Raw genomic sequence first — 72,089 nt, 5'->3', positions numbered from 1 at the left:
CCCAAAGATAAACATAGGTTGAAAGTGAAAGGTTGGGAAAAGATATTTCATGCAAATAACAACCAGAAAAGAGCAGGAGTGGCTATACTAATATCCAACAAATTAGACTTCAAATGTAAAACAGTTAAAAGAGACAAAGAAGGACACTATATACTAATAAAAGGAACAATTAAACAAGAAGACATAACAATCATAAATATTTACGCACCGAATCAGAATGCCCCAAAATACGTGAGGAATATACTGCAAACACTGAAAAGGGAAATAGACTCATATACCATAATAGTTGGAGACTTCAACTCACCACTCTCATCAAGGGACAGAACATCTAGACAGAGGATCAACAAAGAAATAGAGAATCTGAATATTACTATAAATGAACTAGACTTAATAGACATTTATAGGACATTACATCCCACAACAGCAGGATACACCTTTTTCTCAAGTGCTCATGGATCATTCTCAAAGATAGACCATATGCTGGGTCACAAAGCAAGTCTCAACAAATTTAAAAAGATTGAAATCTTACACAACACTTTCTCGGACCATAAAGGAATGATGTTGGAAATCAATAATAGGCAGAGTGCCAGAAAATTCACAAATACGTGGAGGCTCAACAACACAGTCCTAAACAATGACTGGGTCAAAGAAGAAATTGCAAGAGAAATTAGCAAATACCTTGAGGCGAATGAAAATGAAAACACAACATATCAAAACTTATGGGACGCAGCAAAGGCAGTGCTAAGAGGGAAATTTATTGCTCTAAATGCCTATATCAGAAAAGAAGAAAAGGCAAAAATTCAGGAATTAACTATCCATTTGGAAGAACTGGAGAAAGAACAGCAAGCTAACCCCAAAGCAAGCAAAAGGAAAGAAATAACAAAGATTAGAGCAGAAATAAATGAAATTGAAAACATGAAAACAATAGAGAAAATCAATAAGGCCAGAAGTTGGTTCTATGAGAAAATCAATAAGATTGATGGGCCCTTAGCAAGATTGACAAAAAGAAGAAGAGAGAGGATGCAAATAAATAAGATCAGAAATGGAAGAGGAGACATAACTACTGACCTCACAGAAATAAAGGAGGTAATAACAGGATACTATGAACAACTTTACGCTAATAAATACAACAATTTAGAGGAAATGGACGGGTTCCTGGAAAGACATGAACAACCAACTTTGACTCAAGAAGACATAGATGACCTCAACAAACCAATCACAAGTAAAGAAATTGAATTAGTCATTCAAAAGCTTCCTAAAAAGAAAAGTCCAGGACCAGATGGCTTCACATGTGAATTCTACCAAACGTTCCAGAAAGAATTAGTACCAATTCTCTTCAAACTCTTCAAAAAAATCGAAGTGGAGGGAAAACTACCTAATTCATTCTATGAAGCCAACATCACCCTCATACCAAAACCAGGCAAAGATATTAAAAAAAGAAAACTACAGACCAATCTCTCTAATGAATACAGATGCAAAAATCCTCAATAAAATTCTAGCAAATCGTATCCAACAACACATTAAAAGAATTATACATCATGACCAAGTAGGATTCATCCCAGGTATGCAAGGATGGTTCAACATAAGAAAATCAATTAATGTAATACACCATATCAACAAATCAAAGAAGAAAAATCACATGATCATCTCAATTGATGCAGAGAAGGCATTCGACAAGATTCAACATCCTTTCCTGTTGAAAACACTTCAAAAGATAGGAATACAAGGGAACTTCCTTAAAATGATAGAGGGAATATATGAAAAACCCACAGCTAATATCATCCTCAATGGGAAAAAATTGAAAACTTTCCCCCTAAGATCAGGAACAAGACAAGGATGTCCACTATCACCACTATTATTCAACATTGTGTTGGAGGTTCTAGCCATAGCAATTAGACAAGAAAAAGAAATACAAGGCATCAAAATTGGAAAGGAAGAAGTAAAACTATCACTGTTTGCAGACGATATGATACTATACGTTGAAAACCCTGAAAAATCCACAACAAAACTACTAGAGCTAATAAATGAGTACAGCAAAGTAGCAGGTTACAAGATCAACATTCAAAAATCTGTAGCATTTCTATACACTAGTAATGAACAAGCTGAGGGGGAAATCAAGAAACGAATCCCATTTACAATTGCAACTAAAAGAATAAAATACCTAGGAATAAATTTAACTAAAGAGACAAAAAACCTATATAAAGAAAACTACAAAAAACTGCTAAAAGAAATCACAGAAGACCTAAATAGATGGAAGGGCATACCGTGTTCATGGATTGGAAGACTAAATGTAGTTAAGATGTCAATCCTACCTAAATTGATTTACAGATTCAATGCAATACCAATCAAAATCCCAACAACTTATTTTTCAGAAATAGAAAAACCAATAAGCAAATTTATCTGGAAGGGAAGGGTGCCCCGAATTGCTAAAAACATCTTGAGGAAAAAAAACGAAGCTGGAGGTCTCGCGTTGCCTGACTTTAAGGCATATTATGAAGCCACAGTGGTCAAAACAGCATGGTATTGGCATAAAGATAGATATATCAACCAATGGAATCGAATAGAGTGCTCAGATATAGACCCTCTCATCTATGGACATTTGATCTTTGATAAGGCAGTCAAGCCAACTCACCTGGGACAGAGCAGTCTCTTCAATAAATGGTGCCTAGAGAACTGGATATCCATATGCAAAAGAATGAAAGAAGACCCATCTCTCACACCCTATACAAAAGTTAACTCAAAATGGATCAAAGATCTAAACATTAGGTCTAAGACCATAAAACAGTTAGAGGAAAATGTTGGGAGATATCTTATGGATCTTACAACTGGAGGCGGTTTTATGGACCTTAAACCTAAAGCAAGAGCACTGAAGAAGGAAATAAATAAATGGGAGCTCCTCAAAATTAAACACTTTTGTGCATCAAAGAACTTCATCAAGAAAGTAGAAAGACAGCCTTCACAATGGGAGACAATATTTGGAAATGATATATCAGATAAAGGTCTAGTATCCAGAATTTATAAAGAGATTGTTCATCTCAACAACAAAAAGACAGCCAACCCAATTACAAAATGGGAAAAAGACTTGAACAGACACCTCTCAGAAGAGGAAATACGGATGGCCAAGAGGCACATGAAGAGATGCTCAATGTCCCTGGCCATTAGAGAAATGCAAATCAAAACCACAATGAGATATCATCTCACACCCACCAGAATGGCCATTATCAACAAAACAGAAAATGACAAGTGCTGGAGAGGATGCGGAGAAAGAGGCACACTTATCCACTGTTGGTGGGAATGTCAAAGGGTGCAACCACTGTGGAAGGCAGTTTGGCAGTTCCTCAAAAAGCTGAATATAGAATTGCCATACGACCCAGCAATACCATTGCTAGGTATCTACTCAAAGGACTTAAGGGCAAAGACACAAACGGACATTTGCACACCAATGTTTATAGCAGCATTATTTACAATTGCAAAGAGATGGAAACAGCCAAAATCACCATCAACAGAAGAGTGGCTAAACAAACTGTGGTATATACATACGATGGAATATTATGCAGCTTTAAGACAAGATAAACTTATGAACCATGTAATAACATGGATGGACCTAGAGAATATTATGCTGAGTGAATCCAGCCAAAAACTAAAGGACAAATACTGTATGGTCCCACTGATGTGAACGGACATTTGAGAATAAACTTGAAATATGTCATTGGTAACAGAGTTCAGCAGGAGTTAGAAACAGGGTAAGACAATGGGTAATTGAAGCTGAAGGGATACAGACTGTGCAACAGGACTAGATACAAAAACTCAAAAATGGACAGCACAATAATAACTAATTGTAAAGTAATCATGTTAAAACACTGAATGAAGCTGCATCTGAGCTATAGGTTTTTGTTTTGTTTTGTTTTGTTTTGTTTTGATTTTACTATTATTACTTTTATTTTTTTCTCTATATTAACATTCTATATCTTTTTCGGTTATGTTGCTAGTTCTTCTAAACCAATGCAAATGTACTAAGAAATGATGATCATGCATCTATGTGATGATGTTAAGAATTAATGATTGCATGTGTACAATGGTATGATCTCTAAATGTTGGGTTAATTTCTTTTTTTCCGTTAATTAAAAAAAAAAAAGAGAAGGGATAATTGGAGATGAAGGGATACAGACTGTACAACGGGACTGGATATAAAAACTCAGAAATGGACAGCACAATACTACCCAATTGTAATGCAATTATGTTAAAACACTGAATGAAGCTGCATGTGAGGTATAGGTTTTTTGTTTTTGTTTTTTTTTTGTTTTTTTTCTTTCTATTATTGTTTTAATTCTTATTCTGTTGTCTTTTTATTTCTTTTTCTAAATTGATGCAAATGTACTAAGAAATGATGAATATGCAACTATGTGATGTTATTAAGAATTACTGATTGTACATGTAGATTGGAATGATTTCTAATTGTTTTGTTAATTCTTTTTTTAATTAATAAAAAAAAATAAAAAAAAAATCATAGGACATTCCTGAATGATGCACCCATGCCCACCCCCCAAAATCAAAGGACAGATGAAAAGCATCATTATCTTTTCCAAAATTCATGACAATAAATGTAGTTAGTACATAAAAAACTAAAAATGTATCATAAACAAAACAAAATCATGCTTTTTGCTTTAATGTGCCTTTGAGTTAAGAACATTAGTGTGTTTGCATGCAATGACTATGGCTCACTAAATTCAATGTGTAATGAAGTATTTTATATATGTATTTCTAATTCAATATATAAAGATTGGGGAAGGACACTGTCTTGATCACAAGCCAAAACACAGCCTTAAGAATAACTTTGAAAAATGCCATTTTCTAAAATAGTCAGGTTTTTGGGGGGTGGGGGGGGCCAATAACAGCTTTCCCATCAGCTTAAAATACTCAATTTGAAGCCACTGAACTTACAGTTACAAAGGAGCCATTTCCAAAGCAGTCTTATAAGGCAGGAATTGCAATACAGGAGGAAAATTCTTTTTACACCACATCAACATCTGCAGGGTCCTTATTATGAGCCACAGTGCTTACCTGAAGAGCATTTACACACTTAAAAGAGTTGTTTAGTCAGTTCTACTTCAGGAGGAAGATCTGGGAGTATAGACAGCTTTTTAACTTTGTCATCTTATTAAACTGGAATGAATAGTAACTTGCAACATTTTTTTCTTCTTCTTTCCATTTTTAAACATTAAGAGTCTCCAATATCCCAACCCATGAAGAATCAGGCACTGTTGGGGTCTGAAGGAGTAAAACCTGAGACACACTAGTTTGTGTGTCCTGTAAGCAGGGAACATGGAGGGCTCAGTGAGGTCCAGGGCTTGTGGTCAGTGACACCATAAGTCAATTGTGGCCCTTTTCCACTATGAATTGCAATCACAGAAGTACCATTTTCTTGGTATTGCAATCTCACTGGAGGCTTTTCATTAAGACTTTGTTCCTTTGAACACATCTGGGGCAAAACATATTGTCTTCCAGGTGTGGAGGTGGAAATTTGCAGACAGGTAACAGGAAGAGTGCACTCACTCTCCCTTGTTTTTCAGGGACCCAAGCTTGTCCAGCATGAAATTGCAAGTGAACCCAACCATCTGTGTTTGCAGGGAGACTTCTTCCATGTACTACACACCACCTGACACCATAGGCCTCCTGTGGCGATTCCATGGCTTCCATCCTCCCAGCCCTGGCTGCAATTCTCATCCAGGAGGCCAAGATAGCCTCCTGGGCTGAAGTTGTCACCACAACTGTGTTCATTCCCTCAAGAAAACCAGATACTCCCTCCTGGGGTGGAGGAGCCATTTCCGAAAGATCAGTGCCCTCAGAAGACATGTTTCTTTTCTCCGATTTTTCCAGAGGCATTTCCCCCAGTGATTTTCTTTGAGACTGTGTCAGGATCTTGGCCTCCTTTGCTGTGACAAGAATATCCTTTTGATTTGGGTAAGCATATTCACAGATTCGCCTATATGCTTCTAATTTCTGTCCTTTGGTGCTTAGCTTTAACTGCTGGCACCAAGCCCGCAGGATGTCTCAGTGAAGCAGGTTGACAGGTGGCAATTTAGATAGTAATGGAGGAATTGCTATCTTTTTCCGAGGTTTTCAGCTGTTGTTGCATGGTGCATTCTCTTGCAAACAGGAAGCTTTGTAATCTTTCTTGGATTTTTTTCATTTGGTGCCCTTAGCTGAGGTTTTTGGCAAACCTGATGTGCTTGGTTCGCTGGAAGACTGCTGTTCCTCTTTTGTTTCTACTGACACAGGTTCAAATTTGAGAGTCACGCATTCTTCCCCTGACTTCTCTGTAGAGTTCTACTGGGAAGCGAGGAGCTTGGTCAGTTTCCCTTCATGGTGTCCAACATGCACTACCTGCCTCCTTGCCTTTTGCATTCTCCATAATGAAAAGAAGTTGAGGTTTCTAGATGTTCCAGTTTTAAGTCTTATTCACTGGAATGAGTTTCTGTACTGCTAAATCCTGGTGCACATCCATAATTACTCAACGTGATTGCTTAAAAATGAAATATTTGTGCACCTTCTTCAACTATGTAAACTATACAAAGATTAAGCAGATTTGCTTTTCTAGAGATGCTCGAAATGATTAGAGTGAAATTATTAGCGTTAGTATTTATGTATTTTCAGAGATTTCTCCTTTTGGGCAATAACCAACATTTGTAAAATAGCCAACAAAATGGCATAACGATATTAAGGCATAAATGTTTCACTCTTTTCCTTTTTCCTCTCTAGTGCCTTATTATAAGTTTGCAGAAACATTGCTTGCTCTGGTCAAAACAAACATCTCTAAAGGCAAAACCTCTTGACCCATGAGCTCCTTGTAAACTCATATCTTTGCAGTTTATATTTGTTCACTGTCCTCTAGAGCTGTTAATTATTTTCATTTCCTCCAATGACATTATTTTAAATGGCATTTTGATTTAGAGAATACAGGCAATTCAAGACTCCGTGAATATGTTCTTCTCTTTCACAGGTGAAATGGAATTATGGAAGTAAATGTAACAGTAGGAAGAGTAGATTTAACGTCAGATAAGATTCTTTTGTTGGAATTGCTTGGACATAAATCACATCCTAATGGGCATGGGTGTTTTCTTTCTGCATTGAAGATAATGTCTGGAGTTAGGAATTGAGTAGTACAGGAGAAAAATGGTGAGAGAACTGACATTTGGAAGAGGTTAATTGACCTTGACTTTTAACTAGAAGTACACTGTTTCCAGAATTATGTTAAAGATAACTTGAAAAAGAAGTGGGCCACGGTGGCTCAATGGCAGAGTTCTCACCTGCCATGCTGGAGACCCAGGTTAGGTTCCCTGTGCCTGCCATGTAAGAAAAAAGATACTTGAAAAAGGCAAATGGCTTCGCAATGTAATGGATTCAGCAGAAAGTGTGATTAAATCTTTTAGCAGGGCAGGGTGTGACAATCATTTATATAATCATCACTGGTAACAGTTATATGTTGCTGTATCGTGAGATGCAGAAAGGGAGTAGGAGAAATGAGTTTGGAAAGAATTACATTTGAAAGGGCTTTGAATGTTCTGTTAGGAGTTTGCTGTTCATCTGGAGGGAAAAAGAACTCATTAAACCATTGACACTGTGATCAGGTGAGTCTTGAGCACTGATGAATAACTGCAGAAATAAAAAAAAATGTATGAAGGTGAGCATCCTGGTGAGGCTTTGCTTGAGAAAGGTGATGAATTCAGGGGCAGTGAGAAGTGAAAGAAGCAGATGCATTGTAGATGCATTAAATGACACAAATTATCTCTATATTACATATAGAAGAAAGGGAAAGCTCAAAAATGAAATGTATGTTTCACAATGCCACTGAGTTATTTGGTGGCTGGTGGTTATTCGGATACTGACGCCTAAACTGTTTTCATTATACCATGTGGCTTATTTCAAAATAATAGAAATAGTTTCTATTAGATATTGTTTGCTATTTTCAAACTCCTTGAGAGATGAAATTAATGAATATACAGTCACACGTGAGAATCTATCTTTCATATGAAACCCTAGATTAAATCTGGAGTCCTTGCATCCACATTGAGATTGATCATCATTGTCAATATACTGTAGCTCAAATAATTACTCAAGCTGTTGACCTTGGTCTTTGTGATGCATCTAGCACTTTTTAAGGCAGTAGGGGAATATAAAGAAACACATGGAATTAAATAGAATAGCCCTATGAACAATTTAGGGATTTGAAATGAAATGCTAGAAAAGGAAAATTGCCTGAGTTGAAATAGTCAAGAAAGATTTCAGAAAGAAGGTAGAACTTGAAAACAGGTAATATTGTGGAAACTTCTATGTTGCAACCCTTGCTGGATTTTCTTCAGGGGTCTCAGTTACCCCTGGGGAAAGAGTTGAGTGAAAAGATAAATTGGGCAATTTTTGGATCTGGAAATCAATCATTCAGAAAACCACCTATTCAAGTTGGAGTATTTCCTTGAAAAATTAGTATATGAATAAGTGTTTTAACAAATGCCTAGTTTTGCAGGCCTCACAATTAAGTGAATTTCCTGACAGTGTCAGAGGTGGTTAATCATCTTCGAGGGTGAGGCACCAGTGGCTGGTATATCAATATGTGGTAGTTGTCAACTAGTAGAAGACATCGTCTTGCATGAACAATTTCTGTCACCACTTTAACATATTTTATTATTATTTAAAAAAATTTTATGCTATATGGTGGGGTCACATTTCATCTTTTTTCATGTGAGTATCCCATTATTGCAGCACCATTTGTTGGATTTTTGTTTGTTTATTTGTTTTGTTGCTTTCTTTGTTGGAGAAGTGCATGGGTCAGGAATCAAACCCTGGTCTCCCACATGGCAGGCGAGAATTCTACCACTGAACTACACTTGCACCCCATAACATATGCTTTTGTTCAGACTGAATTTTCAGGGAGTCATAGTTAACTGAGCGAAGGTAGGGATTTTGTAGGAGTGTTGATCTTGTCATCAGCTAACCTGCATCCTAGTCTATGCTTTCAAGCTTATGGTTTTGGTCAATTTTCTTAATCTATTCAGATATGTATTTCCCATTGCATGATAAGTAGAGTTTTTTCCAAAATTATGTATTTTGAGTTTATCAGTAAGGCTCAAAGTTGATCTCATTGATTTCATTCTTCTTGAGTAGGTTTAGGATACTTTGTTTTAGTCATTTTCCTGCTTTTGATCTTCTTTTCAGACAATTTTTTTCCCTTTTTCTGAATTCCATTAAGTTGACCTTTTCTCACTGGGTCAGTCTCTAACATAAAATAGGTGAAAATTGCATTCATCCTTTCACCAACCACTTATTTGTCCCTATTATGCAATTGGAGTGATTCAAGCTTTCTGGATGCATTAGTGAACAAGTCAGATATAGTCCCAAACTTTATGGAGCTTTTGATCTAGTTGTGGGAAGCTTAAAAACAAATAATCAGTGAATTACATTTGTGGTAGATACAATTAGGAAATATAGTATTTTTTTAGGAGAAAATTATTTTAATTTATATGATAGTTTCTCTCACTGAAAAAGTATGTGTTTTATAGGAGCAGATAATCATTATTCATTATTGGAATATCTTTTCTGAAATGGAATCTTGATGCTTTGTGTTGGCCAGTACTTCTTTTTTTTTATTTTAACCATTCATTAATTTAATCTCATATATTCAGTGCTATTTTGGGCAGCTGAAAGAAAGTGAAGCAGAATGAACATCCACTGGATAGTTAATATAGTCTTATAATTAAAATCCATAATTTATTTTACTAATCACATAAATAAACTGAAACTCAAAGAGTTTAGGTAACTTACCCAAGATCAACCTGTCAGTGGATAAACTATGCTATGCATCTCCTCTAAATAAAAGTAACTAAAAACAAGATAATGTGATAAGTTCTTACATAGAGTTTTGAATGAAATAATTATCAACTCACCGTGATGATTTTCATAGTTTTAATTTTTGAGATCATGTGCAGATTACTTTAAGGCAGTACTTCCCAATTAATCCATGGTAAAGATGCAGGATTTTTGTTTTTTTCACTTAATATCTACTCCAGGTATTGGTTCCTCTGTAAAATATAAAATGAGGGACATTGGGGTGCTGCTATAATATCAAATAACTACACTTTGGATTTCTCTGCAAGTAATGCATATGGTAACTGATAATTCATGGACCTGGACCTGTCCATGAACCACTTTAAAGTAGTTTCAGGTAAAACAAATATGAACAAGCCATAAATTCTGCCTTCAAGAAGTTTACAGTCTACATTGAGATAGACTTTTACAAGTTCATGACAATACAAGATACTAAAAAAAACAATAGTAATGTAAAGCAAGTCTTTGCAGCCCTCAGGCAAGCATATTCCTAAAGTGAGGAATGGAGAGGAAGGAAAGAATGGTGTGTCTGCCACACTAAGCCTTTAAAATTGGAAATGGATGCAATAGCATTTAATTTTATGTGACTGGGGTCAGACTATGTTAGTCTGTGCCAAAAATCAAGGAGTTGCTGTTATCTATGTTATCTATTTGTATCTCATGAGAAACATTACTGCATCTTCCCTGGGAGGAAGAGAAAGGATATTAAATGCAGAGATGACTTGGTGATTTAAGCAGCTGCACATGATAGCCACTGACTTGATGTGAACACAATTTCAGAGGCTGTAAGCATATAAGCTCAGATATAATGCTTAAATGAAAATAGGCCATCAAAATTTAGCTTCTCCTTCCTAGTTATTTATAGAAATGATAGTTACAAATATCATTGTCATAATTTATATATTTTCCCATTCTCTTCCTTCAGGTAGCCCTGGTAAAAAAGCCAGTGGATGGAGGGAATCACTCTGTGGTAACAGAGTTTGTGTTCCTGGGACTCACCAATTCATGGGAAATGCAGCTTCTCCTCTTTGTGTTCTCCATGTTTTAAGTGGCAAGTATGGTGGGAAACTTCCTCATTCTTCTCACTGTGACTTTTGACCCTCACTTACACTCCCTCATGTACTTTCTGTTGGCCAACCTCTCCCTAATTGACTTGGGTGTTTCTTCTGTTGCATCACCCAAGATGATTTTTGACCTTTTTAGAAAGCATAAAGTCATTTCCTTTGGAGGCTGCATCACTCAGATCTTCTTCATCCACGTCATTGGTGGTGTGGAGATGGTGCTGCTCATAGCCATGGCCTTTGACAGATATGTGGCCATTTGTAAGCCCCTCCACTATCTGACCATCATGAGCCCACGGATGTGCATTTTCTTTTTGGTGGTTGCCTGGGTGGTTGGCCTTATTCATTCTTTGGTTCAATTGGCTTTTGTAATAAACTTACCCTTCTGTGGTCCTAATGTGTTGGACAGCTTTTACTGTGACCTCCCTCGGTTCATCAAACTGGCCTGTACTGACACCTACTAACTGGAGTTTATGATCACAGCCAATAGTGGATTCATCTCTGTGGGTTCCTTCTTCATATTGCTCATTTCTTATATTGTCATCATTTTCAGTGTTCAGAAACTCTCTTCAGCTGGTTCATCCAAGGCTCTGTCCACATTCTCAGCTCATATCACTGTGGTAGTTTTGTTTTTTGGTCCTTTGATATTCTTCTATACATGGCCATCTCCTTCCATACCTCTGGATAAACTTCTGGGCCTTTTTGATGCAGTTGTCACTCCTTTCCTGAATCCTATGATTTATACATTCAGGAATCAAGAAATGAAGGTGGCAATTAGGAGAGTATGCAGACAGCTAGTAAGTTCTAGAAAGATCTCTTAAGTGACTGTCTTGAATTCTCCTCCTTAACTCTTGGAATTTCATTGTGGCTGGTCAAGTTCAGAGAGTAGCTTCACTTTACTTTCTCTTGTTTTGATTATTCGTGTTTATAAGGAGTCTTATTTTGCCATTTACTTATGAATGTGTGACATTCACTTCTGAAAAGGAAGTAGGAGTTCATATAAAGTAGTTACAAATTAAAGATTATAATAAATCTGAGTCTTAATTCCTCAGGAATTACTTTTATATGATGTAATTATTATTAGAGATGCAAAATAAGGCAGGTTTATTTAAGGTCTTCTCAGAGGGAGAAGTCTCTTTTAGCAGGAGTCTGTCTCACAAATAGGAATTCCTGTCAATAATCAATGGGATTATTGGTTTGATAAGAAAGCTTTTGACTGAGTTCCTTCACTGAAAAGAACTGCTGGTTCCCCTCCTCCACACTTTTGAGCTGAGTGTGTAAGGAGGGAAGAATCTTTTGAGAGCTTACACACTGGAGTCAATAGTTGTATTCTCTGAGTAGAAACTGGTGTGCTGTTCTTGGAATATAAAGAAAGAAGTGGAAAACATGGTGTTTCTCCCTGATCTGTATCATACTACTCAAACTTATTAAATTTTCATTTTCCCTTTCTTCCAATTTCCATCGTCGTCAATAGTCTGATGGTCTCTGAATGAGGAAGGTTTTCTTTCTTTTTCCTGTTCCTCTTCCAGGATTTCTTCTCCTCCTTGCTCTGCTCTATTCCCTTCTCCCACTCCTTCCTTTCACTCTCTGCTCTATCTCTTTCTAACATTGCCTTACGGCTGCCCCTTTTAAATTGTTCTGTTTTACTTGGCATAAGATGCCTACTGCACAAGCTCATGTCCTGATTAACTTCTGTGGGTTTGTCACAAGGATTCAGCTATGGAGTGTGAGGGGAGAGTGGCTAAATGGCAAGGGGGAATCACTAAGAGCAGTGGCTTTCACACTTTTTGACAGTGACCTACCTTAAGGAATGTGATATATTCCCCCCCCAGCACCTGCAAACATATGCATCTGAAATAAGATTTCTCATGGTACCTATCTTAAGGAAATTCTACTCAATTTTTTGCTTCTCCTTTCTCTTCTTTTCCATTTAAAACTTCTGAATGCAATTCACTAAATTAACTTTATAATCCATGAATTAAATGTGCCTGTCTTGGAGGACCTGGTTGTAAGCAATATTGTGGATGTGCAGTGGAATGTTTCTTGTTTTCCTTTGCATTATGTGGGTAAATAGGTAACCAGAATAAAATGCAAGCTGGGACTAATTTAGAAAAAAATTATATTTGTTATAATAAATGATTGGAGACAGTTGTAAGGGCAAGTGTTGAACTCTCTGTTAAATACCCTGTGTTCACATTTATTGTGGAATGTCCCATTATATCCTCTAAATTGTCTTGAGCTTTCCCTGTGGTCTACTACATCTTTCTGGTCTACTTACCTCTTTTATAACTTTTATTTTTTCCCTGAATTTAAGGTCTGGTCTTGGAAAGGCAAAGTAAAAAAGGCTATCAGAAATTACTTATCAAAAGGGAATGGCTGACCGGGCAGCTGTGGCTCATTGGCAGAGTTCTCGCCTTCATGCTGGAGACCTGGGCTCATTTCCTGGTGCCTGCCCATAAAATTAAAAAAAAACATGATAATAATAATAAAAAAGAGAATGGTCACTTAGATGAAGTAGTTGTATAGGTAGTATATATATATCTGAAAACAAGAACAGTTGTAGCACTTTATCAGAGGGACAATATAATGTTTAAAAATAAACAGCACAAGGAACCTTAGCTCTTTCATAGGAAACTGACTTTAAAAAAAATAATGAGGAAACATAAGGTCAGTGTCAGGAACAGAATATCATTCTCATGAGCTGAAGGATCTCTGCTAAGTTAGGAAGATTACCCAGAACATAAAGAATATCATTTACTGCCTCTAATTAAGAACAGACTTTGAGAACACCAAGATAAAATTTCCACATTATTGTAACAGAGGGAAAACCTGATTTCTATTCTTGCTTTAATGTATTTGGCAATAAAGCACATTAGTTTTTAAAAAAATAAACCCATGAGAGCTTAGTTGTGAAAACTTTGCCAAAATTTAAACATATATCAGTGTTTCTTTTTTATCATCATTATTTATAAACCAAGGAAAAAGAATTTGCTTTCTGAAAACCTTTACAGCTTCCTATAGCCACTCATTTTTCCTATTATAAACTGAAATTTTATTGAGATATATTCTTATACCTTATAGTCATCTAAAGTATACCATCAATGGTTCACAGTATCATCACATAGTTGTGCATTTATCATCACAATAGACATATGAAGATTTTCATTACTCTGAAAACAAAAAAAATAATAAAAATAAAAGTTAAAAAGAACACTCAAAGCATCCCATATCCCCTACCCCCTGCATTATTTAGGGTCCTCTAGAAAAACAGAATCAACAGGAAATATTAGTAAATATAAAATTTATAAAAGTGTCTCATATAGCCACGGGAATGCAGAGTTCAAAATCTGTAGGGCAGGCTGTGAAGCTGACAATTCCAATGGAGGGTCTGGATGAACTCCACAGGAGAGTCTCACCAGCTGAAGCAGGAAGAGAAACTGTCTCTTCTGAACCCTCCTTAAAAGGCTTCCGGTGATTAGATTTAGGCTCACTCATTAAAAGAGACACTCCCCTTGGCTGATTACAAATGGAATCAGCTGTGGATGTAGTCAACGTGATCATGATTTAATTCTATGAAATGTCCTCATAGCAAAAGACAGGCCAGCACTTGCACAGACAAACAAGTACCAACACCTGGCCAAGTTGACACGTGAACCTGACCATGACAGTCCATACCTTGTCAACTTGGCAGCTATACTCATCACCTTAAAGCACACCTAATTTCTAAATAGAAAACAATAAAAGGCACTTTTTTTTCTCACTTAACAATGCTCAACTGGAAACACATTAGATCTCTGAATATAACTGGAAACACATTAAATCTCTCCAGAATAGGGTGCAAGTCCTTGGGTAATATTCATTCTTAAACTTGGTGTCTTACAACTTAAATAGTATAACTTGGACAAAACAGCATTACAGTCCTCGTTTCTGCAACTGATCATTTAGTCGTAGTTCATATGTATCACTACCTTCTTTCACTACCCATTCCATTGTTCCCTTTACCCTCAGCAAGCACTTCAGCTGGCTGTGGTTCTTTGCCTGGTGGGGTGACCCAAACCTTCATTCTTGAAATTTCAGAGCCATTGGTAGCCCTGCCTGGATTGGGTTATTGTAGTTTTCCATTGATTTTAATCACAGGGCATGGTAGTACTAAAAGACACCCTAGGAGATTGCCTATGTTTCAAGAAAACTCTTCTTTACCTTAATTGTGTAGTTGCAGACCTATTTCCCCTGATAGTCAGGGTCAATCACCCCAGCCAGTTTGGCTTTTTGATCCGAGGTTTGAGTAGCCCAAAGTGACCAGGTGGCAGTCTTAGATTCCAGCTCAATGGAATCATTGTTCCTCCTGGTGGAAGCACTCCCCCTTTTGGAACTAACACCGGTAGACTAGAAGTGCTCAGGGCCGCAGGGATAGGAAGCAAACATTTTCCTAGTGGATCACTAAGGGTAACAGTGAGCGGTACCACTCCCATTTCCACCCCTTGGTTCCTGGGCACATGGATCCTGACTATGGGAGAAACAGCACCATATAATAGATGCTGATTCACAGCTTCCTGGAGAACATTACCCCAGCCCTTCAAGGTATTGCCACCCAGTTGGCACCATAATTGAGTTTTCAAAAGGCCGTTTCACCAGTCTATCAATCCGGCTGCTTCTGGATAATGGGGTACAGGTAAGACCAGGGAATTCCATGAGCATGTGCCCATTCCCTCACCTCATTTGCTATGAAGTGTGTTCCCTGATCAAAAGCAATGCTGTATGGAATACCATGACAATGGATAAGGCATTCTATAATCCCATGGATGGTAGTTTTGGCAGAAGCCTCCCTTGAAGGGAAAGTAAACCCATATCTACAGTATGTCTATTCCAGTTATACAAATAACTGCCCCTTCCATGAAGGTAGTGGTCCAATGTAATCAATCTGCCACCATGTAGCTGGCTGGTCACCTCAGGGAATGGTCCCATATCAGGGCTGAGTGTGGGTCTTTGCTGCTGGCAGATTGGGCACTCAGCAGTGGCTGTAGCCAGGTCAGCCTTGGTGAGAGGAAGTCCACATTGTTGAGCCCATACGTAACCTCCATCCCTACCACCATGACCACTTTGTTCATGAGCCTATTGGGCAAAGACAGAAGTTGCTGGGGAAAGAGGCTGACTGGTATGCACAGAGCAGGTCATCTTATCCAATTGATTATTAAAACCTTCCTCTGCTGAAGTCGCCTTCTGGTGTACATTCACATGGAACACATTTATCTTCATGTTTTTAACCCACTCAGAAAGGCCTCTCCACATACCTCTTCCTCAGACCTTTGTCACCAATCTTCCAATCATGCTCTTTCCAAGTTTCTGACCATACAGCCAAACCATTAGTGTGGTAGTTAGATTCAGTTGTTCATGTGGCCAGGTGAGCATACCTAGTTTTGTTGCTGTGGACATAAGCCAATGGAACGTGAACCTTATTTTTTGCTAATTACATCTGCATTCAGCTAGGATGCGAGTCTGCTGCAATGAGTGATGTTTGACATAATCGGCTGGTGCTTAAATGAGAGAACACAACGTAATGCAGCCTAAGCAGCTCAGCATTCCTCATCTAAGCACTCGCAGCTCAGCCCAGGCCTTTGGAGATGCAGAAGGAGGTCACCCTGGGGAGGGCTTTTGGAACCCAGGGGCCTGGGGAGAGGGCCATCAGGGACCATCCTGTGCCTTCCACGTAAGAAGAAACCTCAGTGGAAAGTTGGCTGCCTTTCCTCTGAAGAACTAACAAAATAAATCCCCTTTTATTAAAAGCCAATCCGTCTCTGGTGTGTTGCATTCTAGCAGCTAGCAAACTAGAACAATTAGCAACAGTCCATGAGTCAGTATACGAACACACCTCTGGCCAGTTCTCCTTCCAAGAAATGAACAACCAGGTGCAATGCTCAAAGTTCTGCCCACTGGGAAGATTTTACCCTCACCATTGTCCTTCAAGGACACCCCAGAAAGGGGTTGTAATGCTTAAGCTGTCCACTTTTGCATGGTACCTGCATATCATGCTGAACCATCTGTAAACCAGGCCCAAGTTTTCTTTTCCTCAGTCAATTCACTGTAAGGAATTCCCCAAGAGGCCATAGCTATGGTCTGGGAAAGAGAAGGTAATGTGGCAGGAGTGGAGACCATGGGCATTTGGGCCACTTCCCCATGTAATTTACTTGTGCCATCAGGACCTGTTCTGGCCCTTTCTTGTATATACCATTTCCACTTTAGGATAAAGTGCTGTTGCGCACACCCAACTTTATGGCTTGGTGGGTCAGACAACACCCAGCTCATGATAGGCAACTCAGGTCTCATGGTAACTTGGTGGCCCAAGGTTATGCATTCAGTCTCTTCTAAGGTCCAGTAGCAGGCCAAAAGCTGTTTCTCAAAAGAACAGTAGTTATCTGCAGCAGATGATAAGGCTTTGCTTCAAAATCCTAAGGCTCTGTGTTGTGATTCTTCTATAGGGGCCTACCAAAGGCTCCAAACAGCATTTATATTTTCCACTGGCACTTCCAGCACCATTGGATCTCCTGGATCATATAGTCCAAGTGGCAGAGAAGCTTGTACAGAAGTCTGGACCTGTCATAGAGCCTCCTTTTGTTCAGATCTCCACTCAAAATTAGCAGCTTTTCTGGTTGTCACCAAAATCCAAAGAGACCAGCTAGGTGTTGTGCCTCTTTTTTGTTTGTAGAATTGGCCAGATGCAGCAACTTATCTTTCACCATAGAAGGGATATCTCAACATGCCCCACACCACTGGACACTTAGAAATTTCACTGAAGTAGAAGGCCCCTGTATTTTTTTTGGATTTATCTCCTATCCTCTGGCATGCAAATGCCTTACCAGTAAGTCTAGAGTAGTTGCTACTTCTTGTTCCAATCAACATGATATCATCCATATAATCAACCAGTGTGATGTCTTGTGGGAGGGAGAAACGATCAAGATCCATGCAGACAAGATTATGACACAAGACCAGAGAGTTATATACTCCTATGATAAGACAGTGAAAGTATATTGCTGATCTTGCCAGCTGAAAGCAAACTGCTTCTGGTGGTCCTTACACCTATTGAGAAAACAGCATTTGCCAGATCAATAGCTGCATACCAGGTACCAGGGGATGCATTGATTTGCTCAAGCAATGATACCACATTTTGAACAGCAGCTGCAATTGCAGTTACCACCTGGTTGAGATTATGATAATCCAACATCATCCTCTAAGACCCATCTGTTTTCTGCACAGGCCAAATAAGAGAGTTGAATGGGGATGTGGTGGGAATCAACCCCTCTGTATCCTTCAAGACCTTAAGAGTGGCAGTAACCTCTGCAATCCCTCCAGGAATCTGATATTGCTTCTGATTTACTATTTTGCTAGATCGGGTCAGTTCTAGTGGCTTCTGCTTGGCCTTTCCCAACATAATAGGCTTCACTGCACAAGTTAGAGCAGCTGGGGATTCTGCCAGCTGCTCAGTATGTTTTTTCCAATTATGCATTCTGGAACTGGGAAAATAACTACAGAAAGGGTCCGGGGCCCCACTGGACCCACTGTTAGATGGACCTGAGCTAAAACTTCATTGATCACCTGACTTCCATAAGCCCCCTCTCTGACTGGTGGACCAGAGTGATGTTTTGGGTCCCCTGGAATTAACATCATTTCTGAACCAGTGTCTAAAATTTCCTGAAATGTTTGATCATTTCCTTTTCCCCAAAAAAAATTTACCCTGTTAAAAGACCATTGGTCCCTTTGGGGAAGCCTTGGAGGAAGATTACAGTATAGATTTGTGGCAGTGTAACAGGGTTCTCCCCCAAAGGGACCTGACCTCCCCTTAATTCAAGGGACTCTGGGCCTGTAAACTGTCTGAGGTCTGGAAATTGATTAAGGAGCTGTGATTCTGTGTTTTTGTAATTCAAGTTAGACTTCTGTTCACTTGACCTAGAAAATTGATTAGATTATCTCCATGGAGATGCATCATGCCCATGCATGATGGGTATTAACCTTGAATAGAGGGTATTAACCTTGAATAGAGGGAGATTTGACTCCACCCACTCCAGGTAAGTCTTGGTTAGTTTACTGGAATGTTTGAGGATCGAGGGGTCTTACCAGGTGTTAAGAATACTAACAACCATAGTAAGAAAACAATGTGATGATGTCATAAGAATAATCAAATGGACAAATGGTATAATTAAGGAGCCCATATCAGACTCATGTATTAAGTAGGCTCAATATAGATTAAAGGTAACATCACAAATCAGTGACAAAAGGAATAATTGTGTAGTAAATAGTATGAGTGGTTCACTATTGACACACACAACTGCATGTCTTGGATTTGGATATTTTAATGCAATAGTGAAAGAAAACAATAAATAGTAGAAAATAGGAGAATGTATTTGTAACCTAGGGGCATGGAAGAGTCTCTTAAGCATATACGGTTTTCCATTAAGAATAAATATTAGATTTGGTAAAGATATGTGCAATGGGAAAATTGACGAGGGAAGTTAATCCAGAATATAGAAATCAACATGAAACATGGAAATGAAAATGTGAGCAAAGCATATGAACAGGCAATTTATAGAATAGAAAGTTCACAAGTCTAATAAAAATAGAAAGAGATGCACAAATGTGTTAGGTACTACAGAAATACAAATTAAAACAACAATGAGGTATCACTTCGTATCTATTATATTGGGAGACAATAAAAAGTTGGACAATACCAGGTATTGGAAAAAGTACAAGCAAATAGAAATTGAGTGCTGCTGAAAGGATTGTTGGCAAACATTTTTAGAGCAGCATGGCAGGACTCAGTCAAATTCAGTGCATGCTCATCTGAAGGGAGGCATATGATGATCTTCATTGCAGTGCTGCTTTTGGTACAGAGCAGGTGTGATAATCAAATATGAAACAGCTACTTGGTATAGGTATCCAATCATCAGAATAGATGCTGATAACAGAGTCGGATTATGGTCCAGTAGTCCCCTGTTTTTTTCAGGCATTAACATTTTAGTAACTGATTCATAATGAGTTCTGAGACAAGACATTTGGTGGTAGATCGAACCTCAAGAGACTTGTGACCATGGCTATGTATTAACGAGTATATGAGAATTTCAGTATTTTAACAACTAGTATGTTCACAGTGGTATATATTAGTATTATTTGGATGGGGTTTGGAGGAAGCTGGGGGCAGGTTCATCCCACCTTTTGCGCAATCCTACGTTGAGGCCCTGAAAAACTTGTAGGTAACCTGTGGGTGTCCTTCATAAGGTTATTGGATAGGTTAAAAAGTAGTGCATACATTTTACATACGTCTGTGTGCTTGAGATAATTCTCTGAATACTTAAAGAGAAAAAGATGTTGGTAAAGGAAGAAGATATTAAACAAGTTAAAATTCAGTTACAAGAAGACATGGGTAATTGTCTGCTTTTTGCACATATCAGCTAAGCATTGATGTAAGGGCAGGAAGAAGTGAATTGGGGCTACAGGGGAAGATGCTGAGCTCAACAGAAGAATAAATATGAATGATTCTGGATATTGACAATGAGAATCGACTTTGGTTTTTCCAGAGGACATGGAAATGTCTTGGGATCCAAAGGTACAACTGAGGGCATGTTGCAGATTCTGGAGGCTGCATGTTGCCATGGTTCAGGTCAGGACTAGGATGCAGATTAAGTTAAGTGTACCCAGGGGTTATTAGCAAAATTTATTAACACTGAAAGTAAGGACAATATGCTTGGATTTATAACAAACTTCTTGTGTGCTTTATTTCTGTCTTTAGAGAAAATGTAAGCTATAAAGATATGTAGTAGTGCTAAAGGCAGTTTTATAAAACAAAATCTCAATTTCATAGAAACAAGGAGCAAACATAGTGATTGAAACCTTGCTTAGAAAGCAAACATCCAGGAATCAAATTCACCCCAAACTAAAATAATGTAATAGCAATAAAAGTTGATGATGGAGGAACCAAGAAAAAGGTAGGAAACTGAATTTAAAGAGCCAACAATGAATGTTCCTGTTTTTGTATCTATTTTTAAAACAGTTATTAATTTTTAAAAATTTTTTTCTAGGTGACTACATTGAGATGTTTGGTGGTAGGAGGGGAGTGTTTAGATAAGAGGTACAGAGATAAAAGGGTAAAAGATGAATCCTATGAGAAATTACTAAAGGAATTAAGGTGATAAAAACTAGAGTGTAGAAATGCATGATCTTGATTTGCTTTTATCCAGTTTGCCCATGCATTTGTGAGAGAGTTTCTGACAAATGTTTTATATCCACAGGAACCGAATTAAGTGGACCTGAGCTTATATGAAAGGGTTAGAGATTTTCTCTCCATAAGGAAGAACCTTTGACTGTTATATTAACAAAAAACAGAAACCAAGCAAGGAAATGAAGAGTCAACCCTTGCAAATGAGGAAGAACTGACATGTCTTGTATAGAAAAACAGAAGAAAGAAACAGGGTCAAAAATATTTTAGATCCTTCCCAACTCAGTGATTTATTATTAATTGAAAATAATGAGTATTTCTCTCTTTTCAAACCTCATAAAATGTGCAATTACTGTGAATGTATTCTAAGAGGTTGCCCACATCCAATTCCACATGGGTCAAGACATTGAAATAATGATTCCCTGAAATTCCTGAAATTTGCCACATATCATAATCATTTAAGTAATCTAAACAGTGTGGCTAAAATTCATGTCATTGTAATTCTTGAGAGCAACAGCTAGCAAAAAGCCAGAGAACTCAAAACAGAATATCACCTGTTGGCCACGGTTTAGTAGAACACATAAGATCTCCATGGATAATCTGTGATGTATTAGATTAATCAAGCACCCATTACACAGGGTCTTCCTCTAGAAACCATTCAAGGACTATTGCTTAGAGCCATTAGATGGATACTCAAGAAATGTGAAGTCTTGAAAACAGGAGTTGGGTAAGTCTCCTGACCTACTGATATTTGCTATTTATTTTGCTTTCCCTTCATCTGTTCTTTAAAGGCTTATTAAGAACGTGCATTTTGTCTTTGGCCCCATTTCACCTCTTTTTCTCAGCTCCAGTTTTCAGCCTTGGGTTTTCACTTTTCCCATAAAGTTTAGCTTCTCAAAACCTGTCTCTTGCATTAGCCTATCAAAATGCATCCTCCTTGGGTAATTGTGGGTGACACCACCTATGGCAGTTATTCTTTGTTCCACAAAGAATTGGCACAAAAATTAAAAACCTTTGACACAAAGTCAGAAAGCAAGGAGGTCTCTGTCCCAAGAGAGAGCCAGAGCCTTGAGTTTATTTTATGCTAGTTATTTATTGGGTAAAAGGGCATTGATAGTTAAGCTATCCTTTGAACACCACGGCATGTTCCTGTTTGCCTTGAGGAGGTATCTTTAATTTGAAGGACAAAGCAGGAATTTTCCCACGAACGGGAAGTTATGTTCCAGATAACAAATGCCACAGATAAACAAAGCAGACAGATATGCAAGTGACACAACAAAGCAGACAAACATCTTAAGCTGCTTAAGACAAACAAACAGGCAGAAAGTGCAGTGGTTTTCCACTGCTTGAGGACATGCAAACACAGAGCAACTTACAAATGCTTTAGCCATAATGAGGGGTTAAAATAGATCACTTATTTCTTCAACCTTGAAACTCTCATTTCTTGCATAAGATCTGAACTAAGGAAAGCCATCTGATGACTTGTTTGCCTATAATAGCTTAAGGGAGGACCTTTCCTTAGCAGTATATAAAACAAGAATACACAGTTCACTAACTTAAAAAAAAATGACTCAAATCCTGGGTCTGAAGAGAAAATATTTTTGAGCACAGGGGCTTTTAATATTGTGTATCACCACTGTTTAGTTTGCTAGCTGCTGGAATACAACACACCAGAAATGGATTGGCTCTTAATAAAAGGGAATTTATTTTGTTAGTTCTTCAGAGGAAAGGCAGCTAACTTTCATCTGAGGTTCTTTCTTACATGGGAAGGCTCAGGGTAATCTCTGCTGACCTTCTCTCCAGGTCTCTGGGTTGCAGCAACTTTCCCCAGAGTGATTCCTTTCTGCATCTCTAAAGGCCTGGGCTGAGATGTGAGTGCTGAAATGAGGTATGCCAAGCTGCTTGGGCTGTGCTACGTTGAGCTCTCTCATTTAAGCACCAGCCAATTAAGTCAAACGTCATTCATTGCAGCAGGCACACCTCCTAGCCATCTGCACATGTAATTATCAACAGATGATGTTCACATACCATTGGCTCATGTCCACAGCAACAGAACTAGGTGTGTCTTCACCTGGTCAAGTTATCAACTGAATCTAACCACCACATGTCCACCCCTTGTCAACTTGGCAACTATACACATCACCCTAAACAGGTGCAAAAATTCTCTTCTGGCTGTGGACCTGTGAATCTCAAAACAAGTTATCTGATGCCAATATGCAAAGAAGGACAGTCACAGGATCCATAGGGAGAAACTGGAAGGAAAACCTGCAGGGCAAGCACCATTGGATTTCAAAGCCTGAAATTCATTTATCCTTTGGCTTTAGAAAGTAGCAGCCCCACCCTTTACAAGGGCCTATGCAGTGGCCTGCCTCTTTCCAAATCAACCTTGGGAAACATTGAGGGGACCACCTTTATTTTGGCTCCACTCTCTCTAGGTATCAGGGCCACCACTGGGCTCTCTGCCATTTCCAGGGCACATGCTCAACTCCTCCATGTGGTGGCAGTGATTTGTTCTAACTGGAATAGACACATACTCTGGATATGAGTTTGCTTTCCTTACACACAATGCTTCTGCCAAAACTACCGTCTGTGGACTTACAGAATGCCTTACCCATCATCATGGTATTACACTTAGCCTTGCTTCTGATAAAGGTACACACTTAACAGCAAATGAAGTGCAGGAATGGGCACATGCTCATGGAATTCTCTGGTCTTACCATGTTCCCCATCATCCAGAAGCAGCTGGGTTGATAGAACGGTGGAACGGTCTTTTGAAAACTCAATTATGGTGTCAACTAGGTGGCAATACCTTGAAAGGCAGGGGTAATGTTCTCAAGGAAGCTGTATATGCTCTGAATCAGCATCCACTGTATGGTGCTGTTTCTCCCATAGTCAGGATCCATGAGTCCAGGAACCAAGGGGTGGAAATGGGAGTGACATCACTCACTATTACCCCTAGTGATCCACTAGGAAAATTTTTACTTCCTGTCCCTGAGACCCTGAGCTCTATTGGTCTACAGGTTTTTGTTCCAAAACAGGGAGTGCTTCCTCCAGGAGAAACAACAATAATCCCACTGAACTGGAAATTAAGACTACCACCTGGTCTCTTTGGATGACTTATGCCACTGGATCAACAAGCCAAGAAGGGGATTACATTATTGTGTGGGGTGATTGACTCTGAGTATCAGGGGTAAATAAGACTACAACTACATAATGGAGGTAAAGAAGAGTTTTCTTGGAATATAGGAGATCCCCTAGGGCGTCTTTTAGTACTACCATGCCCTGTGATTAAAATCAATGGAAAACTGCAACAACCCAATCCAGGCAGGACTACCAACGACTCTGAAACTTCAGGAATGAAGGTTTGGGTCACCTCACCAAGCAAAGAACCACAGCCAGCTGAAGTGCTTTCTGAGGGTAAAGGGAACATGAAATGGGTAGTGAAAGAAGGAAGTGATAAATATGAACTTTGACCATGTGATCAATTACAGAAACAAGGACTATAATGCTGTTTCATTCATGTTATACTATTTAAGTTGTAAGATAACAAGTTTAAGAATGAATATTGCCCAAGGATTTGCACCCTATTCTGGAGAGATTTAATGTGTTTCCAGTTATATGCAGGGCAGTTGAGTTTTGTTAGGTAAAAGAAAAAATGTGTGTTTTATTGTTTTTATTTGGAAATTGAGTATGGTTTAAGGTGATATATATAGCTGCCAAGTTGACAAGGGGTGGACTGTCATGGTCAGGCTCATGTGTCAACTTGGCCAAGATGTGGTACCTGCTTGTCTGGTTAGGCAAGTGCTGGCCTGTCTGTTGCAATGAGGACATTTCATAGAATTAGATCATGATCACATCAGCTGCATCCACAGCTGATTCCATTTGTAATCAGCCAAAGGGGAGTGTCTTCTGTAATGAGTGGTGCTTAATCTAATCATGGGAAGCCTTTTAAGGAGGATTCAGAAGAGACAGGCTCTATTCCTGCTTCAGCTGGTGAGCCTCTCCTGTGGAGTTCATCCAGACATTCCATTGGAGTTGTTGGCTTCACAGCTTGCCCTGCGGATTTTGGACTCTGCATTCTTGCAGTCACGTGAGACACTTTTATAAATTTTATATTTGCAAGTGTTCCTGTTGATTCTGTTTCTCTAAGAACCCTAATTAATACAACCACCACCACTTCTTCTCTTTTATCATTATTTTCCTTTTTTTTTGTTTCACATGTAACTGGCATCTTTTGCCACGTTTGATATTTTAATTTCCCATTTCTTTCTTTCACTCATCTTTCTACGATTTTCCTTTCTGTTTTAAAACGTGTTTTAACTTACTTTTCTTTATATCTACCTTGTGTATACCTAGGTTCTTACTATGTATCTTTAAGTACACAGAAGCTCATACATCCTTTTTTCTGAGTGATTCAATAAATTGTATTCTAATTTTGATAAGTTTATTCCTTAAAAATTATTCAAACAGTATCATTTACACTTCATGGAAGCCTTGAAGAACTTTTGTTTAGAAACATTTTCTCCTTTAATGATAAGAAATGTAACTTTTTGCCTATTGTTCTGCCCATTTGTAGGGAAGCTTTGATTAGTTAGTTCAGAGATCATGACATAAATTTTGGTTATAAATCATAAAATGGTTTATACAAAACTCATTTAAGTTGTTCTGATAGACTTTTAGTCCCATCATATATATATATATATATATATATATATAAATATATATATTTTTCATCAATTTATTCAACATATATGGAATTCATCCTAGATTGTGGGCTCTTTCAAGATTGACATCTATTCTATTTCTACCTTTTTGTTATTTCCAAGGCTTAACACAATGGTAGGCCCTTTATAGATGCTCCATGAAAATATTTTGAATGAATGAGTGAATAAGACAAGAAATATTCCACACAGCATTAATTTTCAGTTAATTTACAATCAGCACAATGAAATCTGCCCCTGAATATTTAATATTATATGGTGAGCAATAAAACCAGTGCATGCTTAATAGAAAGCCACTTATATAGCAGGCAGCCCCTGTTTGCCCAAGCCATTTCCTCTGACAGCAGGCAAGGCCCTATTTAGCCAAGCCATTTCCCCTTGCAGCAGGTAGGCCCCTCACCCCTCCTTGCTCATTTAAACTACCTCCTCTTTAAAAATCCCCAAAATTCCTCTGAGCAGTCAGAACTACACGTAAACAGGATGCTTGCCCCAAGAATGGGTAAAACTGTACGTAGGCAAGGTAAGACAAATTCCTGTAAAGAAACCCCTCCCCTCACCGCTCATCCACTTCTGTAAACCCAGCTTCTTGCCTTTCCTGATTTAAATCAGCCAATCACTTCCTTCCAACACCACCAGTTCATACTTTGTCTCCTGTATCTCTTCCTTATAAATGATTTCAAGGTAAAAACATGGATATTGTACTAAATCATGAACATCTCATTGAACAGGAGACTTCTGATGGTTTGCCACTGGCAGTTTATCCCTGAAGAATTGTGATCTTGTGTTACCTCTGCATACTGCAAACTGGCCAGTCATTTAGTTTCTTTTTATTGACTTTACTTTTATAGCCTATTGTTTTCCTCTCCCCATGTGTAAACACTGTATTGTGTCTTTTCACTCAATATTTTAATTCTGTCACTCTTTCATTCACTACAAAAGTATTTGAAAAAATCCAGACTACTTTTAAGTGACAGAGTCCTTAATTTTAGTGTAAAAGGAGAATATATCTATATTTGAAGAGGATGTTGTTCATTTTTGCTCATGACGTATTTTCTGTAACAAATTATATTGTTTTGAGGGTGTATATGTGGTTATAAAATGAAGTGATTTATTTCATTTTGAAATCATTAGTCCTTTCTTGACTATTTTAAGCTAATAATTGTGACCCCAAATTCTTTTTTATGACAATTATCATGTACTAATGTTACTTTATGTGCTTAGCAATAAAGGTATGAGACTTAGAATCAGGGGTTAAACCTTACTGAACTATACAGGCACATATTAACATGGACACGAACACACACACACACACACGTACACCAACACATGCTTTAGATTCCAGTACCATTCTTCATTTCCATCAATTTCTCCCTCGTTCAACAAGTATCAAACATTTTTACTTAGTCACTGTTGGTGATTGTGAATGTGACGGAGGTTATTGATATGAACCAGACATGATTTTTGCTTCTGAGAATCCACATTTTAATTGGAAAGATGGGCATTATATAATCATGAGAGACAGAATGGAATAAATACTGTAGTAGGAGTTTATAGACTGAGGAAGATTTGGAAGATTTCACAAATGAAGGCTGAGTTGGGTCTTTGAGAATTGGCTCTTGTAGTTTAGATAATAGAAGAGACATGTTGGAAGTTGAAGAAAGAAATGTAAACTCAGATTCTAATTGAACAATATGATTTATAGAGTAGAGACACTGAAATTTGTATGTTGCATATGAGTAATTGTGAAGAGGCTCATGTGAATGGGTGATATCACACCCATGTATATATATGTGTATATATATATACATAGATATAGGTATAGATATATAGATATCCATATATATGTCAAAAATACTTGAAGATGATCTATTCCAACCAAGCATAATGCATTGGGCAGTAGAAAACAGGAAAAATGAATGTAATACTAGGTAAAAACAGAAGAGAAATAGATAAATTGATGGAATAATTCAATAGTAGTGCTTTGTTGTTATAATGGTTTTACTGAGATATAATTTTAAAAATTCAATTTATCCATTTTCATGATTTTAGTATAAGAAGAATTGTGCATCTGCCACAACATTCAGTTTTAGAATTTTCCATCACCCCAAATGAAACACATTACCTTTTGGTAATCCTACACAATACCCATGATCTGTAGGTCCTATGTAAATACTAATCAGGTAGTAGTAATTTTAAACCTATAATACTATATGGAAAACAGCTGATCCCTCAAAGTTGAAGCCCAATATGCATTCAGTGAAGATTATTTGGCTGTGTGAGATGTTTAATATAATAATATATTAATATAATATATTATATTATATATTACACATATAATTAATATAATCATTTTCAATGACCAGATGCGTTCTTTGTTGAACACTATTACTTGCTGAGGTAATCCTCTCTCATTTTTTTATCCTCACTTAGGTTATATGAAAATTGATCTGGAGGACTGAGGCAATGGATGGACAAATCACTCTATGATATCATAGTTTATGTTCCTGTACTTACCAATACATGGGAGATTCAGCTTCTCCTTTATGTTTTCTCCTTTTTGTTCCACTTTGGAAGCATGATGGGAAATCTTGTGCTCTGATTTGCTAGCTGTTGGAATGCAATATGCCAGAAATGGAATGGCTTTTAAAAGGAGGCATTTTACTGAGATGCAAATTTATAGTTCTAAAGCTATGAAAATGTCCCAATTAAAGCAAGTCTATCAAAATGGCCAAACTAAGGCATTTACCTTCACTCAAGAAACGCCAATGAAGTTCAAGGTTTCTTTCTCAACTGGAAAGGCACATGGTGAACACGGTGACATCTACTAACTTCTTCTCCAGGCCTCTTACTTTATGAAGCTCCCCTGGAGGCGTATTCCTTCTTCATCTCCAAAGTTCTCTGAAGGCATAGGTTCTCTGCTTCGTGGCTCTTGTCATTCTGAAAAGGAAATTTCTCCATAATGCTTCCTACTTTAAAGGATTCCAGTAAACTTATCAAGACTCACTTGGAATGGGTGGTGTTACATTTCCCTCTAATCCAAGGTTAATAACCGTAATTGGGTGAGTCATTCGTGGAGATAACCTAATCAAGTTTCCAACCTACATTATTGAATAGGGATTAACCTACATTATTTTCTTGAGTACATAATACTTTCAAACCTGCGCACCTTGTCATTGTGTTCACCATAAACTTTGATGCTCATCTTCACTCCCCTATTCATTTGATCCTGGCTAACCTCTCCATTATAGATAATGCTATTTTGTTCAGTCACTGACTCTAAGATGATTTTTGATATTACCAAGAAGCATAAAGCCATTTTCTTAGGGGCGTATTCCCGGATTTTCTTCAGGCATGCTGTTGGGGGCACTGAGATGGTGCTGCTTAAGCCATGGCCTTTGACAGATATGTGGCCATATGCAAGCCACTCCACTACCTTACCATCATGAATCCAATGTGTCCATTCTTTTTAGTCACTTCCTGGATTATTGGCATTTCCCACTCAGTAGTCCAGTTGGTTTTTGTGGTATGTTTGCATTTTTATGACCCTAATATATTAGACAATTTTACTGTGACCTTCTGTTATCTTTCTTACCCTACCGTTCCTGCCAGCCCCACTATTTATGGAGTTATAGAACCCCTCTCCTACCTTCTTTATTACTATGGTTACCATAGACAACAATGTCACCAGACACATATTTGTCAGAAATGAAGATGGACCAAGGGCTTACACCCATATTAATTCATCAAACTTACTAATACCTTCATCCAGAAACAAATGAATTGGTAGAGTGGAGGAATAATCTGTTTAATGCTTAGCTTTTGTACCAGCTGAGAGAGAAACATCTTGAACTTTGGGATACTGTCTTATTTGTGGCAATGCAAACCTTAAACATTTGGTCAAGGATGTGTCATCTCTCCTGTAGACAGAATGCATGAATCCAAGGTGGAAGAAGCCACTCTATTAGACCACATACTTTGTGGGGAAATTTTTTATTCCTATTATTGTAAACTTAGGTTTGCAAGGGTTAGAGTTCCTAGTGTTCCAGAAAGGAAAGCCTTCACTAAGGATTATAATTGAGACTGGCCTCTAATCACTGTGGGCGTCTCAAGTTACTGAACCAACATGTAGAAAAGGGCCTGTCCCTAAAACTCTGGGGGCCTGGGACAAGAGTAAAAATGTTATCACACAAGTCATATCTTGAGATATTTGAAAGTTATCCATCAAGCTAGCAAATTCTTAAGAAAGTATGTTCTATCCCTTTACATTGATAAATATATGTCATAACTATGTGTGTGTGTGTTAAAAACCCTAGAAAGCCATGATTGTGGACTAGGGGATGTTTGGCAAGAAATTCCTGGGAGGAACCTGACTATCTAGAAGGAGAAACACAGGCTCCAGATGAGCATTTCTTTTTGACCCCCTGAAATCTGTACCCCAGAGTAAGGTTCATCCTCTATCGCCACTCTACCACCCTCTGTAAGATGTGGAGAAAGGCAGGGAACAATCTCACTGAGATCTAAGGGCAATACTGCTTGCTGGGGTTAGGCCCCAATTACCAAATGTTGACAAGTAGTGTTAAATTCAGAACACAAGATATTTATTATTGCTTCTTAATATTCCTTTGTCCATTAGTCCCCATCATTTGAAATTGTGGCAATACAATACCAAAAGGATAATTTTATGACTAATAGAAGAATGAAATTTTGGAGTACCCAACAGCTAGAGTTCTCAGTCCAACTTAAGTACTGATGGAGGATAAGATAAAATTCTGTTATCAAAATAAACCTCATGACTGTTGTGGAAACAAGGATTATGACAGCCATATTTTATTTATGTATTTTTGTCCTTTTCTTGCCTTAGGTAATTCATATGAAGTACACTAGTGTTGGGTAACATTTTGGTTGTAGATCCCTTTACAATGATATGATAACTAATTATTCTTTTATTATGTCCAATTTCACTTACCTTGCATACAATGTGTTGCTTTATTCATCTCTTGGATGAAAGACAACATTGGATGCAGGGGGTAAAGGGAGAGTTTCTATTGTCCCTTCAGTCCTACTCTCAACCCATGTGCACCCTATTTGTGCCTTAAGAATCTGGCCTGAATGGCTGACAGCCTTCTTGCCCTGGGTTTTTTGATTGCTTTAGCCAATGTGGAAGTCTAGGAAGAGATTCAAATGAGGGAGGGTGGTGACTGAGATCTGGCCATTTGCATTTGTTCGTTCTCTGCAGGATCTCAGTTGGCTGGCTGTGGTTTTCGACAGTGGCCTTCTCCTCAAAGCTCTTTATTTCTAGTTTCAACCCACTCTGCCTTTGCCTCTTGAGGTCTAAGAATTTTAATGTTTGCTTCTGCTCTTCCTAGCCTGTTGTATTGTACCACTCTTAGTTCTCTGTCACATTGCTTAGTCAATATTCTCTTTATTAAGCTCGTCTCAGGTTACCTAATTTGAATGTGCATCTCTTGCTCTGAGGTCGACTGAAACAAGTGTACAAAGTTTAAAGAAAAAAAATCTTTGTTTTCTTAACTAGTAATCTTACTGTCCTGAAGTACTTATGGAAAAAGATTTGTTGTCTGTTTGTCAACATATGTATATATTTACGTGCTGAGCAACATCCTACCTATGGTGTTCAGCTATCCACTGTTTAACTCAACAATATATTATGCTTGTCTTTTAACTGTATAAAGTTTGAGCAATCAGAAATTTTTTTTGTATGTGCATAAGCAGGCACTGGGAATTGAACCTGGAACTCCAGCATGGCAGGTGAGAACTCTGTCTGCTGAGCCACCATGGCCCACCCTGTATAGGGTTTGAAAATGCTGTTTAGTGGTTACAGAGAATTTCAGTGTATGGTTGTATCTTAATATGTCATCAATTGCTAGATGTTCCAGCTTTAAGTCCTATTCACTGGAATGAGTTTCTGTACTGCTAAATCTTGGTGCACATCCATAATTACTCAATGTGATTGCTTAAAGATGAAATATTTGTGCACCTTCTTCAACCATTTAAACTATATAAAAATTAAGCAGATTTGCTTTTCTAGAGATGCTCGAAGTGATTAGAGTGAAATTATTAGCATTAATATTTATCTGTTTTCAGAGATTTCTCCTTTTGGGCAATAACCAATATTTGTAAAATAGCCAACAAAATGGCATAAAGATATTAAGGCATAAATGTTCCACTATTTTCCTTTTTCCTCTATGGTGCCTTATTATAAGTTTGCAGAAGCATTGCTTGCTCTGGTCGAAACAAATATATCTCTAGAGGCAAAATCCCTTGACCCATGAGCTCCTTGTAAACTCATATCTTTGCAGTTTACATTTGGTCACTGTCCTCTGGAGCTGTTAATTATTTTCATTTCCTCCAATGGCAATAGTTTTATGTCATTTTGTTGTAGAGAGTACAGGCTATTCAAGGACTCCATGAATATGCTCTTCTCTTTCACAGGTAAAATGAAGTATGGAAGTATATATAACAGTAAGAAGAGTAGATTTAGTGTCAGATAACATTCTTTTATTGGAATTGCTTGTACATAAATCTCATCCAAATGGGCATGGGTGTTTTCTTTTTGCATGGGAGATAATATTTTGAGTTAGGAATTGAGTGGTACAGGAGAAAAATAATGAGAGAATTGACATTTGGAAAAGGTCAATTGACTTATATTTTAACTAGAACTACACTGTGCCTGGAATCATGTTAAAGATACTGGAACAAGGAGTGGGCCATGGTGGCTCAGTGGCAGAGATCTCCCCTGCCACACTGGACAGGAGATCTCTCGGTTGCCTGCCCATGTTAACACAAAAAAAGAAGAAGAAAAGATACTTGAGAAAGGCAAATACTTTGCAATATAATGGATTCAGCGGAGGGTGTGATTGAAACTTTTACCAGGGCAGGGCTAAGAATCATTCATATGATCATAACTGGTAACAGTTATGTGTTGCTGTATCATGAGATGTATGAAAGGGAGTAGAAGAAATGAGTTTGGAAAAAACTACATTTGAAAGGGCTTTGAATGTTCTGTTAGGAGCTTGCTGTTCATCTGGAGGGAAAAAGAACCCATTAAACCACTGAGACTGTGATCAGGTGAGTTTTGAGCACTGATGAATAGTTGTGGAAATAGAAAAAATGTATGAAGGTGAGCATTCTGGTAAGGCTTTGCTTGTGAAAGGAGATGAATTCAGGGGCAGTGAAAAGGGAAAGGAGCAGATACATTGCAAATGTATTAAATGACATGAATCATATCCATATTACAGATAGAAGAAAAGGAGGGCTCAAAAATGAAATGTATGTTTCACAATGCCACTGATTTATTAGGTTGCTGGATGTGAAATATGAAATGTGGTTTTTCAGATACTGAAACCTAAACTGATTTCATTATACTATGTAGCTTATTACAAAATAATAGACATAGTTTCTATTAGATATTGTTTGCTTTTTTCAAACTCCTTGAGAGATGATATCAATGAATGTACAGTCACACATGAGAATCTATCCTTCATATGAAACCCTAGCTTAAGTCTGGAGTCCCTGCATCCACATTGAGACTGATTATCCATATCAATATACAGTAGCTCAAATAATTATTCAAGCTGTTTACTTTAGTCTTGTGATGCATTTAGCACTTTTCAAGGAGTATGGGGAATACAAAGAGATATGGTATATGGAATAGCCCTAGGATCTATTTAGGGATTTGAAATAAAATGCTAGAAAAGGAAAAGTGAGTTGGAATAGTCGAGAAAGATTCCAGGAAGGAGGTAAAACTTGAAAACATGTAATATTGTGGAAACTTCCATGTTGTAGCCCTTTCTGGATTTTCTTCAGGGGTCTCAGTTATCCCTGGGGAAAGAGTTGAATGGAACAGATAAACTGGGAAGTTTTTGGATCTGAGTCTGCTCAGGAGACCACCTGTTCAAGTTGGAGTATTTTCTTGAACAATTAGTATATGAATAAGTGTTTTAACAAAAGCCTAGTTTTGCAGGCCTCACAATTACATGAATTTGTTGACAGTTGTCAGAGGTGGTTAATCATCATGGAGAGTGAGGCACCAGTCGCTGGTATATCAATATGTGGTAGTTGTCAGCTACTAGAAGGCGTCATCTTGCATGAACAATTTCTGTCATCACTTTAACATATGTTTTTGCTCAGGCTGAATTTTCATGGAGTCACAGTTAACTGAGGGAAGGTAGGAATTCGGTAAGAGTATTGATGTTGTCATCAGTGAACCTGTGCCCTAGTCTAAATGCTAATGTGAAGTAAGTTTATGGTTTTGGTTAATTTTTACTTAATCTATTCAGATATGTGTTTCCTGTTGTGCACTAAGTTTTTGCTAAATTATGTATTTTGAATTTATCAGTAACTCTCAAAGTTGATCTCACTAATTTCATTCTTCTTGAATAGGTTTAGGATACTTCATTTTAGTCATTTTCCTACTTTTGGTCTTCTCTTCAGACAAATTTTTTCTCTTTTTCTGAATTCCATTAAGTTGACCTTTTCTCACTAGGTCAGTCTCTAATCCAAAGCAGATGAAAATTGCATTCATCATTTCACCAAACACTTATTTGTCTCTATTATGCAATTGGTGCTATTCAAGCTTTCTGGATGCATTAGTGAACAAGTCAGATATAGTCCCAAACTTTATAGGGCTTTTGATCTAGTTGTGGGAAACTTAAAAACAAATAATCAGTGAATTACATTTGTGGTTGATACAATTAAGAAATATAGTGCTTTTATAGGGGAAAATAATTTTAATTTATATGACAGTTTCTATTTCTATCACTGAAAGAATGTGTGTTTTATAGGAGGAGATAATCATTATTCATTATTGGAATATCTTTTCTGAAATGTAATTCTGATGCTTTCTGTTGGCCAGTAACTTTTTTTTAATCATTCATTAATTTAATCTCATATATTCAGTGCTATTTTGGGTAACTGAAAGAAAATGAAGCAGAATGAACATCTACTGAATAGTTAATACAGTCTTAAAATTGAAATACATAATTTATTTTACTAATTGCTAATTAATAGATAAACTGAGACTCAAAGAGTTTAAGTAACTTACTCAAGATCAACCTGTCAGTGGATAAACTATGCTAAGCATCCTCTCAAAAAAAATTAAATAAAAACAAGATAATGTGATAAGTTTTTACATAGAGTTTTGAATGAAATGATTTTTTTTTTTACATGGGCAGGCACTGGGAATTGAACCCGGGTCCTCTGGCATGGCAAGCAAGCATTCTTGCCTGCTGAGGCACCGTGGCCTACCCTGAATGAAATGATTTTTAATGCACCATGTTGCTTTTCATAGTTTTAATTTTTGAGATTGTGTGCGGATTTCTTAAGGCATTATTTCCCAAATAATCCATGGTAAAGGTCCAGGATTTTTGTATTTTGCTTTTAATATCTATTCCTTCTTTTGTAAAATGCAAAATTAGGGACACTTGAGTGTTGCTATAATAACAAATAGCTACACTTTTGATTTCTTTGCCAGTGATATGTATGGCAACTGATAATTCATGAACCTGGATCTGTCTGTGGACCACTTTAAAGTAGCTTCAGGAAATCCAAATATGGATAAACCATAAGCCCTTCAAGAAGGGTACAGTCTACGTGTGCGACAGACTTTTACAAGTTCATGACAGTACAAGATACTAAAATAAACAATAGTAATATAAAGCAAGTCTTCGCAGCCCTCAGGTAAACATATTCCCAAGTGAGGAATGGAGGGGAAGGAAAGAGAGATGTGTCTGCCACACTAAAGTTTTTAGAATTGGAAATGGATGCAATAGTAATTAATTTTATGTGACTGGGGCCAAACTATGTTAGTCTGTACCAAAAATCAGCAGGAGTTGCTGTTACCCATGTTAACTATTTGTATCTCATGAGGAACATTATTGCATCTTCCCTGGGAGGAGGTGAAGGGATATTAAATGCAGAGGTGACTTGGTGATTGAAGCAGCTGCACATGACAGTCACTGACTTATTGATGTGAACACAATTTCAGAGGTTAAGAGCATATAAACTCAGATATAATGCTTAAATGGTAATGGACCCTCACAATTTGGCTTCTCCCTCCTAGTCATTTATAGAAATGATATTCATAAATATTATTGTCATAATTTATATATTTTTCCCATTCTCTTCCTTCAGATAGCCCTTGTAACAAAACCAATGGATGGAGGGAATCACTCTGTGGTGTCAGAGTTTGTGTTCCTGGGACTCACTAATTCATGGGAACTCCAGCTTCTCCTCTTTGTGTTGTCCTCCATGTTTTATGTGGCAAGCATGGTGGGAAACTCCCTCATTCTGCTCATGGTGACTTCTGACCCTCACTTACACTCCCCCATGTACTTTCTGTTGGCCAACCTCTCTCTAATTGACTTGGGTGTTTCTTCTGTCACTTCTCCCAAGATGATTTTTGACATTTTCAGAAAGCGTAAAGTCATCTCCTTCAGAGGCTGCATCACTCAGATCTTTTTCATCCACGTCATTGGTGGTGTGGAGATGGTGCTGCTCATAGCCATGGCCTTTGACAGATATGTGGCCATTTGTAAACCCCTCCACTATCTGACCATCATGAGCCCACGGATGTGCATTTTCTCTTTAGTGGCTGCCTGGGTGGTTGGCCTCATTCATTCTGTGGTTCAGTTGGCTTTTGTAGTAAACTTACCCTTCTGTGGTCCTAATGTGCTGGACAGCTTTTACTGTGACCTCCCTCGGTTCATCAAACTGGCCTGTACTGACACCTACCAACTGGAGTTTATGATCACAGCCAATAGTGGATTCATCTCTGTGGGTTCCTTCTCCATATTGCTCATTTCTTATATTGTCATCATTCCCAGTGTTCAGAAACTCTCTTCAGCTGGTTCATCCAAGGCTCTGTCCACACTCTCAGCTCATATCACTGTGGTAGTTTTGTTTTATGGTCCTCTGATATTCTTCTATACATGGCCATCTCCTTCCATACCTCTGGATAAGTTTCTGGGCCTTTTTGATGCAGTTCTCACTCCTTTCCTGAATCCTGTTATTTATACATTCAGGAATCAAGAAATGAAGGTGGCAATGAGGAGAGTATGCAGACAGCTAGTACGTTATGGGAAGATCTCTTAAGTGACTGACTGTCTTTTGAATTCTCCTCTTTGACTATTGGAGTTCCATCCTTGCTGGTCAAATTCAGAGAGTAGTTTCACTTTACTTTCTCTTGTTTTGAGTATTCATGTTGATAAAGTGTCTTAGTTTGTCATTCACTTATGAATGTGTGACATTCACTTCTGAAAAAGGAGAAGGAGTTCATATAAAGTATTTACAAATTAAAAATTATAATAAATCTGAGTCTCAATTCCTAGGGAATTACGTTTGTATGAGGTAACTATTAGAGGTGCAAAATAGAGCAGGTTCCTTTAAGGTCTTCTCAGAGGGAGAAGTCTCTTTTAGCAGGAGTCTGTCTCACAAATAGGAATTCCTGTCAACAATCAATTGGGCATTGCTAAAGGAGCTTTCAACTGAATTTCTCCACTGGAAAGAGCTGCTGTCCCCTCTCACCCACACACACGCTTTTGAGCTGAGTGTGTAAGGAGAGCAGAGTCTTTTGAGAGCTTACACACCGGAGTCAATAGCTGCATTCTCTGAGTAGAAACTGTGTAAGCTTTTCTTGGAATATAAAGAAAGAAGAAGAAAACATGATGTTTCTCCCTGACCCGTATCATACTACTCAAACTTATTAAATTTTCATTCCCTCTTTCTTCCAATCTCCTTCTTCCTCAATAGCTCAATGGTCTCTGAACTAGGAAGGTTTCTTTCTCATTCCTATTCCTCTTCCAGGATTTCTCCTCCTCCTTGCTCTGCTCTATTCCCTTCTACCACTCCTTCCTTTCACTCCCTGCTCTATCTCTTTCTAACCTTCCTTTACTGCTATCCCTTTAAAATTGCTCTGTTTTACTTGCATAAGATGTCTAGTGCACAAGTTCACATCCTGATGAGCTTTTGAGCGTTTGTCACAAGGATTCAGCTATGGAGTGTGAGGGGAGAGTGTCTAAATGGCAAGGGGAAGTCACTAAGAGCAATGGCTTTCACACTTTTTGACAGTGACCTACCTTAAGGAATGTAGTATAACTACCCCTAGCACCTGCAAACATATGCATCTGAAATAAAGTTTCTAATGGTACCTATCTTTAGGAAGTTCTACTCAATTTTTTGCTTTCCCTTTCTCTTCTTTTCTGTTTAAAACTTCTGAACACAATCCACAAAATTGACTTTATAATACATGAATTAAATGTGTCTGCCTTGGAGGACCGGGTTGTAAGTGATATTGCGGATGTGCAGAGGATTGTGTCTTTTTTTTCTTTGTATTACTGTGGGTAAATAGGTAACCAGGATAAACGGCAAGCTAGGACTAATTTAGAAAAAAAGTTATGTTTGTTATAATAAATGAAAACACCTGTAAGGGCAAGTGTTGAACTCTGGTAAATTCCCTGTATACATATTTACCTTGGAATGTCCTGTTATGTCCTCTAAATTGTCTTGTGCTTTCACTGTGGTCTACTACATCTTTCTGGTCTACTTACATCTTTTATAGTTTTTATTTTTCTTGAATTTAGCGTCTGATCTTGGGAAGGCAAAATAAAAAGAGCTATCAGAAATTACTTACCAAAAGAGAATGGTCACTTGGATGAGGTAGCTGTACAGGTAGTATAAATACCTGAAAACAGGTAGTATAAATACCTGAAAACAAGAACAATTATAGCATTTTATTGATCAGAGTGACAATCTAATGTTTATAAATAAACAGCACAAGGAACTTAAACTCTTTCATAGGAAACTGACTTAAAAAAATAATGTGGCCACATAAAGTCAGTGTAAGGGACAAAATATCATTCTCATGAGCTGAAGGATCTCGGCTAAGTTAGGAAGATTACCCAGAACATAAAGAATATTATTTACTGCCTCCAGTTAAGAACAGAATTTGAGAACACCAAGATAAGTTTTTTCAGGTTATTGTAACAGAGAGAAAACCTGATTTCTATTCTTGCTTTAATATTTTTTGGCAGTAAAGCATGTCTTAGTTTTTAAAAAATAAACCCATGAGAACTTAGCTGTGAAAACGTTGCCAAAATTTTAACATATCTCAGTGTTTCTTTTTATCATCATTATTTATAAACCAAGGAAAAAGGAATTTACTTTCTGAAAATCTTTATAGCCACTCATTTTTCCTATTATAAAATGCAATTTTATTGAGATATATTCTTATACCTATAGTCATCTAGAGTATACAATAAATGGTTCACAGTATCATTATGTAGTTGTGCATTCATCATCACAATAGGTGTTCAAAGATTTCTGTTACTCTGAAAACAAGAATAATAATAATAAAAATAAAATTTAAAAAGAACAGTCAAAGCATCCCATGTCCCCTATCCCTCCCTACTATTTATTTAATTTTGTCTTTACTTTCTTACTCATTTGTCTATACACTGGGTGAAAGGACCGTCAGTCACAAAGCTTCACAATCATGTGGTCATACCATAAAAGCTATATAGGATACAGTCATCTTCAAGAATCAAGGCTACTGGACTACAGTTCAACAGTTTCTGGTATTTCCTTCTAGCCACTCCAGTACAACAAGAACTGCAAAGGGATATCTGTTTAGTGCATTTGACTAACCTCCAAAATAACCTCTCAACTCTAATTGAAATCTCTCAGCCACTGAAACTTTGTTTTACTTCATTTCTCTTCCCCTTTTTGGTCAAAGAGTCTTTCTCAATCAAGCTCATCCTTCGGAGTCAGATCCCATGGTGCCAGGGAGATTTACAGCCCTGGGAATCATGTACCACGTAGTGGGGAAGGGCAGAGAGTTCATCTGTGGATTTGTATAGCCACTCATTTTTTTTTGTATGCTGTATGGCGAGGTCACATTTCACTTTTTTTTTCATGTGAGTATCCTCTTAATGCAGTACCATTTGTGGAATTTTGGATGGTTGGTTTTTTGTTGGTTTCTTTGAAAAGTGCATGAACCAGGAGTTGAACTGGGTCTCCTGCATGGCAGCCGAGAATTCTACCATTGACTACCCTCGAAGTGCACCAACCCCCTCATTTTTGTTTTTTACTATCCTCTTTCACATTCAGAAATAAACAGATATTTTATTTTAGGATAAATCTAACCTATTTCCTTTGAAAACAAAACCAGATCATATTACTTTGCATGCTCAGCCATGTTTTTGGCCACTATTACTTCTTGTACAGTTTCCATCATCCACAATAATGACTTTTAACCAAAGTAACTGACTTCTATTTCACAGGGAGAATCTGAAGTTGGGTAATTGAGAATTGTCTGTCATATACATTTTGTTTAGTAGACCAGCAAATCTCACGAGCACACAAAATATAAGCACCTACAGCCATGTACACTCTACATTTTCTTCATGGCAAAATATGTCATTCTTGAAGTAAAAGTGAATATATTCATATATGATCCAAAGATACAGACATTCAGTAAAGGCTTAAGTAAAGTGACACACACACACACACACACACACACACACACACACACACACAGCTTGACCAATGAATCAATATTCAATATTCAATGTCATTAAAAAATTATCCAAAGAATATCCACTAATGAACTGAATTTAACAGTTGAGAAAGGTCTTAAAATACACTTAAAATTATAAGTTACAATGTGGTACAACATGAGTCTGTTTGGGATTATCCTGTTTGGAGTTTGCTGAGCTTCCTGGGTGTGTATATTCATGCCTTTTGTTAAATTTGGGAGGTTTTAAGTCATTATTTCTTTGGATGTATTCTATGCCCCTTTCTCTCTTTCTTCTCCTTCTGGAATTCCCATAATGTATATATGAATAAGTTTCATGGTGTCGCACAGATTCTTCAGACTCTGTTCACTTTTCTTCATTCTTTCTACATTCTGCTCCTTAGACTGTTTGATTTCAATTGTCTTATCTTCAAGACCATTGATTCTTTCTTCAAGTAGCTCCAATATGTTGTTAAAACTGTCTATGGAATTTTTTTCTGGTATTGTGGTCTTCAGTTCTGTTTGGTTTATTTTCATAATTTGCTTCCCTCTATTGATATTCTGTTTGTGTCCATAAATCATTTTCATCATTTCCTTTAATACTTTGTTCATGTTTTCCTTTAATTTTTTGGGCATATTTAAGACCACTTTTGTTTCATTTTATCTGTTTGCTTGTTTTTGTATGGTGTATGGCAGGGGTCATATTTCATTCTTTTCCCATGTGAGTATTCTGTTATTGCAGCACCATTTGTTGAAATTTTATTTGTTTGTTTTTGTTGGTTGGTTGGTTGGTTTTTTTAGGATGTGCTTGGGCTGGGAACTGAACCCAGATATCCTGCATGGCAGGTGAGAATTCTATCACTGAACTATCCTTGCACCCCAGGAGAATGTATTTGTAACCTAGGGGCATGAAAAGGTCTCTTATGCTCAAAACTTTTTTTATTAAGAAAAATAGCAGATTTGGTGAAAATACTTGCAATGGGAAAATTGACAAGGGAAATTAATCCAGAATATAGAAATCAACATGAAACATGGAAATGACAACGGGAATAAAGATTATGAACAGGCAATTTATAGAGTGGAAAGTTCACAAGCCTAATAAATACACAAAGAGATGTGCATATTTATTAATTAGTATAAAAATACAAATTAAAGCAACAGTGTGAGTTATCACTTCATATCTATTATAGTGGGAGAAATTAAATAGCTAGACAATACCAGTTATTGGAAAAAGTATAAGCATATAGAGATTGTGTGCTACTGGAAGGACTGCCGCCAAACAGTTTTGAGAGCAACCTAGCAGGACTCAGTCAAACTTAGTGTATGCTGGTATGAAGGGACATATATGATGGTCTTCATTGCAGTACTGCTTTTGGTACAGAGTAAGTGTGGTGATCAAATATGAAACAACTGCGTGGTATAGTTGGTACCATGCAACTGGATATCAACCAGTTGGTACCTATACCAGGTACCAACTCATCAGAATAGATGCTAATAACAGACTCAGAGTAGGGTCCTCAAGACTCCTATTTGCTTTCATGCATTGACATTTTAGTAACTGATCCATAATGAATTCTGAGACAAGAGCTTCGGTGGCAAATGGAACCTCAAGAGACTTCTGACTGTGGCTATGTATTAATGAGTGTATGAGTATTTCAGAACTTTAACCACTGGTATGTTCACAGTGGTTGTTCCAGCTGGATATAAGCATTATTTGGATGGGGCTGTAGAAGAAAGCTGGGGCAGGTTCATCCAAACTTTTTTTTTCAACATGGGCAGGCACCGGGAATCGAACCTGGGTCTCCGGCATGGCAGGCAAGAATTCTGCCATTGAGCCACCATCACACTACCCCAGGTTCATCCAACTTCTGCACAATCCTATGATGAGGCCTTGAAAAACATGAAGGTAATCTTGGTGTACTTCATGAAATCATTGGACAAGTAAAACAGTGGTGCATACCCACCATGCGTCCCCATGCAGTATTTAGAAATAATAGCAACAGGAACAAAGTTAAATAGAACAAGGAATAGAATTATATGTATTACAATATTTTTATATGCTTGCATACAAAACAATACTTGCTTTACAATAACACATACAACAACAGATACACATGAAATTCATTAAGATGGTTGAATATGTTATAAAAGGAATAGGAATGGAGAATGGAGATAAAAAGTAATAAACAAATATAACAAAAGAGGGGAACTTTGTAAACTGAGTCTGATAACATGCCATGCACTAAGGAATAAGACTACCTCAGTTCTCTGCACCTGAGCTTAAAATGGACAGAAGCACGCTCCATTGCTTCCTCTTAGTATTTTGAGTTAAATCTATATATTCATATCATCCCTGTGTCCAAATTACAGGCCCAATAAAGAACAATGTTATTTTGACAACTGGATTCTTTTGTTAAATTTAATGACTATATGTCAGGTTCCTTTGATTGCAGGAAATTGTACAAATTGCTTTGTAAGAAAGAAATATGAGTTAGACAACATTTATCTTCAAAAAATGCTCACAGTTTGGTAAGTTTGTTTTTTATTGAGGCCACGCTATGGGTATTTTTAAAATAGAAATTTTTGCTGCTTATTCTTTCAATTCTTAGTTTATCTAATATAGAGAAAATTGATATTTATAAATATGTTTCATATATTTGTATGAATTTCTTAGAAAGCAAATATTACCCAGGGACATTTGCATTCATCAGGATAAAATTATAAATTATAAGCAAATGGCAGAGATTACTTTTTAAAAAATTCAGTGTCATTCTCCCCTCTCCCCTATAACCCATTATCAACATGTTCCCTTTGTTTTCTACACACCAAAGATATTTCTTGGCGACAATTTCCTTGACTAGTTAAATTTAGTTTGGCAGTCCCAGGTCATTAGATCATTATTTGGTCACTCTTCTCCAGTGCACTTATTTAGGTAAGTTTCCATTCATGGAAACATTTTATATACTTCTGTGTGCTTGAAATAATTGTCTCTGAATACCTATAGGGAAAAGGATGGGGACGAAGTTGATAATAGGAAGAAGATATTAAACTAGGTAAAATTCAGTTACAAGGAAGACATGGGTAATTGTTTGCTTTTTGCACACATCAGCTAAGCACTGACCTAAGGGCAGGAAGAAGTGAAGAGGGGAAGATGCTGAGCTCAGCAGGAGAATAAATATGAACAAATCTGGATATTGAGAATGAGAAAAACTTTAATTTTTCAAAAGGACATGGAAATGTCTTGATATCCAAAGGTACAACTGAGGGCATGTTGCAGATTCTGGAGTCTGCATGTTGCCATGGTTCAGGCCAGGACAAGGATGTAGGTTAATTGTATCCAGGGGTCATTAGCGAAATTTATTAATACTAAAAGTAGAGACAAAAACACTTGTTGTCTTCATAACAAACTTATTGTCTGTTTTACTTCTGTCTTAAGGAAAATGTAAGCTACATAGATAAGTACTAGTGATAAGTGCAGTTTTATAAAACAAAACCTCAATTTGATAGAATCAAGATGGAAAAAGAATGATTGAAACCTTGCTTTGAAGACAAACATTCAGGAATCTAATTCACCCCAAATTAAAATCATGCAATAGCAGTAAAATCAGATGATTGAGGAATGGAGAAAAAAAGTAGGAAAATGAATTTAAAGAGCCAACAATCAATTTTCCTGTTCTTGTATCTATTTTTAAAAGTTATTGGAATTTTTTTCTAGGTCACTACAATGAGATGTTTGGTGGTTAAGAGGGGAGTGTTTAGATAAGAGGTACAGAGTTGAAATGGTAGAAGATGAATCTTATGAGAAATGACTAAAGGAATTAAGGTGATTAAAATTGAGTGTAGAAACGAGTGATCTTTATTTGCTTTTACCCAGTTTACCCACATATTTGTGAGAGAGTTTTTGACAACTTTCTTATGTCTACAGAAACAGAATTAAGTGGACCTGAGTTTGTATGAAAGGATTAAAGATTTTCTCTTCATAATGAAGAACCTTTGGACTATTACGTTAACAAAAAACAAAAATCAAGTAAGGAAGTGAATTTTCAAACCATGCAAATGAGAAAGAACTGACATATCCTTTACAGAAAAACAGAAGAAAGAAACTGGGTCAAAAAATATTTTTAGATCCTTTTCAACTCAATGATTATTTATTAATTGGAGATAATGTGCATCTCTTTTCAAAACTCATAAAATGTTAAATGACTGAAAATCTTTTCTAAGAGTTTGCCATATCCAATTACACCTGGGTCAAGACATTGAAATGATGATTCCCTGAAATTGCTGAAGAATCTGTATTTGTCACATATCATAACCATTTAAGTAATCTAAATAAATGAGGCTAAAATTCATGTTATATCATTATAAATCTTGAGAGCATTGAGAGAACTCAGAATAAAATAACCTCTATTGGCAATAGTTTAGCAGAACACGCACTCTTTCCATGGATGGTCTGTGATGTCTCAGATTAACCAAACATCCATTACCCAGTGTCTCCCTCTTGAAGCCATTCAAGTACTATTGTTCAGAGCCTTTAGATGGATACTTAAAAAAGGTGAAGTTTTGAAAACAGGAGTTGGATAAGTCTCCTGCCTTACTGATATTTCCTATTTGTTTTGTTTTCCTTTTATCTGTTCTTTAAGGGTTTATAAATCAGGTGCGTTTTGTGTTTGGTCTCATTTCTCCCTTTTTTCTCAGCTACAGTTTTAATTTTCCTGTAGAATTTCCTGTAGAGTTTATCTGCTGCTAATCTGTTCTCCTACATTAACCTATGGAAGCTCATCCTCCTTGGGTAATGAGAGGTTAAAATGGCTCGCTAATTTCTTCAATATTGAAGGTCTCATTTCCTGCATGCATAAGAACTGAACTAAGAAAAGCCGCCTGATGATTTGTTTGCTTATTATAGCTTAAGGGGGCGTCTTTCCTAAGTGGTGTTTAGAACTAAGACATGTAGTTGCTAAATTAAGAGAAGTGACTCAAATCCTGGGTCCAAGGAGAAAATATTTGAGAATACAGGGGCTTTTAATAGTGTGTATTGCCACCACCTCTTCTCTTTTATCATGATTTTCCTTTTTTTTTGTTTTCACATCTAACTGGCATCTTAGTCTCCTGTCACATTTGATATTTTAACTTCCCTTTGTCTTCCTTTGATTCATCTTTCTTACTTTTCTTTATATCTACCTTGTTTTCTGCCTAGGCAGTTACTACACATCTTAATTACACAGAATCTCATACATCTTTTTTATACAGAATCTCATACATCCTTTTTTCTGAGTGATCCAATAAATTATATTCCAATTTTGATAATTTTCTTCCTTAAAAATTTGATACTAGTCATGTTTACCATCATTTCTTTGTTAATCTGATTTGTCTTTTTTTTCTATTTGAATTTGAGGAAGTACCAATGTTATTCTCATTTTGTAGTATGTTCTCACAGTGTTATTACCACTTCATGGAAGCCTTAAAAAGTTTTTGTTTAGAAACATTTTTCTCTCTTAATGATCAGAAGGTAATCTTTTTTGCCTTATTTTTCTGTCAATTCCTAGGGAAGTTTTGATTAGTTAGTTCAGAGTTCATGACATAAATTTTGGTTAAAAATCATAAATGTTTTATACAACTCGCATTTAAGTTCTGATAAACTTAGAGTTTATATATATATATATATATATATATATATATAATGTCTATATATATATATATACACACATTTACTTTCTTGCTTTATTAATTTATTCAACACACATATATGGAATTCATCCTAGATTGTGGGCTCTTCCAAGACTGATATCTATTCCTTTTCTACATTTTTCATTATCTCCGTGGCTCAACACCATAGTAGGAATTTTATAGATGCTCCATAAATATATTTTGAATGAATGAGTGAGTAAGCCAAGAAATAGTCTACTCATCATTAATTTTCAGTTACTTTATAATCAGCACAATAATCAATGAAATATGCCCCTGAATACTTAATATTATATGCAGGGCATTAAAATCAATGCATATTTAATAGAAAGCTACTAAAAATATAAATAACATAATGGAAACTATGTATGCAAGAATTCAGAAAACAGAGAAAGTCAGTACATTGAGTAGAGGCTTCCTTAAGGTGGAACTTGACCTAGAAGCAAGCAGAGTGTTTTAGACTCTGCAGCTATTTTACACATTAAATTCCTTCAAGGGTTCTTACCCTTTATGAAGAAGGAAGATTTGTATGTAACAAACCAAAACTGCATTTTCTATCATGGTATAGACTTCAGAAATGCAATAATTCAAGTCAGTGATATATCTACAATCTCAAAATAGTGCTTGGCTTTTGGGCACTCAGAAATATTTGCTGAATTAATGAAAAAAAAACATTCAGCGAACCTTTCATGTTCAGTTATATACTTGGTATAGCTACTTGTCCAAGAATATATAGGTTAGCTGATTATCATGATTTCCTTTTTATTATTCACATACAGAATTTATCTAGGCTTGGTCCTACATGTTGCTGGCATCAGAATCCACTTGCATGTACTAATGCAGAAGACATTAGGAGGTGCCGTCTATCCCTCCTTCCTCCACCTCCCTCCCACCTTCCTTACAGGCTGTCTAAAGTTCCCTCTATCAGAATTCTAAAATAATTAATATTAGTTTTAATATTTTATTTTTATACCCGAAATACAAGTGCACATGAAAGAGCTGTAGTATAAAATATAATGACCCTTCAAAGACGTCCCTGTCCAAATCCTTGGAACTTGTGGATATATTACCCTACCTGGCAAAAGGAACATTGCAGATGTGATTAAATTAAGCATTTAGGAAGATTTTCCAGGATTATCTGGGTTGGCCCAAAGTTTTCACAAGTGCCTAATAAGAAAAAGGCAGAAAGTTCAGGTTCAGAGAGGATGTGAGATGATAGAGGCAGAAGATGAAGGAAGGGACTACAAGGCCAGAATGTAAGCTTCTCTAGAAGCCGGAAAAGGCAAGGGAGCATATACTTCCCTGGAATTTCCAGAAGGAACACAGCTCTGCCAAGACTTTGATTTTAGCTTATTAAACCCCTTTTAGACTACTCACCTCCTGAACTTTAATATAACCCATTTGTGTTGTCTTAAGTCACTGTTTCTGGTAGTTTGTTGTAGCAGCAGTAGGAAACTAATTCAAAAGCTATGTAAAGCCAAGAACTTTTACTGGGAATCAGGGTTCTTGTTTCTATTATAAAAATCTGCCACCAATGATCTTTGTAGTAATGAACAGGTCACTTCCCATATATCTTCCTTATAAATTATTTCACTGGAAAATAGTGGATGTTGTAATAAATTAGGAACACCTCATTGAACAGCAGACTTGTGATGGTTTGGCTCTGGCATTTGTTGTTTATCCCTAAAGAAGTGTGATCTTGTCTGACCTCTTCATGCTGGGAACTGGTCATTATCCTTCAGTTTCTTTTCTGGACTTTATTTTTTATAGCTCAATTGTTATCCTTGCCACACATACAAACACTGTTTTTACTGTGTTTTTTCACCCAGTATTTTAATTTTGTCACTCTTTTATCCATTACAAGAGTATTTTGAAAAAAATCCAGACTGTTTTTATATGATGGGGTCCTTAACTTTGGGGTCAAATGAGAATATATCAATATTTGAAAAGGAGGTTATTTATTTCTGTAACAAACTGAGATTGTTTTGAGTGTGTGTGTTCATTGTTTATAGAATAAAGTTACTTCTCTCATTTTGAAACACGTTGAACATTTCTTGACTATTTTAAACTAATAATAACTAATAATTGAGATCCAAAATTTTTATATAACAATTATCATGTGTGAATGTTACTTTGTGTGCTTATCAATAAAGGAATGAGTCTTAGGATCTGGTGATAACTTCTTCTTGACATCAAAAACAGCGTACTAATTAAACCTAACTGAACATATATAAGTATATAATAACACACATGCATACATACACACACACATGCACACATTCTTTTGAGTACCATTCTTCAGTTCCATTAATTTCTTCCTTCATGGAATAAGTATGAAACATGGTTGTTAGTCACTGTCTATGGTTGTGATGGTGGCAGGGGCTGCTCATATGTACCAGACATGATTCTTGCTACCAAGAAGCCACATTTTAATTGGAGAGATGAGCATTATATAATTATGAGAAGCATAGTGAAATAAATAGCATATTAAGAGTGTAGATACTCAGGAAGATTTGGAAGATTTCACAAATGAGGGTTGAGTTGGATCTTTGAGAATTGGTTCTTGTAGGTTGGAGAAGAGGACAAGAGAAATGGAAGTTGGAGAAAGAAATGAAAACTCAAATTCTAATTGAACAATACGATTGATGGAGTAGATCCACTGAAATCTGTATGCTGTATATGAGTAATGGTGATGAGGCTTATGTGAATGGCTGAAGTTACATCCATCTATATGTAATCACAGTCAAAAGTATTTGAAGGTGACCTTCCATTCCAAGCAAGCACAATGCACTGTGCAGTAGAAAATAGAAAATATGCATGTAAAATTAGGTGAAAGCAGAAGAGAACTAGGTAAATTGATTGAATAATTTAATAGTACTACATTTTTTGTTATAATGGCTTTATTGAGTTATAATTAAAAACTCCTTCAATTTATTAATTTTCATGATTTTAGTATAATAAGAGTTGTGCATCTGTCACAACAATAAGTTCTAGAATACTTTCATCACTCATGAAAGAAACATGTTATCCTTTGGTAATCACTATCCAATACTCCTATCTCTATCAGCCTTAGGCAAATACTAATAGAGTAGTAGAAATTTTAAAACTATAATGTTGTATGAAAATCGATTGACACTTCAAAGTCAAATTCCAGTGTGCATGTGGTGAAGTTTATTTGGCTTTGTAAAATGTTGATATGATAATTTTTTTCGTGGATGGGAGGATCTCTTTCCTAAACACAAGAACTTGCCTAAGTAATTCTTTTTTTCATTTTCTTTCCTCCTTTAGTTTATATAAAAACTGGTCAGGGGTCTGAAACAATGGATGGGACAAATCACTCTGTAGTATCAGAGTTTGTGTTCCTGGGACTTACCAGTTCATCAGAGATCCAGCTTCTCCTTTTTGTTTTCTCTTTTTTGTTCTACTTTGCAAGCATTATGGGAAACCTTGTCATTGTGTTCACTGTAACCTTGGATGCTCATCTGTTCTCCCCTATGTATTCACTCCTGGCCAACCTCTCTGTCATTGATGTGCTATTTTTTCAATCACAGCCCCTAAGATGATTGGTGATATTTTCAAGACTTAATAAAGCCATCTCCTTTTGGGGATGTATTACACAGATCTTCTTCAATCATGCTGTTGGGGGCACTGAGATGGTACTGCTCATAGCCATGGCCTTTGACAGATATGTGGCCATGTGCAAGCCCCTCCACTACCTTACATAATGAGTCCAAGAATGTGTCTATTCTTTTTAGTTACTTCCTGGATTATTGGCTTTTCCCACTCGGGGGTTCAATTGGTTTTTGTGGTGGATTTGCCTTTTTGTGGCCCTAACGTATTGGACAGTTTTTACTGTGACCTTCCATGGCTCCTCAGGCTTGTCTGCATAGACACCCAAGAATTGGAGTTCATGGTGACTGTTGGTAGTGGGTTCATTTCAGTGGGCTCCTTTGTCCTACTGGTCATTTCTTGCATCTTCATTCTGTTCAGTGTTTGGAAACATTTTTCTGGTGGTTCATCCAATGCTCTCTCTACCCTGTCAACTCATATTACTGTGGTGGTTTTGTTTTTTGGGCCATTTATGTTTTTCTACACATGGCCTTCTCCCATATCACACCTCAATAAGTATCTTGCTATTTTTGATGTATTTATCACTCCTTTACTGAATCCAGTCATCTACACCTTCAGAAATAAAGAGATGAAAGTGGCAATGAGGAGAGTGGGCAGTCGCCTTGTGCATTACAGAAAGATTTTGTAAATGGATTCACTGTGAATACATGGAACTATAGATTCTCCCTTTTTTTTGGTTCCAAAAAAGACATTTTTACAACTTCAGGGGAATACCCACACAGCCTATGTTATATGCCTAGAAATTTACTATCCATTAAATTATGATGTTTTGGCCATTAAATTAGAAGTGATTTTATTTTGACATTCAGTTCATCAAAAATTTCAAGGCAAATCCTATGTCATTCATAAACTACCACTTTGAATATACTAAGCTCTAAGAGAGTGCCATGCAATTGAGCAAACATTATTTTATCTTTTTCCTGTATATATTATTCTACTGGTAGGCATGCATTGCATTCATATCATCCTTATTCTGTTTACTACCTACTTGATTTCAATTTACTACCTTGATTTTAATTATTTTACTTCATGGCTGTTTGTTTTCTATGGTAGAAGTCTCAACATGTCTTCCTCCTTACCAGATTTCACCAGGGAAGTATGGCCAAATGTTAATCCTGTGTTATAATTCTAGAATCTAAAGGTAGAATTTATCATCAGCACGATTTGTTTTAATTTCAAGTTACACATATTGATCTCTCAGAATTGAGGAGTGATTATAATTTTCCCAAAGACACACAGTCATAAAACCCCAGAAGAGTTGTGCCCCAGAAATCATGTCTCTGCCAGATCAGTGTTCTACCTCCAAATATCAGTTCTGAATTTCTGGGCATATTCTGCTCTTCAGCTTTTTTTTTAAGACCTATTTTTGATTCTATCTAAGGAGATATTCACAGCCCTCATTTTCATTTTGTCCTCCCATTTCAGTGGTCATTAGCATTTAGCCTTCTTTTATCATATCTAAATCCTTCCCTAATTTCACTACTAACATTCATTTGTTTGTTTAGGTCCTTAAAAGTTGAATTTCTTACCCATTGCTTTAGTTATGAAAAAAATTACAGTTCTATTATAAAGCAGTATTCATTTACTCCACAATATTGTTTACAAAGATGCTTGATTAATTTCTACTTCATAAGCCTGATGTCCTCCAAGTCCTTACAGTCTATGGTTTCCATTCTTTTATGGGAAACAAATGTGAGTGGCCCTCTGTGCCACTCTGCTTAAGTCACATTAAGATCTTTGTGCATATTGCCCAAAACAATTAATTTCAAGTATTTCATTAATAGAAAATGAAATATTTTTGGGGGGATTCACTTTTATAATTTTATCTATGTAAATGATACTTCAATTAGACTGATTATCTATCTACATATCATACATGTAAAGGAGTACATATAGCACGAATCTGAACTTTTATATGCATCTTAAACAGAAACCTTGTTTCATATTTTATGTATTCTATCAAAAAGCCTGTAAATGTTGTCTGTAAATTTTTGGATCCTAAAACATGTAACCAAACAGTCTTAAAGCATTAACCTCCAATTCCAATATTCCAAAGGTAGTCCAGTGTGTTTGCCCATTATTATTATTTTTTAATTGTATAATATATATATATATATATATACAAAGCAGAGAAAGAAAAAAGTAATAGTTTTCAAAGCATTCTTCAACAAGTGGTGACAGGACAGATCACAGAGTTTGTCATGGGCTACCATATGACCCTCTCAGATTTTTCCTTCTAGCTGCTCCAAAATGTAGGAGGCTGGAAGGCATAAATATTATTTTTATCATCACAATCGACTTTTTTTGTGAAAAAATAACATGTATTCAAAAAAGCAATAAATTTCAAAGCACAGGAACACAATTAGTTGTAGAACATATTTCAGAGTTTGGTATGGGTTAAAAACCTAAAACCTAAAACCACAATTTTAGGTTTTTACTTCTAGCTGCTCTAAGGTACTGGAGACTGAAAGAGATCTCAATTTAATGATTCAGAAATCATATTCATTTGTTAAATCCTATCTTCTCTGTATAACTCCACCATCATCTTTGATCTTTCCATCCCTCTCTTCAGGGGTGTTTGGGCTATGACCATTCTAATTTTTTCATGTTGGAAGGGTCTGTCAGTAATATGGGGTATGGAAATGGAATGACCTGATGTTTTGGAGAGGTTGGGCCCTCTAGGTTTCAGGACTTATCTTGTCCAGTGACCCATCTGGAGATTGTAGTTTTCTGGAAAGTTACTATAGTATATGGAACCCTTCTGGAATTGTATATATTACCCTAGATGTTCTTTCTTTAAGATTGGCTGGGATAGTCCTGGCTGGGGTTTGGCAAGTTATGATAGGTTACAATGTCTAACTGAATCTTGTGTAAAAGCATCCTCAGAGTAGCCTCTCAATTCTATTTGAACTCTCTCTGCCCCTGATACTTTATAAGTTACATCCTTTTTGTGAGGGTGGAATTATTGATCAAAATAATTCAATCCCTGGAAGTCATCTCCCATGCTGCTAGGGAGACTTTCACCCTTGGATATCATGTCTCATGTAGGGGAGAGGGCAATGGTTTCACTTGCAGAGTTGGGATAAGAGAGAGTGAGGCAACATCTGAGAAACAAGAGGTCCTCCAGAAGTAACTCTTAGGCACACCTGTATGTAGGCTAAGCTTCTTTGCTATCTACATGAGCTTCACAAGAGTAAGCTTCAAGATCAACGGCTTGGCCTATTAATTTGGTTGTCCCTAAAGTTTAACAGAGTATCAGGGGATTCCCTCATTGTAAAGTTTAACAGTTCCATATTTTTCTCCCATTTGTTAATACTTTGAGATTATCTGCTTAATCTACTCCAGGATGTATATAGGCATTAAATTAAGCTACACAGGATCAAAGCACCTCTTTCTTATTCTGGACTATCTTGTGTTTCAGCTGTTCAAATGACCTATACAGATAGAGTTAGATTATGTGCTAAAGAAAATTTCGGTTCCAGACCAAGTAAACTTGTCTTCTTTTTGTCTCAAAGAGTATGCGTGATTCTAAAATATAGACAATGTTTTCCTTACTTGTGTGTTCTGAATTACTTTTACCCTGACCTGATTGGCTTCATTCTTATCTCTATATAACAGACTCTCAAAATCCAGAAATAATGATTACCACTCTGGACTAAATGTGTCTGCTATAAGAGCTTACAATCTAAGCCTCTGTTCCGTTGTCAGCATTTTCTAAAGAGATTGTACCATAATCGTTCTTTAGTTTCTAGCTTATTTTGCCTCACTAAATGTCTCACACATTCATTCACATAGTGGCATGCCTCATGGCTTCGTTCATTTTTGTAGCAGCACAACATTCGTTCATATGTAGACACCATCATTTGCCAATCTGTTTATCAGTCAGTGCATCCTTCGGCCACTTGCATTCATCTGGCTTTAGGTATAATGCCCAAAATCCACAGCCCATCAGCACTCTCAATTTTAGATAATTTCATATTCCCAAGAGAAAGATAATGAATAAACACATCCTTACCAAATAGGACATCTGAACTTTCTCCTAACTCTTATCCCTCCCCCCATTATTTATCTCTGCTGTTGCTGTGGTAGTGTTGATGTTTTCCTTTTAAACATGGCCCATAGATGCAATAGCAGTTTTCCCCTTGTACCCTGGACTTCAATGCTCTTTTTCCACAAATCATACCTTTGAAATAGTTCTTGCAAGAATGAATTTATATTTCTAGTGTTAATCAGTGGGATACATAGGTCTATACAATCCCTTTCAATCTTGTTCACCTTCAGTATGGTAGAACTACTTATAGACCCACTAGAGAACTGCCTTCACTTTTATCTAGTCCCTTATGAGGAGTTCACCCTCATTAGCTAACTAGAGTTCACCCATCTCTAGCTTCTATGCATCTCTAAGACCCCTATATTCTGTATTATAGGCCTTTGATTTTACCTTTACCATGGTCATAAAAGTGGAATCATACAGTATCTATCATTTTATGTCTGGTTTATTTCACTCAGCATTATGTCCTCAAGGCTCATCCATCTAGTTATGTGCGTTAGGACATCATTTCATCTTACTGTTGCATAATATACCATCAAATGTATATACCACATTTTCTTAATCCACTCAATTCTTTTTCTTTCTTTCTTTTTTTTTCATGGGCAGGCACCAGGAATCAAACCAAGGTCTCGGGTGTGGCAGGCAAGAACTCTGCTTGCTGAGCCACTGTGGCCAGCCCTATCCACTCATTTCTTGATGGGTATTTGATTTGTTTCCATTTTTGGTGAATGTGAATAATGCTGCTATGAACATTGGGGTGAAAATGTCTGTTTGTGTCATTGCTTTCAGTTCTTCTGGGCATATACCAAGTGGTGCTACTACTGGGTCATAGGCAAATCAATATTTAATAGCCTAAGGAACTGCCAAACTGTCTTCCATAGTTACTGCACCATTATACGTTCCCAGCAGCAGTGCTTAAATGTTCCAATTTCTCTGCATCGTCTCCAAACTTATAGTTTCCTGCTTATTTAGTAGCAGCCATTCTTATAGGTGTGAGGTGGTATCTCCTTGTAGTCTTGATCTGCATTTCCGTTATAGCCAGTGAAAATGAACATCTCTTCATGTGCTTTTGAGCCTCTGTATTTGCTCTTCAGAAAAACACCCATTCATATCTTTAACCCTTTTTATAATTGGATTGCTTGTTCTTTTGTTGTCGAGTAGTATGATTTCTTTGTATATACAGGAAATCAAACCTTTGTCTGATAAGCGATTTCAAAATATTTTTTTCCTATTGACTTAACTGCTTCTTCACTTTTTTGTTACTTGTGCTTTGGGTGTAATGTTTAGGAAGCTACCTCCTATTTCTAGGTCTTGAAGATGTTTCCCTACATTTTCTTCTAGAAGCTTTATGGTGTTAGTTCTTATGTTTCGGTGCTTTATCCACTTTGTGTTAATTTTTGTATAAGGTGTAAGGTAGGGGTCCTCTTTCATTCATTTAGCCATTGATATTCAGTTCTTCCAAGTCCATTTGTTGAAAAGACTATTTTGTCCCAGTTCAGTGGATTTGGGTCACCATGTAAAAATCAGATGACCATGGATTTGTTGGTCTATTTCTGCACTCTTGACTCAATTCCTTTGGTCAATACCTCTATCTTTGTGCCAGCACCATGCTGTTTTGACCACTGTGGATTTATATTAAGATTTAAATTCGGGGAGTGTTAATCCAAATACTTCATTCTTCTTTTTTAGGATGTTTTTAACTACTCAGGTTCTCTTTCCCATCCAGATGAATTTGGTAACTAGCTTTTCCAAGTCTTCAAAGTAGGTTGTTGAAATTTTGATTGATACTGCATTGAATCTGCAGATTAAGTTGGGTAGAATTAACATCTTAACTATTGTGCTGGTTTGAATCTGTGGTGGACCCCAGAAAAGCCATGGTCTTTAATCCTCATTTAACATTGCTGGGTAGGGGCATTTTGGTTGATTGTTCCCATGAGGTGTGATCCAACCAATTGTGGGTGGACATTTTTGATTGGATTATTTCCATGGAAGTGTGTCTTCACCCATTGAAGGTGGAGTTGTTTGCTGGAATCCTTTAAAGAAGGAAACATTTTGAAGAGTACCTTTTGTAGAGCCATGAGAAAGCCAGCAGATGCTGCCATGTTTGCCATGTGCCCTTCTACCTAAGAGAGAAATGTTGAACGTCATTAGCCTTTTTGAACCATGGTAACTTTCCCTGGGTGCCTTAGATCGGACATTTCTATAAATTTGTTTTAATTGGGACAGTTTCTCAGCTTTAGAACTGAAAAATAGCAACTTATTAAATTGTCCTTTTTATAAGCCATTCCATTTCTGGTATATAGCATTCTGGCAGCTAGCAAACTAGAACAACTATATTTGGCCTTCCTATCCATGAGCAGGGAATGTCTTTCCAGCTATTCAGATCTTCTTTGATTTCTTTTAGCAATGTTTTGTATTTTTCTGTTTACAAATCCTGTATATTCCTAGTTAAGTTCATTCCTGAGTACTTGATTCTTTTAGTTGTTATTTTGAGAGGAATTTTTTCCTTAACTGACTTCTCAGTTAGGTCATTGCTTGTATATAGAAATGTTACTGATTTGTGCACATCAATTGCATATGCCACCACCTTGGTGAATTTGCTTATTAGCTCAAGTAACTTTGCTGTAGATTTCTCAGTATTTTCCAAGTAGAGTTGTCCCATCCCATGGGAAAGATGAACCTGGACCTGAGGGAGGGAGTGAGAATGGGGGGACAAGATACACAGAGAATGGAGACAAGACAGGATTCTGATCAAGTCTCATTTATTGAGGGCGAATCAAGGTATTTATGCAGCAAGAAAGGGGAGGTGACTTGTATCGGGCATTAGCAGAGGTTGGGCGTTACTCTGCGGTTAAGCAACCAATCAGCAGAGACTAAGTTGGGAAAGGCAGTTTAGCCAAGGCTGGTCAGCTGATTTCGGGGAAGGGCAGAGCAGAAGTGGGGAAATAGAAACTTAACTTGAGATAGAAACTTAGCTTGAGTTAGTACCTAAGATGGCATCAGACCACAACATGGCCAGCACACTGCCAGTGCCATAAGCAGTTTCCCACATACAGTATCATGTCATCTGCAAATAATGAAAATTTTGCTTCCTTTCCAATTTGGATGCCTTTTATTTCTTTGACCTGCCTGATTCCTCTAGCTAGAACTTCTAGCACAATGTTAAATAATAATGGTGACAGTGGGCATCTGGGCCAGTTAGAAAGGATGTATGTACCCTAGAAAATGCATGTTTTAATCATAATACCATTTTGTAAAGGCAGCCATTTCTTCTAATTCCTATTCAGTACTGTATATTTGAAACTTTAATTAGATCATCCCCCAGAGATAAGACTCAATCAAGAGTAGTTGTTAAACTGGATTAAGTGGAGGCATGTCTCCACCCATTCGGGTGGGTCTTGATTAGTTTACTGGAATCCTATAAAAAAGGAAACAATTTGGAGAATTTGAGAGGTTCAGAGAGAGAAGAGAATGCTGCAGCACCACAAAGCATAGAGTCCACCAGCCAGTGACCTTTGAAGATGAAGAAGGAAAATGCTTCTCAGGGAGCTTCATGAAACAGAAAGCCAGGAGAGAAAGCTAGCAGATGATATCATGTTTGCCATGTGCCCTTCCAGCTGAGAGAGAATCTCTGACAATGTTCACCATGTGCCTTCTCACTTGAAAGAGAAACCCTGAACTTCATCAGCCTCCTTGAATTGAGGTATCTTTCTCTGGATACCTAAGATTGGACATTTCTATAGACTTGTTTTAATTGGGACATGTTCTCTGCCTTAGAACTGTAAACTAGCAACTTATTAAATTCCCCTTTTAAAAAGCCATTCCATTCCTGGTATATTGCATTCCAGCAGTTAGTAAACTAGAACAGCATCCTTGTCTTGTTCCTGAACTTAGGGGAAAGCTATTGGTCTCTCTCCACTGAGTACGATGCTAGCTCTTGGGCTTTCATGTATTCTCTTTATCATATTGAGAAAGTCACATTTGATTCGTATCTTTTGAAGTGTTTTTTTTTTGTCAGAAAAGGATGTTGAATTTTGTCAAATGCTTTTTCAGCAACAATCAAGATGAACATTTGATATTTCCCTTTCGATTTGTTAATGTGCTGTATTACTTTAATTGATATCCTTGTATTGAACCATTCTTGCATTCCAGGTATAAACCCCACTTGGGTCATAGTGCATAGTTCTTTTAATGTGTTGTTGGATTCACTTTGCTAATATTTTGTTGAGAATTTTTGCATCTGTAGTCATTAGGGAGATTAGCTTATAGTTTTCCTCTCTTATAGCATCTTTACTCAGTTTTGGTATTAAAACGATATTAGCTTCATAAAGTGAGTTAGGTAGAATTCCTTTTTTCTCAAGGTTTTGGAAAAGTTTGAGCAGGATTGGTGTTAGTTCTTTTTGGAATGTTTGATAAAATTCCCCTGTGAAGCCATCTGGCCCTGGGATTTTCTTTGTAGCAAGATTTTTGATGACTGATTGAATCTCTTTATTTGTGAGTGGTTTGTTGAGATTTTCTATTTCTTCCTGAGTCAGTGTAGCTTATTTGTGTGTTTCCAGGAATTTGTCTGTTTTATCTCAGTTGTCTAGTTTGTTGGCATATAGTTGTTCATAGTATCCTCTTATGATTTCTTTTATTTCTACAGGGTCTATCATAACACACCTTTTCTCATTTCTGATTTTTTTTATTTGCATCCTCTCTCTTTTTTTCTTTGTCAGTCTTACTAGTGGCCCATCAACTTTACTGATTTTCTCAAAGAATCAATTTTTGGTTTTAGTGATTCTTTTTATTGCTGTTTATTCTCCTATTCATTTTACTCTGCTTTAATCTTTGTTATTTCACTTCTTCTATTTGCTTTGAGGTTAGTTTGCTCTTCTTTCTCTAGTTCCTCCAGGTGAGCAGTTAAATCCTCAATTTTTGCCTTCTTTTCTTTATTTCTTTTTTATATTTTTTGGTGTATGGGCTGGGAATTGAACCCTCATCTCCTGCATGAAAAGTGAACATTCTGCCACTGAACCACCCATGTACCCTCTTTCTTTTTTAATATAGGCACTTAGGGCAATAAGTTTCCCTCCTAGCACAGACTTTGCTACATCCCATAAATTCTAATATGTTGTATTCTCATTTTTATTTATCTCCAGATAGTCATTGATTTCTCTAGCAATTGCTTCTTTGACCCATTGGTTATTTAAGAGTGTGTTATTTAATCTCCAAATATTTGTGAATGTTCTCATTCTTTGATGGTTGTTTAGATCCAGCTTCATCGCATTGTGATCAGAGAAGTTGCTTTGAATAATTTCAATATTTTAAAATTTATAGAGATCTTTTTTGTGCCCCAGCATATGATCTATCATGGAGAATGTTCCATGAGGTCTAGAGAAGAATGTATAACCTTGTGCTTTGGGGTGCATTGACCTATATATGTCTTTTTGGCCTTTTCTATCAAGCTATTTAACTACTCTCTTTCCTTGTTCATCTTCTGTTTGGTTGTTCTATCTATAGAGGAGAGTGGTGTATTGAAAACTCCTACCATTATTGTTGAAACATTTGTTGCTCCCTTCAGTTTTGCCAATGCCTGTCCCATGTACTTTGGAGTTCCTTGATTGGGAGCATGAACATTTATGATGGTTATATCTTCTTATAGATATAACATAATCTATGTTTGACCCTTTGATTAGTACATAGTGCCATTCTTTGTCTCTTATGATGGCATTACATTTAACGACAATTTTGTCTGATATTAGTATAGCTACTCCTGCTTTCTTTTGGTTAAAACTTGTGTGGAGAATCTTTTTCCATCCTTTCACTTTCAATCTATTTGTATCCTTGTGTCTAAAATGAGTCTCTTGTAAGCAGCATATAGCTGAATTACATTTCTTAATCCATTCTGCCAATCTGTATCTTTTAATTGGTAAATTTATTCTGTTAACATTCAAAGTTATTACTGAAAAGACATTTCTTGATTTGGATCATGAAATAAATTATTTGTCAGATTTATATATTATTTTCCTTCTTTCTCTTTGTATTATATAAATTACTCTTAGAACTACTTTTAGTATTTCTTGTAGGACCGGTTTCTTTTTTTTTAATATTTTTTTTATTAATTTAAAAATTAACAACAAACAAAACATTAAGATATCATTCCATTCTACATATACAATCAGTAATTCTTAATATCATCACATAGTTGCATATTCATCATTTCTTAGAACATTTGCATCGATTTAGAAAAAGAAATAAAAAGACAATATAAAAATAAATAAAATGATAACAGAGAAAAAAGGATTATACGTACCATATTCCTTACCCCTAGCTTTCATTTACCACTAGCATTTCAAACTAAATTTATTTTAACATTTGTTCCCCTATTATTTATTTTTATTCCATATGTTCTACTCTTCTGTTGAAAAAGTAGATAAAAGGAGCATCAGACACAAGGTTTTCACACTCACAGAGTCTCATTGTGAAAGCTATATCATCGTTCAATCATCATCAAGAAACATGGCTAGTGGAACACAGCTCTACATTTTCAGGCAGTTCCTTCCAGCCTTTCCACTACACCTTTTTTTTTTTTTTATACCTCAGATGCAGCTTCATTCAGTGTTTTAACATGATTACTTTACAATTAGGTATTATTGTGTTGTCCATTTTAAAGTTTTTGTATCTAGTCCTGCTGCACAGTCTGTATCCCTTCCACTTCAATTACCCATTGTCTTACCTTGTTTCTAACTCCTGCTGGACTCTGTTACCAATGACATATTCCAAGTTTATACTCGAATGTCGGTTCACATCAGTGGGACCATACAGTATTTGTCTTTTAGTTTTTGGCTAGACTCACTCAGCATAATGTTCTCTAGGTCCATCCATGTTATTATATGCTTCATAAGTTTATCCTGTCTTAAAGCTGCATAATATTCCATCATATGTATATACCACAGTTTGTTTAGCCACTCGTCTGTTGATGGACATTTTGGCTGTTTCCATCTCTTTGCAATTGTAAATAACGCTGCTATGAACATTGGTGTGCAAATGTCCGTTTGTGTCTTTGGCCTAAAGTCCTTTGAGTAGATTCCCAGCAATGGTATTGCTGGGTCGTATGGTAATTCTATATTCAGCTTTTTGAGGAACCACCAAACTGCCTTCCACAGTGGTTGCACCATTTGACATTCCCACCAACAGTGGATAAGTGTGCCTCTTTCTCCACATCCTCTCCAGCACTTGTCATTTTCTGTTTTGTTGATAATGGCCATTCTGGTGGGTGTGAGATGATATCTCATTGTGGTTTTGATTTGCATTTCTCTAATGGCCAGGGACATTGAGCATCTCTTCATGTGCCTTTTGGCCATTTGTATTTCCTCTTCTGAGAGGTGTCTGTTCAACTCTTTTTCCCATTTTGTAATTGGGTTGGCTGTCTTTTTGTTGTTGAGTTGAACAATCTCTTTATAAATTCTGGATACTAGACCTTTATCTGATATATCATTTCCAAATATTGTCTCCCATTGTGTAGGCTGTCTTTCTACTTCCTTGATGAAGTTCTTTGATGCACAAAAGTATTTAATTTTGAGGAGCTCCCATTTATTTATTACCTTCTTCAGTGCTGTTGCTTTAGGTTTAAGGTCCATAAAACTGCCTCCAATTGTAAGTTTCATAAGATATCTCTCTACATTTTTCTCTAACTGTTTTATGGTCTTAGACCTAATGTTTAGATCTTTAATCCATTTTGAGTTAACTTTTGTATAGGGTGTGAGATATGGGTCCTCTTTCATTCTTTTGCATATGGATATCCAGTTCTCTAGGCACCATTTATTGAAGAGACAGTTCTGTCCCAGGTGAGTTGGCTTGACTGCCTTATCAAAGATCAAATGTCCATAGATGAGAGGGTCTATATCTGAGCACTCTATTAGATTCCATTGGTCGATATATCTATCCTTATGCCAATACCATGCTCTTTTGAACACTGTGGCTTCATAATATGCCTTAAAGTCAGGCAGCATGAGACCTCCAGCTTCGTTTTTTTTCCTCAAGATGTTTTTAGCAATTCGGGGCACCCTGCCCTTCCAGATAAATTTGCTCATTGGTTTTACTATTTCTGAAAAATAAGTTGTTAGGATTTTGATTTGTATTGCATTGAATCTGTAAATCAATTTAGGTAGGATTGACATCTTAACTACATTTAGTCTTCCAATCCATGAACACGGTATGCCCTTCCATCTATTTAGGTCTTCTGTGATTTCTTTTAACAGTTTTTTGTAGTTTTCTTTATATAGGTTTTTTGTCTCTTTAGTTAAATTTATTCCTAGGTATTTCATTCTTTTAGTTGCAATTGTAAATGGGATTCGTTTCTTGATTTCCCCCTCAGCTTGTTCATTACTAGTGTATAGAAATGTTACAGATTTTTGAATGTTGATCTTGTAACCTGCTACTTTGCTGTACTCATTTATTACCTCTAGTAGTTTTGTTGTGGATTTTTCGGGGTTTTCGACATATAGTATCATATCAACTGCAAACAGTGATAGTTTTACTTCTTCCTTTCCAATTTTGATGCCTTGTATTTTTTTTTCTTGTCTAATTGCTCTGGCTAGAACCTCCAACACAATGTTGAATAATAGTGGTGATAGTGGACATTCTTGTCTTGTTCCTGATCTTAGGGGGAAAGTTTTCAATTTTTCCCCATTGAGGATGATATTAGCTGTGGGTTTTTCATATATTCCCTCTATCATTTTAAGGAATTTCCCTTGTATTCCCATCTTTTGAAGTGTTTTCAACAGGAAAGGATGTTGAATCTTGTCAAATGCCTTCTCTGCATCAGTTGAGATGATCGTGTGATTTTTCTGCTTTGATTTGTTGATATGGTGTATTACTTTAATTGATTTTCTTATGTAGAACCATCCTTGCATACCTGGGATGAATCCTGCTTGGTCATGATGTATAATTCTTTTAATGTGTTGTTGGATACGATTTGCTAGAATTTTATTGAGGATTTTTGCATCTATATTCATTAGAGAGATTGGTCTATAGTTTTCTTTTTTTGTAATATCTTTGCCTGGTTTTGGTATGAGGGTGATGTTGGCTTCATAGAATGAATTAGGTAATTTTCCCTCTGCTTCAATTTTTTTGAAGATTTTGAGGAGTGTTGGTACTAATTCTTTCTGGAATGTTTGGTAGAATTCACATGTGAAGCCATCTGGTCCTGGACTTTTCTTTTTAGGGAGCTTTTGAATGACTAATTCAATTTCTTTACTTGTGATTGGTTTGTTGAGGTCATTTATTTCTTCTTGAGTCAAAGTTGGTTGTTCATGTCTTTCCAGGAACCCGTCCATTTCATCTAAATTGTTGTATTTATTAGCGTAAAGTTGTTCATAGTATCCTGTTATTACCTCCTTTATTTCTGTGAGGTCAGTAGTTATATCTCCTCTTCCATTTCTGATCTTATTTATTTGCTTTCTCTCTCTTCTTCTTTTTGTCAATCTTGCTAAGGACCCATCAATCTTATTGAATTTCTCATAGAACCAACTTCTGGTCTTATTGATTTTCTCTATTGTTTTCATGTTCTCAATTTCATTTATTTCTGCTCTGATCTTTGTTATTTCTTTCCTTTTGCTTGCTTTGGGATTAGTTTGCTGTTCTTTCTCCAGTTCTTCCAAGTGGACAGTTAATTCCTGCATTTTTGCCTTTTCTTCTTTTCTGATATAGGCATTTAGGGCAATAAATTCCCTCTTAGCACTGCCTTTGCTGCTTCCCATAACTTTTGATATGTTGTGTTTTCATTTTCATTCACCTCGAGGTATTTACTAATTTCTCTTGCAATTTCTTCTTTGACCCACTCGTTGTTTAAGAGTGTGTCGTTGAGCCTCCACGTATTTGTGGATTTTCCGGCACTCTGCCTATTATTGATTTCCAACTTCATTCCTTTATGATCTGAGAAAGTGTTGTGTATGATTTCAATCTCTTTAAATTTTTTAAGACTTGCTTTGTGATCCAGCATATAGTCTATCTTTGAGAATGATCCATGAACACTTGAGAAAAAGGTGCATCCTGCTGTTATGGGATGTGATGTCCTATAAATGTCTGTTAAGTCTAGCTCATTTATAGTAATATTCAGATTCTCTATTTCTTTATTGATCCTCTGTCTAGATGTTCTCTCCATTGATGAGAGTGGGTAATTGAAGTCTCCAACTATTATGGTATATGTGTCTATTTCCCTTTTCTGTGTTTGCAGTGTATTCCTTATGTATGTTGGGGCATTCTGTTTAGGTGCGTAAATATTTATGATTGCTATGTCTTCTTGTTTAATTGTTACTTTTATTAGTAGATAGTGTCCTTCTTTGTCTCTTTTAACTGTTTTACATTTGAAGTCTAATTTGTTGGATATTAGTATAGCCACTCCTGCTCTTTTCTGGTTGTTATTTGCATGAAATATCTTTTCCCAACCTTTCACTTTCAACCCATGTTTATGTTTGGGTCTAAGATGTGTTTCCTGTAGACAGCATATAGAAGAATCCTGTTTTTTAATCCATTCTGCCAATCTATGTCTTTTGGTTGGGGAATTCAGTCCATTAACATTTAGTGTTATTACTGTTTGGATAATATTTTCCTCTTCCATTTTGCCTTTTGTATTATATATATCATATCTGACTTTCCTTCTTTCTATACTCTTCTCCGTACCTCTCTCTTCTGTCTTTTTGTATCTGACTCTAGTGCTCCCTTTAGTATTTATTGCAGAGCTGGTCTCTTGGTCACAAATTCTCTCAGTGACTTTTTGTCTGAGAATGTTTTAATTTCTCCCTCATTTTTGAAGGACAATTTTGCTGGATATAGGAGTCTTGGTTGGCAGTTTTTCTCTTTTAGTAAATTAAATATATCATCCCACTGTCTTCTAGCCTCCATGGTTTCTGCTGAGAAATCTACACATAGTCTTACTGGGTTTCCCTTGTATGTGATGGATTGTTTTTCTCTTGCTGCTTTCAAGATCCTCTCTTTCTCTTTGACCTCTGACATTCTAACTAGTAAGTGTCTTGGAGAATGCCTATTTGGTTCTAATCTCTTTGGGGTGCACTGCACTTCTTGGATCTGTAATTTTAGGTCTTTCATAAGAGTTGGGAAGTTTTCAGTGATAATTTCTTCCATTAGTTTTTCTCCTCCTTTTCCCTTCTCTTCTCCTTCTGGGACACCCACAACACGTATATTTGTGCGGTTCATATTGTCCTTGAGTTCCCTGATACCCTGTTCAAATTTTTCCATTCTTTTCCCGATATTTCTGTTTCTTTTTGGAATTCAGATGTTCCATCCTCCAAATCACTAATTCTATCTTCTGTCTCTTTAAGTCTATCATTGTAGGTATTCATTGTTTTACCATCTTTTCTACTTTATCCTTCACTTCCATAAGTTCTGTGATTTGTTTTTTCAGTTTTTCTATTTCTTCTTTTTGTTCAGCCCTTGTCTTCTTCATGTCCTCCCTCAATTTATCGATTTCATTTTTGAAGAAGTTTTCCATTTCTGTTCATATATTCAGCATTAGTTGTCTCAGCTCCTGTATCTCATTTGAACTATTGGTTTGTTCCTTTGACTGGGCCATATTTTCAATTTTTTGAGCATGATCTGTTATCTTCTGCTGGCGTCTGGGCATTTAGTCCGATTTCCCTGGGTGCTGGACCCAACAATTTGGAAGATTTTTCTGTGAAATCTCTGGGATCTGTTTTTCTTATCCTGCCCAGTAGGTGGCGCTCGTGGCACACGTTTGTCTGTGGGTCCCACCAGTAAAAGGTGCTGTGGGTCCTTTAACTTTGGAAAACTCCTACCGTCGGGGAGGTTCGCTGGCCGAAGCAGCTTGGAAGAGTGCCACTCGGCCCAGGGTCCATACACGGGGAGGGTCTCCGGCCACCGCAGCCCGGAAGAGTACCCGTCCAAATTTCCTAGTCGGCCCAGGGTGCCAAGGGTGGCGGGAGGGCGCCAGCCACCGCGGCCCGCCTTGGAGAGTGCACCGTTCCCAGGAAGTCACGTGTTTGGATGGGGCCCCCCCGTCACCATTCTCTGCGGCCTGGGGATTTCTGATCCAATTCTCTCAGTTGTTCTGGGGGGTCGCGTGTGGTGTGGGTGCCAGTCGCCATGGCTTGAGGGGACCACCTGTCTAATTCTCCCAGCCGGCTCGGGAAGGGGGAAGGGAGGAACTCCCGCCGCTTCCTGCCCTGCCTGGTGAAGCCCGCGCCCCTCGGCGATCTCACTGGAGTGGGTTCTCTCAGCCAGTCAGCCATCCCAGGATGGGGTACGCTGTCTTTTTTATCTCTGTCGTGGCTCTGGGAGCTGTTCTGTATCGTTTCTACTTCCCTATTAGCTGTTCTGGAGGAGAAACTAAGATCTGCGCGTCTTACTAAGTCGCCATCTTCTCCGGAAGTCTCTCCACTACATCTTGAACAACAAGGTGATATCTACTTAATGTGTAAGAGTAACCTCCAGAATAACCTCTCAACTCTGTTTGGAATCTCTCAGCTGTTGACATTTAGTCTCATTTCACTCTTCCCCCTTTGGTCGAGAAGATTCTCTCAATCCCTTGATGTTAATTCTCAGCTCATTCTAGGGTTTTTCTCAGTCCCTTGATGCTGAGTCTCATCTCATTCCCGGATCTCTGTCCCACATTGCCAGGAAGGTCGACACCCCTGGGAGTCATGTCCCATGCAGAGAGGGGGAGGGTGGTGAGACTGCTCATCATGTTGGCTGGAGAGAGAGGCCACATCTGAGCAACAAAAGAGGCTCTCTTGGGGATGACTCTTAGGCCTAAATTTTAAGTAGACTTGACCTATCATTTGTGGGGTTAAATTTCATATGAACAAACCCCAAGACTGAGGGCTCATCCTACAGCTTTGGTTGTCCACATTGCTTGTTAGAATATCAAGAATTCAACTTGAGGAAGTTGAATTTCTCCCCACTCTCACCACTCCCCGAAGAGGGCTTGCAAATACTTTTCCACTCACTGATCAAATCACTCTGGGATTCATCAGGGCATCATTCTGGACAAACCAACAAAATCTCATGTCCTACCTGAAATTCCAAGTACCTATGATGTTTATTCAAACTATCTACATAAGTTGTATTAGGAAATGCTCTAGTCAAAATATAAATTTTGTAACAAATAAACATTTTTTGCTTTAATAAGACCAGTTTCTTTTTGACAAATTCTTTCGGGACTACTTTGTCTGTGAAAACTTTAATCCTTCCCTCAACTTTGAAGGACAATTTGTCTGGGTACAGAATTCTTGGCTGGAAGCCTTTCTCTTTCAGGATCTTGAATACATCACACCACTGCCTTCTCACTTTCAGGGTGCTAGTTGAGTAGTCTGAACTCATTCTTATTTTATTTCCCTTGTCTGTAGTGGAATGTTTTTGTCTTGCTGTTTTCAGGATTTTCTGTTTCTCTTCAAAGTTTAACTGACTTATTATTATGTGCCTTGTAGAAGGCCTATTTGATTTATTCTGTTTGGAGTTCTTTGGACATTCTTTGGCTTGTATATTTATGTCCTTCATGAGGGTTGGGAAGTTTTCCCCATTATTATCCTCAGCTACTCTTCCTAGCCCTTCACTCCTTTCTTCTCCTTCTGGGACACCAATGATTCTTATATTTGTGTGCTTTGTTTTGGCTATCATTTCCCTGAGTTCCCATTCAATTTTTTCCATCTTTTTTGCCTATTGCTGTTTTGAGTCTTCTAATTCAGTTATCCTGTCCTCTATATCACTTATCCTTCCTTCTGTCTCTTCACATCTGATGTTGTGTGCCTCTAGTATGTTTTATATTTGGCCAACAGTCTTTAATCTCTGTGGTATCCACTGTTTTCTATTTATTCTTTCAAATTTAACTAGAAACGGGATAGAAAATTCCTTTAACCACTGTAATATTTTCTAAACACCTTCTATGCAATCAGTTAAACTATTTCAGCACCTTACTTATACAAGATTAAAGAACAAGTTATTTGTAACAGTTTTTCCCTTAACAGTGAGGGGATTTGTTTTATGAAATAAAGGATAATATGAACATAAACATTAACAAGGATATTATTCTGATATCTACATTATTTTAGCAGGGAGAAAACTAAACTTCAGTTTTGTATGAATCCTCAGCTTAACACAAGTTTTTTTTTTAAATATATGATACACAAAGCTTTTGAACCTGTGTACTTCTTTCCAATAGCAGTATTCATGAAGGGGAAAAGAGACAGAGATACTGCAAAATGGAAGAAGAAAGAATTTATGTTTGGGTTTGGAACACAGCCAGGCATTTATATACTTTATACCTAGAACACACAATTGATTACTTTATAATATACTTAAAATCTCACAGTTTAATTCAGCATCACCTTCAGAGGTTGACACATAATTAGCTTTCTTATATTGAAAGGGTTTATACCCAGAAAAAACTCAAATTTTTATCAATATTACTTCCAAATGCTAAATAATACCAGGTATATACTAGTTTACAAAATTAAGTTATGGTTTCTATAAAAAGAGCTCTATTTAAATGCTTATGTAAAGGTTTTACAGCAGCCATCTCTTCTATGAGGTATCTGCTTTTCACATACTTCCAGCATTTTAATTCTTTCATTATGACTGTTTTACACTATACCCTGGCACAAGTATATTCTAACTAGAATATAAACTTTGAGAAGCTAAGACATGTCTTTTCTATTCATAACAGCATTTATTAACATCAATATTTTGATTGACATTAACAAAGTCACTACAAATTCACAGTCTTACACATACTGAAGTAACAAAGGGCCAAGTAAAAAGAAGACAGATTCTTTGAAATCCAGGCATTGAAGGTTATTTAAAAAATCCATTTATATTTCTTATTAAACTTACCTGATTTCCTAAATAGAGTACATTTGAAGCATTAGCATTTTCTTAATTATATTTTACATAACTTTTTACGAGGTACTTGCTCAATTCATGTAACCTAACTTATCTAATTAGGCTATTTTAGGAGGAATTTGGAGAATGTATTTGTATTATTAGTTTATTTTTTAGTAAACTTATATAGATGCAGGGGGAACACACTGAAGCCTAACAAAATTGTATTTGTGCAATTCAAAATTTATCATAAAATTCCTTTTATCTGAGTTTGAAAAATTTCCTTTGCTCTTCTGTCTTAAAATACACATGATTTTTGACTTCCAGGAAGATGGCCAACTAGAGTAGCTCAAGATCAGCTCCACAGAAAAGTTAGAGAAGGGACAGGGTGACAAAGGTGGCAATTTGGTAGTGTGGCTCACCTGGTAGAGCCTTCTACAGCACGTGCATCAGCCCTTGTTGCAGAGGCTGAAGAACTGAGAGGTAGAAAGCTGGAGCCTGGCATGGAGGCATGGAACTGCAGACCCCATGGGAGTGCACAGACAGGAACACGGGACTAGGAAGTAAGCCATGCCAGGTTCCTTGTGTGCACTGCCCTCATGAACACAACTCACCCCACACACCATGCACCTGAATCCTGTTACCTGCTCCCATTCCCCATGCTCCAGGTGACCCCACCCCACAGGACCCCAGTACACGTGCATGCCCCACAGCCCCACGCTGTGAGCAGCCCAACCCACCTCTCCTGTATCCCTCTCAAGCACTACCTCCTCCTCCCTGTTCCCTACAGGCTGTTGCCAGCATAAAGGTTGCGGGCACTAACCTCCATACCTAGACTATCCATCCCCTTCCCCGCCCATGTGTCACAATCCTTCCCCATCCTCCCTGAGCTCAGTACATCCATTTACAGCATTCCCAGGCCCACGCATGTGCACAGGCCCCCAATCACATCATTCAGCTCTGGGGACTGCACTTTACAGCAGTTGTAGAACCGTGCATGTGCACGGCCCTCAGCCTCATGTCCCAGTTCTGAGAAAGTGCTCACCTGTGCATCTGGGTCACATCTGCACCAAATCCATGAAAGCATAATGCCAACCTGCTACCACAGCTCTATGCATGCACACAAATACCCCTTGCCTTAGACCAGTGCATACCAAGGTTATGCCCCCAAGACCGGTGCACCCACACAGCTCTATCTTCCCTGGCCCTGGGCACCTATATTCACAAGCATCAGCATAACATCCCCAAACCACACCCATACCTGCCTGGAAACAAATCACCACACTGAGTGATCCACCCTGTGTGCTGCTCCCTGCTATACAACCATCCCGCAAACACAAGGTCTTAGACTACTGAAATAAATCAACTCCCCAAACAAATCAGTCAAGGGATCTACATGTGACAAAGACAGCAGAATATCACTAAGCATATCACAATACAGACAGATGCAGCCCTGCCTAATGACCAAATTAAAACACCAGAGGAGACACAGACATTGGAACAGCTGATCAAAGATGTTCATACAACTCTACTTAATAAAATAAGTAGGATAGCAAATGCCATAAAGGAGATCAAGAAGACTGTAGAAGACCACTATTATGCAAATTTCAGCCAGATATTGCAAACTGCCACAATACGGCTAACATACTTTACAAAATAAACTATGAGCAGATGGCTCAGACTTCCACTGTTTCCTATTGCTTCACCACCTCTCTCCCCACATGGGGAACTTCCTAGGCCAATTAACAAAGAAGGAGAAAACCTGGGCCTGGCTTATGAATGGGTTTTCCTGTTATGTTGGCACCAGCTGGAAGTAGATTGCCACTGCATTAAATCCTGTACAGAGATTACCCTGAAGGATCATTATGAGGAGAAAACCTTCCAAAGGGAAACATTTCAGGGAATTCATGTAGGTGTACACTCTCTTTGGAAGGACAACTGGCCTGAGATCCTGATCTATACTAATTTTTAGGCAAGGCTGATGGTTTGGCTGGTTGATTGGGCCTAAGAAAGAACAAGATTATAGGTTTATGACATGGAGTTCTGGGGAGAAGTTTGTAACTGGTCTTCTCAGAAGATCTTGACTTGTCCCTGTGAATGTTAGTCTGTAACTTTCCCCAGCTTACCTAGTACTGCTTAATAGGTCTATATAACATAACCATGGCAGCACAGATGAAATCTCTACATAGAATCAAAATAAGAATTTCTCCTCACTAGGGCTGCTCTGATCACCACCATTCCTGAGTGCCCACTATGCCAAAGCAAAGATGTATGACCTACCCCTGTGTAGTACTAGACATCACATACTCTAAGGGGACTGTCTACCCTGTGGCAGGTCAAATATAGAGTTATGCCCCTATATTGTGCAGGGGTTAGAGAGTGATCTTCATAGGTATATAAATATATTCTGGGTACTTAATTATCATTTGTACCCTAATGTTTCTACAAGCACCACCATTGATAGATTGTTGAATCCCTTTTTTGCCTTATTTATCATTATGGTTACCACAGACAAAATGTCACCAGACACATTTTTGTAGGAAATGAAAAGTGACAATGGGCTTACACCCATATGAATTCACCAAACTTACTAATGGTCCTTCAATGCAGAAACAACTGAATTGATAGACTGGTAGGATAACCTATTAAATGCTTAGCATTTTACTAACTGGGAGAAAGACATATCAAAATTTGGGGATATTTTCCTATTTGATGCACTACATACCTTAAACATGAGGTTAAGGTATGCGCCATCTTTCCCATAGCCAGAATGCATGAATCCAAGGTGGAAGAAGTCACTCTATCTCACTACATAATTTGTGAGGAAATTTTTTTCTTCCTTTTCTTATGACTTAGGTTTGGAAGGCTAGAGGTCCTAGTGTTCCAGGAAGGAATGTTTTCACCAGGGAGCATGATTGTGACTGGCCTCTGATCACTTTAGGCTACTCAAGTCACTAAACCAATGTGCAGAAAAAGACCTGTCCCTCAAAATTGGGGGCATTGGACGAGAGTAAAAATTGAATCCCAGAAGTCATGTGTTGAAATATTTGAAAGTTATACATCAAGCTAGCAGATTCTTAAGAAAGTACATTTAACACATCCTATGTTAAATATAGGATAGCGAAATATATAAAATATTTATCATTTGTACCCTAATGTTTCTGCCAGCACCACCATTGATAGATATAGAATATATATATTCACACACAAAAATACCTGGAAACCCAGGATTGTGGACTAGGGGATATTTGAAAAGAAATTCTTGAAGGACCTTGAATATGGTCTAGAGGGAGGTGCACAGCCTCCCAACGAGCATGTCTCTTTGGCCCATTGAAATCTTTACTTCATGGTAAAGTTCATGATTCTCGAAGGGCCAGTTTTGGGCCCTACATATGATGGGGCAAAGGAAAGTGACACTCTGCCTTGGATCTTAGGACAATAATGCTTGCTGGGGTCATAGAGCCCAAGGGAATGTGTATTTCTACTGCACAACGTG

At 37.2% G+C, this 72,089-nt stretch overlaps 1 protein-coding gene and 3 pseudogenes across 1 annotated transcript; 3 read left to right on the top strand and 1 right to left on the bottom strand.

Moving 5' to 3' along the window:
• Positions 1–5,436: 5,436 nt before the first annotated feature.
• LOC143655046 (developmental pluripotency-associated protein 4-like) lies at positions 5,437–6,412 on the bottom strand (annotated as a pseudogene).
• A 3,738-nt stretch (positions 6,413–10,150) lies between these two features.
• Positions 10,151–11,761, top strand: LOC143655413 (olfactory receptor 4F3/4F16/4F29-like; annotated as a pseudogene).
• A 24,274-nt stretch (positions 11,762–36,035) lies between these two features.
• Positions 36,036–36,974, top strand: LOC143655045 (olfactory receptor 4F3/4F16/4F29-like). Its single transcript, XM_077126605.1, has one exon. It carries the CDS (start codon positions 36,036–36,038, stop codon positions 36,972–36,974), a length of 939 nt encoding a protein of 312 aa, XP_076982720.1.
• A 12,537-nt stretch (positions 36,975–49,511) lies between these two features.
• LOC143655411 (olfactory receptor 4F15-like) lies at positions 49,512–50,332 on the top strand (annotated as a pseudogene).
• Positions 50,333–72,089: the final 21,757 nt, after the last annotated feature.

The sequence above is a fragment of the Tamandua tetradactyla genome, chromosome 14 (assembly GCF_023851605.1).
Source record: "Tamandua tetradactyla isolate mTamTet1 chromosome 14, mTamTet1.pri, whole genome shotgun sequence".
NCBI classification, from domain to species: domain Eukaryota; kingdom Metazoa; phylum Chordata; class Mammalia; order Pilosa; family Myrmecophagidae; genus Tamandua; species Tamandua tetradactyla.
This window is presented reverse-complemented; position numbering and strand designations above follow the sequence as displayed.

What these genes read in the sequence shown, in the direction of transcription:
- LOC143655045 (XM_077126605.1), top strand. Translation starts at nt 36,036, where the DNA reads ATGGATGGAGGGAATCACTCTGTGGTGTCAGAGTTTGTGTTCCTGGGA.